Source organism: Arvicanthis niloticus, chromosome 16, assembly GCF_011762505.2.
Source record: "Arvicanthis niloticus isolate mArvNil1 chromosome 16, mArvNil1.pat.X, whole genome shotgun sequence".
In the NCBI taxonomy this organism is placed as follows: Eukaryota; Metazoa; Chordata; class Mammalia; order Rodentia; family Muridae; genus Arvicanthis; species Arvicanthis niloticus.
The window spans coordinates 24924861-24995298 of NC_047673.1; the positions used below are offsets into that span (position 1 = coordinate 24924861).

Genomic DNA, 70438 nt, shown 5'->3' on the forward strand with positions numbered 1-70438 from the left:
TCAAGACAGGGTTTCTCTGTGTAGTCCTTGCCATCCTGGAACTCACTCTGTATAACCAGGCGGACTTGGTACTTAGAGATTCGCTTGCCTCCTTTGGAGTTCTGGAATTAAAGGTGTATGCCACCAGCACCAGGCAAAACATTTTAAATTTACATAAGTTTGATATTAAGTCAGCCCTGGTTGTGCAGAGTTACAATCCCAGCTACTGTGGAGATTGAGGCAGGAGGATTCCAAGTTCAAGACCTGTATGGGCTACAGAAATAATTCAAGACTAGACCCCATCTCCAAAAAAAAAAAAAAAAAAAAAAAAGCCTATAATCACCCTTGGGAGTTAGAAGGAGAGGAAGTCAGAAGATAATTTGTAGGAGTTGGTTTTCTTTTTCTAGCATCTGGGGCTCAGGAATTATGCTCAGGTTGTGGAGAGGTGACAGCAGTCCCCTCTATCCACTCAGCCATCTCACCAGCCCCAATTTTACGTTTTTGAATAATTTAAGATGCAATTCATGCCAAGCAGTGGTGGCACACACCCTTAATCCCAGCACTTGGGAGGCAGAGGCAGGCGGATTTCTAAGTTCGAGGCCAGCCTGGTCTACAGAGTGAGTTCCAGGACAGCCAGGGCTACACAGAGAAACCCTGTCTCAAAAAAACAAAACAAAACAAACAAAAAAAGATGCAATTCAGTGGTAGAGTACTTGCTCAGAGTGTACTAAGGCCTAGGTTCAATCCATAGTACTGAAAAAAAAAAACCTTAAAAAATGTTGAACATAGTAATTCATGATTATAATTCCAGCTTTTACAAGACTAAGACAGGAAGATTGCCATAGGTTCAAAGCCACCTGGGATACGAAGTCTGGTTCAAAGCTGCCTGAGTTAGTAAGTCTATCAAAAATACATGCGCCAGACTTAGTAGCACATAACTTTAATCCCAGCGCTGGGAAGGCAGAAACAGACTGATCTCTGTGGATTTGAGACCAGCCTGGACCACATACTGAATTCCCAGGCTGCCATATAGAGAGTCCTTGTCTCAGAACAAAGAAAAACCCACAAAAATTCAGTCAACAAGTTGAAAGGGGAAAAAGTTAATGGCAAGGAGTGTGTACATTCCACTCTGATGATGACCATGCAAAATCTTCAAATACAAGGAACTCTATGTGAGTAAGGATGGGTTGAAGGGAGCTAGAAGGGAGAACCAGTTGAAGGTTCATTTAAGATGCAGGGAAACCCACAAACCTCCCACTCTGAAAGTCTGCTCCAACTGACCCTCGGGAAAGAGCTCAGATTTCTTGCCTGGAAAAGGAGAAACAGAGCTCTCTCGGCTGAAGACCAGGGTGGATGAGATGGCCCAGCCTTTACAGCTTAGCCAGTAAAGACTTGCTTGCTGCCAAGCCTGACGACCTGAGTTTGACCCCCAGACCGCAAGGAGGAAGGAGAAACCAACTCCCAAATGCATTCTACTCCCACACCCCCACACATGGGTGTGCATGCGCACACTGAAAATAAAAGTAAATCAAGAACTGAAGGCTACAAGTGCAGTTAAAAGCTTAATGAGTATGGCTGGTTTTGCTGCCTCATAGTTTCGAGTACTTCCCCTTTACAGTTCTTCCCACAATGATAAGCAACAATCCTGTACTAACTTCAACTCTGTCCTACTCATGCCTAGGTAGAACTCTGTTTACTTACCACTGTGTTTTCAAGGCATCAAAGAATCTCCACTGCCGTCCCTCCCACCTACCCATCCACCCCCTTCAAAACAGGGTTTCTCTGTATAGCCTTGGCTGTATCAGAACTCAGGCCAGGCTGGCCTCAATCTTAGAGATCCGCCTGCCTCTGCCTCCCAAGTGCTGGGTTAAAGGTGTACACCACACCTGACTGAATCACTTGTTCTAAATGAGTAGATGATGGTATTTGTTGAGTGGATGTATATTATGTAGGTACATCATTCCCAGGAGGACAAAGAAAACGAGTGGGAGAGAGCAAGAACTCAAACCTGAAGGCTCAGTCTTTTTTTAGAACCAACATTAATGCCACTCATGAGAACCAAGCCTGATGATACCTGTTACCACTGTTGACTTGAAGGTGGATTTGGGGGAGGGGGCATACACATTCAAACCTCACAATATAGTCATAAAAAAGGCAGCCCACTTTTATTCATATTCAATTATCTGTTCTTGGAGATGATGAAACTATGCAGTTCAAGATGACTTTGAACTTGTGATTGCAGGTGTGTGCTACCATGTCTGTCTGTGGCCTCCATTTTAACATTGGGGATATTACATTTAATTACACTTAGTAGTCGTCACCACAGTCTATAAGAGAAATTTGATAGTTTTTTGTTATTGTTGTTTTGTTTGTTTGTTTGTTTTGGTTTTTTTGGTTTTTTGGAGACAGGGTTTCTCTGTATAGCCCTGGCTGTCCTGGAACTCACTCTGTAGACCAGGCTGGACTTGAACTCAGAAATCCGCCTGCCTCTGCCTCCCAAGTGCTGGGATTAAAGGCATGTGCCACCACTGTCTGGCTGTTTATTTGTTTTAATTCTTAGAACTTATAGTACTTTAAAAGGGCTTGGAAGGATGGCTGTGTTTAAGAGCACTGGCTGCTCCTCCAGAGGATGCTGGTTCAATTCCCAGCAACTATGACAGTTCACAATCTCTAGCTCCCAGGGGAGTTAGTCCCAGGGGATCTGGTGCCCTCTTCTAACCTCTTTCCTACCTCCAAAGGCACTATACACATGTGGTACACAGACATTCATACAGGAAAATCCCCAAATACATAGAAAACAAAGGTTAAAGAAAAACTTTAAAAAGCTTCATGGCCATTTTTTCCTTCAAAATTGTATTCTTCTTTGTCTACTATTTTATATGTTTTTAGTAATCTACATTCAGTCATTGTGATGGATTGAGGGGGTTCATGTCTCTTCAAAACTCCTCTGCAGAAACCTAATCCAATAAGACAGTCCTTTGAGGTAGGCTTTTAGCCATAGTTAAGCTAAGAGTACTATGGCATAAAAAGGGATTAGCACTGTTACAAGAGAGGAGCACCTCTGTTAGTCAGAGTGCCCTAGAGGAGGAGCAGAACTGATAAAGGGAGTGGATATTACTAAGGGAATTTAATTCCATTTACACAGCACGGGCTTCGAAGACCAACAATGGCAGGTAGACACACTCACCAGCCACAAGCAAAGGCACACAGGCAAGCAGCAATGCTCTTCCCCCAGAAGCCTGCAAATCTGAACCCCACCAGAAGGTGTTACCCACTCAGAGGGAGAGTCTTTGTGCAGGTAATCCTTCCTGGAAACAACCTTATAGATCCATCTCTTCATTGTTACCAAATCCAGTCAAGTTGACAACCAAGATTAACTATAACCCTAGTCCCCACCCCCATAGTCTCTTCTCTTCAACTTCACCATGTGAGAATGAATCAAAATAGCATCATAAGTGTCTTTATTATATTTCCCTGTGTGTGTGTGTGTGTGTGTGTGTGAGAGAGAGAGAGGGGGGGGGAGAGAAGCTCACGAATGCTAAGAGCTATCTTATTCACCACTGAGCTATCTCTCCCACACTTTCTTTTTTTTTTTTTTTTTTTTTTTTTTTTTTTGAGACAGGGTTTCTCTGTGTAGCCCTGGCTATCCTGGAACTTACTCTGTAGATCAGGCTGGCCTCGAACTCAGAAATCCGCCTGCCTCTGCCTCCCAAGTGCTGGGATTAAAGGCGTGTACCACTGCTGCCTGGCTTCCCTGACCCTTTTTAAAATTTAAAGAGAATTTCACTGAGTTGTGTGTGAAGTGCAGAAAGCTCTGATTGAACAAAGGTCTGAGTGAATGCATGCTGTTGACATGTCACAGCCAGGTCAAGTACCCTGGGGCCTCAGGCCCATGGGAAATGGCAAAATTGTTGGGGCTCAGAGGGAAATAACAAAGCCTTCCTTTCATGTCCATGCATGAATGCTGGCAGTGTGTGCAGAAAATGTCCACCATATATGGACATTCTTCACCCATATATGCATGGCCTGTGTTCTCCCCTATAAAGAATTAGCTTTGGCCTGTCTCCTTGGACCAACTGATTACCCCTAGACCCTGCCTCCTTGTTTACATTTATATAATAATGTGGCTCCTTGTTCAGCTGTATGCAAGAATCCTGCCTCTCTGTTCAGCTCGGTATAATAAACACACTGTACTTTCAGGGTGCTAAGGCCCCCATGAAGGGAGGACCTCAGCCAAGCCTCAGGAATTCGAGGACACCCAATAACTCACAAGACACCGAATTTGATGCAATCAGCAAGAGGTGTATTTTGATCAGCATGCTGAGGTCAAGACCCATGACCCACACAGGGGCAGTGGGGTCTGATCCTGGGGCTTTGGAGACAGAGAAAATTTAAAGGCAAAAACCACAACCCAGGTGGGGAACCACAACCCAGAGGGAGTGAAGGAGGGCTATTAGAGAGTACCTGTGGAAAGTCCCAGCCCATTATTCAGTTTGTGACAGGGTCCAAGGAACAGTCATGGGGAGCATTTTGTATAGGCTATTTTCAAGAGCCTATTCGTAATCAACCATCTATCTTGTGGTCAGCCAAGTTCCTGAAACACAGAGCTCACAACCAAGCTGACCTGCACTCTTGGTTCTGCTCAGCCTGCTAGGAGTTTCTGAAAAATTTTAACCCTTTCATTTGTTTCTCCATCAGAGAGAATAGTCCCAGCTTTTCTGTGTGAGTGTGTTTATCTTTTCTTCATTCCCTCGCCTCCCCAGTCAGGTCCATCCCTGGAAGCATGCTGGACACAACAAACTTGCTTAGGCCTGCCTTGAACCTGTTCTGTACCCCAGTCATGTCTTAACTTTATTTTAAATCACAGGCATGTGTTTGTATATGTGTGTCTGCATATCGAGGTGTGCATGTAAGTGTGGGTACTCCAGGAGGTTAGAGGTATCAGATCTCCAGGAGCTAGAATTACAGGCAGGTGTGAGCTACCTGATGTGCCTGCTGGGAATTGAAGTCCATCCTTATAACCACCAAGTCATCTTCCAGCCTTCTGTGGTTTCTTGAGAGAGGGTCTCACTATGTAGCTCTAGCTGATCTGGAACTTATGACCTCAAACTTAAGGAGATCTGCCTGCCTTTGCTTCCCAAGTGCTGGGATTAAAGATATGGGGCATTACACCTAAATTTTTATTTCTCTATTAAATTTCATTTTTATGTATATGGGTGTTTTGCCTGCCAAACATGTCTGAGTGCCACTTCTGTACCGAGTGCTTGTGGAAGACAGAAAAGGATGTGGGATCCCCTAAAACATGAGTTATAGACAGCTATACCCCTCCATGTGTGTGCTGAAAACTCAACTCAGGTCCTCTGGAAGAGCAGTCAATGTTAACCACTGAGAAGCTCTCCAGCATCTAACCAGCATTTTTTTTTTTTATGAGAAAACAAAATTCATAGCTTTGTTCAATGTTTCTATTCAAATCTTAAATAATAAGAATAGCCACACGGGCCAGGCAGTGGTGGTGCATACCTTTAATCCCCGCACTTGGAAGGCAGAGGCAGGCAGATTTCTGAGTTCGAGGCCAGCCTGGTCTACAGAGTGAGTTCCAGAACAGCCAGGGCTACACAGAGAAACCCTGTCTCGAAAAAAAATAATAGCCACATGGTAAGAGAAATCAAACTTCACAAGTTGTTCTCTAATCACACATATACTTGCACATGTGTGTACATTCGAGTATGCATGCATGCGTATACACACACACACACATGGACACACGAACACATGGACACACACACACACTCACATTCACACTAGATAGATGTAATGTTAAAGTTTTTTTAAAAATCTCTAAATGACAGATAATGGAATTAACAGATGCAACTTTAGATATGTCAACAAGGGAAAACAGTTAAGTCAATCAGAACAAAGTGTCTACGAAAGTACGATAGGGAGACATGAAGCGTTGTATGCTAGTTTAAAAATCTGTGAAAAGGCCAGCGTTCGGTAGTGCACACCTCTAATCCCAGTGGATTAAAGGCAGGTCGCACAGCCCATATGCCAAGATCCAGGTTAACCAGAAGTACACAGTGAGATCCTGTCTTAAAAATTCCTTTTAAGGAAAAAAAAAAAAAGGCTAAAGAGATGTCCCCTAGTAAAGAGCACTGGCTGCTGCTTTTTCCAGAGGACTTGGGTTTAATTTCCAGCACCTACATGGCAGCTCCCAACCATCTATAACTCTTGTTCCAGGAGATCTGATAGCCTCTTCTAATCTCCATGGTTATCAGGCACATACGTGATGCACAGACATACTTACAGGCAAAGCAACCGTACAAACAAAATTTAAAACAAACCCCCAAAATGGTTATATTAGAGTGCTGGGATCACTTTCTTCCTTTTTAAAAATGTGTTTGGGAGGTGTATATGTATGTATGTATGTATGTGTATGTGTGTGTGTGTGTGTGTGTACACTGCTCACAGAGACAAGAGAGGGCTTCAGATCCCCTGGAGCTAGAGTAGGTTCTGGGAACCAGGCTTGCAAAAGCAGCCAATGTTATTAACTTCTAATCCGACTCTCCAGCCTCTTCCTTTTGTGGAGACAGAGTCTCATTATGTGGACTAGGCTACCCTCAAACTCACAGAGATCCTCCTGCTTCTGTCCCGTGAGGCCATTACTCTATTTTTGAGCTAAGTTTTTTTTTTTTTTTTTTTTTTTTTTTTTTTTTTTTTTTTTTTTTTTTAAGATGCTCTGTTTTTCTTTTTTTAAGATTTATTTATTATGTGTACAATGTTCTGCCTGCATGCCAGAAGAGGGCACCATTACAGATGGTTGTGAGCTACCATGTGGTTGCTGGGAATTGAACTTAGGACCTCTGGAAGAACAGTTGGTGTTGTTAACCACTGAGCCATCTCTTCAGCCCCTAGAGGGATGTTCTAATTCCATCATCCTTTGGATAAAAAGCCTTCCATTCCATTCCATCATCCTTTGAAACAGGGTCTGGATATGGAGCGCCAGACTTGAGATCTTTCCACCTCTGCCTCCAAAGAGCTGGTATTACAAGAGTTTGCCACTGTGCCGGCCACTTTATTCTTCTTTTCTCTCTTAATTTATTTTGGAAACCAGGTCTGGTCTTAAACTCACTTTATAGCCGAGGATGATCTTGAACTTGGAATCCTCCTATCTCTAGCACATGTCCACTTTCTTTTATCTTAAATGTTGTAATGGACTAAAAAAAAAAAAAAAAAAAAAAAAAAAAAGGCAAAGGAGATGGCTTACTTAGTAAAGCATCTGCTACCCAAGCATGGCGACCTGAGTTCAGCTCCCCAGCGTCTGTCTTAATGCCTTGGAGCAGCTGTGGGATCTCGGTGCTGGGGACTGAGGGAGATGGACAGAGTCCTGGCAGCCATTGTTCAGCCAGACCAGCCAAGTCGATGAGATCCAGGTTCTGAGACAGAGCCTGTCTGGAAAATTAAGGTTGCAAGTGATTAAAGAAGAGACCTGACACCCAGACCTGACATGCATGCACGGAGCCACCCACACATACATGTGTGCACATTCTCATTACACGCACCTTAAAAAAAAAGCAAATGGTTGCAAAAATAATACCACATATTTAGATTCAGAATAGAGATGGCAGTCATTTCTGAAACTTCCACCTGTCCCTTTCAAAATGCATTGCATCAGAACTGGAGAAATGGTTGAGGGGTTAAGAACGCTAGTTGTGTTTTTTCAGGACCCGGGTTCAATTCCTATCATCCACATAGCAGCTGTCTGTAATTTCAATTCCAGGGGGTAAGGCTTCTGAGGGTACTGCATGCATGTGGTATATATAGACATGTATGCAGGCAAAACACCCAATCACATTAAAGGAAAATAAATACAAAATGCATTGAATTAGACATCAAACAGATGAAGGGAGTTAAGTACAGCGGTAATTTCCTCTGGATTCATCTTCTAGGGTCTAAGTCCCCTCTCTCTCTTCCTTCATCTATCTATCTATCTATCTATCTATCTACCTATCTATCTATCTACCTACCTACCTACCTACCTATCCATCTTCCATCCAGGGTCTCTCTATTATGTAGTTCTGCCTGTCCTGGACAGACCAGGCTAACTTGAGACTCACGGAGATCTGTTTGCCTCTTCCCCTCCACTCCCCACCCCCAAGAGCAGGAATTGAGGGCACGAGCCCCCACAGCCAATTGTAAATCAGTTTCTCAACAAAGCGGCCTCACAAAAGGCCTTCGGCCTTCAAGTGTTTCTTATAGTGCCGTGTGCTTTATGCTAACTTTGCGTTTAAGTTTTAGTTGTTCTGTAGCCTCTTCAGTTTTTATCCTGAGCCTTAATATTGGATGCCGAAATCCTGTAATAAGTACATGTAACACTGGTCTGCCAGACAACCGGAACCACAGAGGTTGTGAGACTGACTGACACACGAGTTGGGAGCTGGGACTCCAGAGGTTGTGAGACTGACTGACACACGGGAACTGGACCGGAGCTCTTCTCCTTCGGAAGGGCAGCCAGGGCTCTTAATTGCTGAGCCACCTCTCCAGCCCCTGATTTTTTTTTTTTTTTTTTTTAAAGCAGGATGGTTGTGTAAGGGAAATCGAATACTCGTTATTGCCTCAAAACGTGACGTTTCTCATTACTTAGCAGTATGTCATCTTTAGGATGAGGTGGTACCAGCAGAAAAGTTGCTTTTTCCTTTTTGCGATCAAGAAGGAATTTGTGTGCGTGCGTGCGTGCGCGTGTGTGTGTGTGTGTGTGTGTGTGCATTCTTTAATTTTCCGTTTGTGTTTATATGTATCTTTACTTAACTCTACCTGTGTACCTTTATCCCCATCAAACTTTAACCCGGTGATCTTAACAATCATTGATGGTTCCTAACAAAGTCGCTTTCACTGTGACCTTGCAGATGTTTCCAAGTTGTTATTCTGTCTACATTTTATTACGGGGTACTTTACCAGAAGGAAAATTTTTCCTTCTTCCCCGATGATCTCGATGATCTATCTTCCTTCTATCTCCAGCTCCCAAGTCATATTCATATTACTTTTTAGGCAGAAAACAAAACAAAAACAAAAAAAGCCTTTATAAACTGTATAGCATTCTAATTCGGGGACACTCCAGTTGGAGTGTGGGGGCTAGTGACCCTGTGCTCAATTCTTTGGCATGGGGCTCCCTCCCAGCCTTGTGCTTGTGTGATCTATACAGGTTCTCAAAGACCCTGGCCTGGGATCTTGGCCAGTTTAGTTGGCAGGTCCATCCCAGTCTGTTCCACAGCTCGGCGAGGCAAGGCCTTTGTCCTTAAGCTTCATCTACGGATCACAAAAGTCATTTCGGCCGTTCAGTTTATTATTCCAGCCGTTTCTTTGCGAGTGCAATTGCCCTGGAAGAGGAAAGTGGGTTAAGGCCTGCAGGGATCGGAGAGGCTGGAGGCCGGGAAACAAAACGTGCCAGTTCTCGGTCTCGGTCCACGCGCTGCGGGGCGGATGCCGGTGGGAGGCGGGGACAGGGGCCCTCGGGCGCCGCCCGCCGCGGGTGCTTAGTCACGCCGACGCTGCACCCGGCTCCCCCGCACGCACTTCCGCGCATGGCGCTGCTGCCCCGGGCGCTGGGCGTGGGCGCGGCCTCGAGCCTGCGGCGGGCAGCGCGTGCGCTCACCTGCGCCATGGCGAGTCCCGGCGAGCCGCAGCCCCCGGCCACCGCCGCCGCTTCCTACGACTACCTGGTGATCGGCGGCGGCTCGGGCGGGCTGGCCAGCGCGCGGCGGGCGGCGGAGCTCGGTGCCAAGGCCGCGGTGGTGGAGAGTCACAAGCTGGGTGGCACTTGCGTGAGTACCGGGGCCCTCCGGCCGCGCTGGCTGCGCGCTTTCTCCCGGCCTCTGCACGCGGCGCCCGGGGTGCTTCCCCACTCCCAGGCCCGGGTCCCAGGAGATGGAGGGAAAGTGGGTGACGCGACCGAGCCACCCACTCAGCACAGGTGCAATGCTAAAGCCAAAAAAAACTTGAGCCAAGTTTAGCTGCCCAGCGTGCAACTCCATGCGGGGGAGTAGCGCAACCGGCGCTGGAGCTGGGGAAACATGAAACTGCCCCTGGGAAACTGCTAGTGATGTGGGCGAGGGGGAGTAGTGGAGGGTTCTGGCATGGAGGAGACAGAGAGACAGAGTGTGTGTGTGTGTGTGTGTGTGTGTGTGTGTGTGTGTGTGTGTGTGTGTCGGGTCTGATCTTTTATTTCAAGGGCAAAGTGATAGGTAACAGCGGTTCTCAACTTTGGCTGCGCCATGGAACCCCCTGGAGAGTTGAAGTTCTGCTGTTCCCACGCACAACGGTACCTGGAGGTGGGGCGCTGGGAGTTAGCAAGCTCAGAAATACGCAGTTGATTCCAACTGCAGCCAAAGTTGAGAACCACAAGCTACCTCCAAAGAGAAACCTTCAGGGATTTCTCAGAGCTTTATGATACCGTTTGTTGTGGATTGTTGGGACCAGGTTTTCAAATTACACAGAAAGAAAAAGAGAAGGGTGGTAAATCGTACAATTGAAAGACTTAGTACTTTTAAGACTGTCTCATACCCACAGTAGTGTGGCCTTTTCCCATCACAAGATCTAGGCAGAGTTCTTGTTGGTGATTGAAAATGCTGAACCTCAAAATTCACCTGGGACTGGGGATAGGTTCTCTCAGTGCCTTTGAAGGCGTTTAAATTATGCTAAATTGGGAACTCCTTAGGGGCATGGGCGGGTTCCTATGTTTGTGTAATGCTTGATACCTTAACATACCTTGCTTAACAGCTATTGGTGAAATGAATGAAGCTAGAGACAGCTGTGAGCATGCTCAAGCCATGGTTGAAAATGAGCGGTGTGTATGTGTGAAGAGAAAGGAAAAGGTATTGTTAATGATTGGCTTGCACTTTGACACTAGTCTAGAAAGACTAGAAATCTCTGCAGAAGGCAGAGGGAACATTTGTCAGTTCTCAGCTCTGCACTTCTAGGCTTCAGTTTTCCTCCCTCCCTGTGTCACATCACCACAGATTTGTGACACCAACTGTCATTGTTGGTTTTCTGCTGGCATTAATCAAGAAGGGGCTAGCCGGGGTTTGATAATCTGAGTTGGAGGACAGCCAGGGATACACAGAGAAATCCTGTCGGGGGGGGGGGGGGGGGGGGAGGGTAGTTAAAAAAAAAAGGTGAAGACAAACTTATTCAAGAGCAAGCTAAGGACAGCACAGAGTGCCATTATTGTCTACCAGTGGTCCACCTGGCTGCGCTCTGCGCGTGCCCAGTTCTGCAACAGCAACCATTTCCCTCCAAGCATCAAGCATCGGTGTCTTTGAGATGGCCTTTGCTGTCTTACTGGCATAACTTTGGGGACCTCCTCAAAGTAGCTTTGGGCTTTGAATAACAAGGGTAGGGGGCTGCAGCCAGTATGAGGGGAAATGTAACCCAAAGGTAGAAGCGGGGTTAGATTTGCCCAAGAATTGTAGTATCGTGGTCTGTCCGGAGTTGGAATAGTGAACTTACTATAGGAAGTAATTTCCAAGCATGTGCAGGGGAACCCGAGGCTTTCTGAAGCTGATCCTTTGTTCGTGTTTTGGGTTCTTGGGTGAATCTGACAGAAGGAAGTGGGTATATAGAAATATGTTTCTACAGAGGCTTTCAAGGAACTTGCAATACAATGGGGAGACCAAATACAGTCAGTCAGCCAGAAAGTGGGGTTGGCCTGTCCGTCTGTCTTTTTGTTTTGTTTTTAAAGTGTTTATTTGTATGAGTGCTTGCATGAATGTTTGTACTGCATGCATGCCTGATGCCTGAAGAGGGCGTCATGGGATCCCCTAAAGCTGGAGTTACAGACACTTGTTAGCTGCCATGTGGGTGCCGGGAATCTAGCCCAGGTCCCCCGGGAATAGTGGCCGGTGCTCTAACCACCGGGCCGTCTCTGCAGCTCAGGACTGTCTTCATCCTTGCAGGTAATGACTGGCTGCCCAAAGTAAAGTAGTTCAGATTAGTGTTGATTCTCACTTCCCTTACTGAGGGCTGATGGCTTAGTTCAAGGCCAGCCTGAGTTATAATATGAGCTGCGTCCCTATACATAAAAGAACTCCTCAGTGTTATTTCTACGTGGTAGGATTGTATTTGGTTTTTATTCAGTTGTTTACTGAGTATTATTGGAAATCTGTGTATCAAGTGCTTTTTATAAAGATTTGTTTTGGAGCCTGGAGAGATGGCACTTGGCTGCTCTTGCAGGTGACTGGGGTTCAGTTCCCAGCAACCACATGGTGGCTCATGACTGTCTTTAATTCCAATTCCAAGGGATCCAATAGCTTCTTTTAACCTCCTCGGGCACTGGACACACTCACGGTTCACATGTATACTTGCAGGCAAAACACAAACAGTACACACACACGTATAAATCTTTTTAAATTTTTTGTGAGTTTTTGTTGTTGTTGTTGTTGTTTTTGTTTTTTTGTGTTTTTTTGAGACAGGGTTTCTCTGTGTAGTTCTGGCTGTCCTGGAACTCACTCTGTAGACCAGGCTGGCCTCCAACTCAGAAATCTGCCTGCCTCTGCCTCCCAAGTGCTGGGATGAAAGGTGTGCGCCACCGCTGCCCGGCTTGCTTACCATTTTTAAAAATTAAAAAAAGCTTGTGTAAGCCTGTGTCTCACATGTTTCAAGTTGATCTTGAACTCTGTGTAGCTGGGAATAACCTTGAACCATTTTCTCTTTTGTTTTATTTTGATACAGGGTCTTTCTTACTTTGGTCCAGGCTGGCTTCAAATTTGCCATCCTCCTGCTGTAGCCTCTCCAGTGCTGGAATAACTCATTTTCCTCCATTCAGTGTCAACTTTTTTTTTTTTTTTTTTTTAAATAGAGTCTGTTTCTTTAAGATCGCAGTGCTGAGAAAGGTGGTAAAAAGCCAGGTAGGAGATGAACTTGCCCTGCGCTGGACCAAGAACTGTAGCATCAGGAACTGCTGCTAAACTGACTGAGCCGCAGAGAAAGGCATTCGCAGACCCAGTGGCGTGAGTCCATTCAAGTTCCTCCCGAACATTCTGAACCAGGCAAAAAACAAACAACAACAACAACAAAACCCACCCGAAGTTGGTAGAGTATTGTATTAGATAAAAAAATAGCTGTGGAAGGGGTCAGAATAAGCTGTCTCTTTTCCCCTCGAATTAAAGATAACCCCTTATTGCCCAGGGCAATACAGTTATTCCTGAGGGCAGAAGAAACACATTGGATATGATCTTTGAATTAAGTTCAGAGACACTCAAAAGTACAAACGAGTGTGAAACTCCTCCAAAGGCTGAATCTGAACCTCTGGGAGCTTTAATTCTCCCTCCACACAGACCTTGGAGGAGATTTGGGGGGGGGGAAGTTTCCTGACTTCTTCTCCCTTGCCCTGTAGGATCCCCAGTACTTCCTGAGTGTACTGGTTCTGGGATTAGGAGGAGTTAGTTCCTGTGGCATTCCATACATCCTGCCAGGAAGCCTCGTGTGTGGTAAGGGTTGACCAAGTGACTGGCAAAGCTTTCTTGATTTCTAATTTACTGTGAACTGGGCTGTACATTGCTGCTGGAGAAACACACAGGGCAGGCCTGGGGAAGGCGTATCTGGTGAGCAAGCAGTGACTTAGCAACGTGCAAATCCTACCGAGCCTGTTGTCGACACCGGGTACTTAAATTTCCCAATGTAGCTTTCTAAACAGTTCACTTCCTCTAGTTCCCATGGGTTCCCCTTAGAAAAACAGAACATTGGCCCTCATTTGCTTCGTGAATGTACGACTTTATAAAATGAGACCAGCCTGTTCTCTTAAGTGTTCACTAAATAAGTGGTTGTAAAGAGAGAGGCTTGTTGGAGTTGCTCATAAATATTATTTGACTTTGGCCTTTTGGTTTGTTGGTTGGCTTTTTTTTTTTTTTTTTTTTAAACAGTGGACCTACTATATTTTTATTTTTAAAAAGAATATTATTAGCTGGGTAATGGTGGTGCATACCTTTAATCTCAGCACTCGGGAGGCAGAGGCAGGAGGATCACTGTGAGTTGAAGGCCATCCTGGTCTACAGAGCTAGTTCTGGGACAGCCAGGGCTACACAGAGAAACCCCATCTTGAAAAATGAAAACATAATGATAATGCTTTTGAAGGTCAAACAAGCAAGAAATAATTGTTCAGAAATAAAGCGGCAGCTTCCTGGAGCTGGGAGGGGGCTCGAAAATGAGTTACATTTTAAATGTTTGTATCATTTTTAAATGTATGTGTGAATGAGTGCAGGTGACTACAGGGATCACAGGTATCAGGTATCCCAGGAACCAGTTACTGGTGGTCATGAGCCATCTCTTCAGCATATTTTTACATTAATTTTTTTCTTTTCTTTTTGAGACAGAATCACAGGTAGCCCAGGCTGGCCTCAAACTCACTATGTAGTTGATGCTCTTCCTGCCTCCACCTCCCTCCCATTTGCTAGTGTTACAGGTGGGCCGGGTACCAAAGTGTCTGGTGGGTTCAAGGCCTGGGCTGTCAGACCTAACAATGTACACGCCAGCGAGAAAAGGGAGAAAGGACTGAGCATGGCCGGATGTACAGCGCTTCTTAGTGTTGGTGTCTCTCTCCAGATTTGATGGTTGTTGGCTGTACTTTATTCTTTCCAAGTCAATGAGGCGTCTGATGTCATACTGAGAGGGGTGGGGCTTCATTTCCCAAACTAGCAACTCTATCTGGAAGTCTCTTCTCTGTAGTACAGGACAGCGGCTATTTCAAGATGGTGGTTCTCCTTAATGTCTCTCCATGTGCTAACGAGTACACAGGGACATTGCAATGCAGAGTCTCTGGCCCAAGAAGGTTGCAGATGGAGTCAGTGTGCCCATCTAGGCTCGTGGTCTGTGGTGTGGGTCCCTTAGATAAGCTTAGAGCTTGGGAGACTCCACAAGGTCTGGGATTAGATCTATATAGGGCGTTTCCTTCCACAGCAACTGGAACAACAGGATGCTTAGTGGGTCCTGGAAATGAATGGGTAGGTCTAAGGGTTTGCTTGTTTGTTTAACATAGAAACTTGAAAGTAATCTAGGTAGACACTGGCGTTAGTGTACATCTGATTTAACAGAAACATATTCCAGACTTTTCCTGTAAGATTTAAGATCTCATGTAGCTCAGGCTGGCCTGGAAATCCTGTTCCTCCTGCCTATGTTTCACAGATACTGGAGTTACAGCACTCTGCCCACACACTTCTTTTAAACTACCTAAAATAGGATCCAAGTTGCTTCAGACTCACTCCATGCGCAGCCATAATGAGTGCCAGTGCTTTCTAGTGCTTAAGTCAATTTCAGGGATTACTAGGGAGCCAGAAGCGGAGGAGGACTGGAGATTGTTTCTTTATCATCCTGAAATCATCTCCACCCTTCCAGGTGAGCTCCCTTGAGAGTGTGATCTAGATGGAATCATTAGTGACTCACACTGCAAACCGCAGAGAGGGAGGTGTGACTTGAAGGCACTGAGATCCACTTTGCCCTCCCAGTGAACCCATGAAAGCAGGTCTGGGGTGAAACACCCCACCAAGGCGCTGGGCTTGGTCTTCCCCTTCCCAGAGGATGTTAGCTCTTTCCCCTGCTCTTGGCATCTGAAAAGCCTCAGTCACCCTCCTTCCTTAGGAGTGGCTCATTCTCCTGTCCTGTGACTGTGAAGTACCCGAGTTGAGGAGCAGACAGAGCCTCAGCTTGGTCAGATGGAGGAGGCTCATGGTAGACAGCTGGAGGAGGCTCGTGGTAGACAGCCGTACATAGCTCCAACTCTTCCTACTGAGTTGGCCCTGAAGACTGTGCCCAAAGTGCCATGTAAGATTCTGGGTCTTACTGGGCTTGAATTCTGCACACTTCTCTCATCTCCATGGGTTCCTGCTTTATGTATGTATGTATGTATGTATGTATTTATTTATTTATTTTTCAAGACAGAGTTTCTCTGTAGCCCTGGCTGTCCTGGAACTCACTGTGTAGACCAGTCTGGCCTTGACCTCAGATTCCCCTGCCTCTGTCTCCCAAGTGTTGGGGGTTAAAGGCATGTACCACACTGCCCATCTGGAATCATTTTAAAATATAATCTCATTTTTCAAATCCAAGTCCAGTCAGCAAGAGGAGGGTGTGGGGATGGGAGAGAACAGTGTCGGGGGTGGAACAGGGATGAATGAAAGGAAAGCATGATGACACATGTGTGTGTGTGGGGGGGATTCCACACTGAGCTCCATGTGTTTACATGCCAAATTAAAAAAGAAAAAGTGTGAGATCAAAACTAGACAGTAGTGACCCATCTCTTTCTAGAGGGAAATAAGCAAACAAAACCCTGGTAACTTGAGAGTATATGGAAGTTTCATTCATTCCTTTACTCTCTGGGTACAGGATACTAGTGAGTGGTACGATTATAATGAAACTTCACTAGGTAAACTGTAGCAGGTAGAATCTGGAAGATGAGAGGAACAGGAAATTACTTTCCAAAAAGACAGCCTCTTTCGAACACTGGAGAGGATAACAAGACCTGGGCAGGCTTTGAGTCCAGCATGTCACAGCAAAGGCCTTAACCAGACAGGTGTGGTCCAGGCTCCACACACAAAGATGTGTAGAAAGAGTCCTAAGAACTAGCCCAGTATTCTTGTGATGTGTGGGAAACCAAATAGATGCATTATGGTTGTGACCAGCAGAGCTGTAAGCCCCAAAGCCCTGATACACCCATGAACACACACACACACCCACACACACACACACACACCCTGGCTTGGACAGATAGTGTTAGTAGTTCTTGTGGGGGTGACCGAGGACCAGACTTCAGGTACCCAGGTTTTAAGCTGGGTAACCTGTGCAGAGACAAGAAGGTCACTGGGTCATGTTAATTTCTAACCTAAGAAAATGTGAACCTTGTAATCAGTGAGAAAACTGCCTCCTAGGAATGGAGAACACCAGACACCTTCTTCGGGTCTCTGTGTACACATCATAGGTACACGTGCACTCAACCGCATGCAGACAAACACGAAAGCAAATAAACCAGCCACATTGAATACAACAACTGTATTCTAATAGGGCACGGTGGTATCCACCTATAATTTTGTCATTTGGAAAGCTGAGGCAGGAGGATAGGCAGTTCAGAGCCAGTATAGGATACACTTAGTTCTGCCTCACACAATAGCAAAATAGGAAACTAAATAAAATACTCACACGAGAGAAAAATGAGCCATTCTAGAAAGCACAAAGAGTGAAATAAGGCCACTTTCTCCGTTTCCAGAAAATGGCATTGCGTGCGTGGAGTCCGTGCACAGACATGGGGCTACTGAGGCACGGGATGTGTTTTGCGGAATGTGGGGCTCCAGCCTCACCTGGAAATGGCCTAGGGGACCACCATTGCATGCTTAGTTCAATGTTGAACAGACTCCTCAGTGGGGTGGATGAGTGCCTGTGTGCACACATCCTGTCATCTCACATGGGGCTGCGGGGTAGCTGTTGTTACATAGCTTTCTGTTTGTCTCACAGGGTTACTTATTACCCAGTATCCCCATCATCCACTGCTCTGCTCTCTGCAGAGGCAGTACACCTGTGGTCAACGAGGAGGGAATTGTGAAAGACCAGTTCACATAACTTTTATCACAATGTTAGCATTTTATTGTCCTATTTTATTATCAGTTATTGCTGTCGATGCCTGATTCTTTTTTTATGAACTGAACTCTTATCACAGGTGAGAATATACAGGGAAAAGCATTGTAGAGGGTGTGCCCTGTCCGAAGTTTGAGTATTCTGGGTGACTTAGAACATATCCTCCCTCAGAAAGGATGAGGTACCAGATGTTAGAATTCACTCCGTAGCCGGGCGGTGGTGGTGGTGCACGCCTTTAATCCCAGCACTTGGGAGGCAGAGGCAGCCGGATTTCTGAGTTTGAGGCCAGCCTGGTCTACAGAGTGAGTTCCAAGACAGCCAGGACTACACAGAGAAACCCTGTCTCGAAAAACCAAAAAAAAAAAAAAAAAAAAAAAAAAAAAAAAGAATTCACTCCGTATCAGCACGTAGGAATTTGCTTTGTTGTAGCCCTAATTCCTGTTGCTTTTTGAGACAAGGTCTCATGTATTGCCCAGGCTATCTTTGAACTCTGTATGTAACCCTGCAGTCCTTGAACTCGCAATCCTCCTGCCTTAGCTCCCCAAAGCTGAGATTACAACCTTGTAGCACTGCGCTCAACCCTCCGATTCAGCTGGGCAGTGGTGGCACATACCTTTAATCCCAGCACTTGGGAGGCAGAGGCAGGCAGATTTCTGAGTTTCGAGGCCACCACTCTCCGATTCAGTGTTTGGGATCGTTCAGGTTTCCTCCCGTTTCCTTAGCAACGGAAACGTTGCTCAACATCCCAGCTTTCATACCATATACCTTGTAATTTTGTGCTTTTTGGTGACTGTTCACCAGTTTATAAATGTGTGGCACCAGAAGTTCACAGTTGGTATTGTGAACACACTGATTTTAAAAAAAAAATTACTGCATTTGTTTATTTCTGTGTGTGCATGGATGCAGGTGCCGTGGTACGTGTGTGAAGGTTGGAGGACAACTCGTGCTGGTTGGTTCTATCATGTCGGTAGCTCCTGAGTATCGAACTCCAAACTCTAGTAGTCAGACTTGGCTGCAAGTGTCTTTACCCATTAAGCCATCTCACTGGTCCTACCGTGATTGGTTTTAGGGATGCACTGTTGATATCTTCTTTTAAGTCTTAGATCTTCTTACAGCAACCAAGATAACATCACTGCTTCCTCCTCGGTAGTTAAGACAGCTAAAGAGTGTCTGGAATGTGTGTCAGGTTCAAGTCTAGACAGACAGGGCATCTATAATTTGCCCTTAAAAGTGGAGCTCAGTTTGGTTTTCCCTCTGCAAGCAGCCTGCTCTCCTGCTGGTACACACAGAACAGTTACTCACTCAATGAGGGTCAGACTTTGTTTTATTTTCATTTTTTTGAATGGAAGTCTCATGTAGCCCAGGCTAGACACAAACTTCTTTGTGTCTAAGGATCCTTGAATTCCAGGTTCTCTTGCTTGCACCTCACAAGAGCTGGGGTTCCAGGGTTGTGCTGCCAAGCCTGGTGAGGGTCAGACACTTATTCTCAAGGCTTTACACACATATTCTTTCTTTCTATTTTTTTTTTATGCAGTCTTAAAACTGTGTTTTCATTTGTGCTAGGAAATGACCAAGCTGTGTTCTGCGTCTGTAAATAAGGTGGTTCTCACTGCTTTGGTCTGGGTGACAGAGCTAGGGTCCCACTAGCACTTTCGTCAAGGGGCTGTCATGTACTTGTGTACTTAGTGAGTTCACAGAGATTCCCTAAGCCAGCTGCTTAAATGGCCCCATAGCCCTCTCTCGTCTCACTGCTTGCCCCCTCTTTTAAGAAAAAAATGTATAAAAACGTTCTCTGTGTCACACGAGGAACAGCGTGATTTTCTAACTGTGGTAGGAAAAGGAGGTAGCTGTGATCCAGCTCACTGTGACTGTCACTAGTGGCTGGTCTCAGGCATGCCTGGTAACTGGCGCTCCTTCATGCAGGTGTCTGGATGACTTGCATGGATTATTCTTAACCTTTGTCTTTTTAATTTTTTTTCCCTAGGTGAATGTTGGCTGTGTACCTAAAAAGGTAATCTTTAATTTCTCCTTCCCTCTGTACTCTGTGTTTGTAGTTACTAAATCATGATCAGAGTAACACACCAGTTCCAAGTTGTCCCTGCCTGCTTTCTGTGGCTGAGACTTGAAGGGGAAACAGTTTATTTTAGATGACAGCTCACAGTTCCTGGAACTGAGTGAAAATGGACAAAAACCTACAAAAATACAAAATTTAAAAAAACAGAAACATAAGCAATAGTAAACAAAAAGTATAAGCAATAATAAAAAAAAACTTTAAAGGGACCACTATGAGGCTGGTTAATATTCCACTTTTTATCATATTTATAGGCTGGGTAATATAATGATGGGTGTCCATTTCCCTGATATTTCAGAATCCACTATAAATTCCATCTAGTCAGATCCTGAATCTTCTCTCTTAATGTATTTAGGGGTTTTTTTTTTTGTTTTGTTTTGTTTTTTTTTAAAACTCTGTTATATTTCACTTGGGATTTCTGTCTTTCTTTGGCACTCAAACATGATTACTTTTGATTCTCTTTTTGTAGGTGATGTGGAACACAGCTGTGCACTCGGAATTCATGCACGATCACGTGGACTACGGCTTTCAGAGCTGTGAGGGTAAATTCAATTGGCAGTAAGTATCAGAGCTTTGAGGAGGGTCCATTTGCAGTGTGGGTAATTTTGACACCTCGCTGTGCTTTGAGAGGTGTGTGTGTGTGTCAGGGGGTTACTTTGTCTGAATGCACACAGGGCTAAGGCTGTAGCTTGGTCTTAAGAGTTCTTTCGTAGATTGTGTAAGGCCTGGGTTCAGTCCTTACTACTACCATATGTGTGGTTTTATAATTGTGTCTGTATTAATGCACAATGTAAAATTGACCATTTTAAGCCTTGCAAATACAGAGTTTGGCTTTAAGCACATACACATCGTTGTGCAGACAGCACCACTTTTCCGTTTCTAGAACTTTCCCACAATCCCGAACAGTATTAAACAATAACTCTTCATTCTCTAATTCTCTGCCAGCCTACGAAACATGTTCTGCTGTCTGTGAAGCTGACCTGACCTGTGCTACATCCTTAGTAGAATCATATAATCTTTTATGCCTGATTTATATTGATTACTGTCACCTTTTGGTTTGGTTGCTTTGGTGAGACCGGGTCTATCTGTGTAGTCCTGGCTGTCCTAGAACTCACTCCATAGACCAGGCTGGCCTTGGACTCAGAGATCCACCTGCCTCTGCCTCCCAAGTGCTGGGATCAAAGGTGTGGGCCACCATCGCCCGGCAAGTGTCACGTTTTAAAGGTTTGGCTGGCTGTAACTGGCATCCATAGCTCACACTCTTCACTCCTGAACAGTAATCCTTTGTACAATGTACCAGTCACCTGTGCAGTCACCTCGGGTTGTTTCTACTTTGTGGCCATCATGAATCATGTCGCCATGAATACCGGTGTGCAGGTCATGAGTTGGAGACCATGTTCTCAGTTCTTCCAGGTCTGTTCTGGGTAACATGACAGTCCTGTGTGTAATTCTCTAAGTGGCACTAACTAATGGAGCTGTCAATTTCCCAGAGAGTTTGAACAGATCTGTTCATTTAAAGTTCATCATGTCCTGTGATATAACGACTCTCCTGTTTTGTTTTGTCATGTTTACATTTATTTATTTGACACATGCATGCACACCGAAGCACATATATGGAAGTCAGAGAACAACTTGTGGGATTGGTTCTGTCCTTCCATCTTGTGGGTCCTGGGCTGTGAACTGAGGTTGTCAGGGTGCCAGTGTGGACTTTTTGTTTTTGTTTTTTTTCCAGCCAGAGTTTCTCTGTGTAGCCCTGGCTATCCTGGAACTATCTCTGTAGACCAGGATGGCCTTGAACTACCTGCCTCTGCCTCTTGAGTGCTGGGGTTAAAGGCATGCACCACCACACCCAGTGGCAGCATGTATCTTTTTTTACTGAGCCATCTCCCTGGTCCATCTCCTCATTTTCTGCACAGAAAGAGGCATAGGTATTATAGATGCCATCTGAGCATGCTCCAGAATGGAATAGGACCTCAACACCTGGGAAGCAGGTGACATGGGACAGTGGCAGACACTGTCTTCAGACAGTTGCAAACTTTATTCTTAGTTGACAGTCTTGCTGAAGCCACATGCCCTGGCTACTGGGTGAAGAAAGAAAATACTGTTTGTGAGAACTGATTTGGTGTCTTTACAGTGTCATCAAGGAGAAGCGGGACGCTTATGTGAGCCGCCTGAATACCATCTATCAAAACAATTTAACCAAGGTGTGTGCTGGCCTCTGAACCTGGTGAGAGAGTCATTTGACATGGGAGGAACAGCCAGAGCTGACCAGACTAAAGTGTAGCCTTGGATATGTCTTACTATTTCTATAAATAATTTGGACGCTGATCTTACTGATCTAGTAGGCCTTTGACCCAGTAGGCCAGTCTCTTTCCTACAAATAGAGAGTGTATGCCAGCTCCACAGATCAGGTCTCAAATCACATGTACATCTTGGATAGGTCTGTCCCTCCAGTTAAATCAGAAACCAAAATCAGGAGAGACAGACTGACAGAGCATTGTGCTGGCAAAGCCAGGAGCACAAGCTGAAAAATCCAGTGTTGGTCAGAACAGCTTCTTAGAGTTCACATAATGACTCAGAAATTTAATTTTGTAAGTAAATCTTATCAAGAAAATTAGGGGCTGGAGAGATGGCTCAGAGGTTAAGAGCACTGGCTGTTCTTCCAGAGGTCCTGAGTTCAATTCCCAGCAACCACATGGTGGCTCACAACCATCTGTAATGGGATCTGATGCCCTCTTCTGGTGTGTCTGAAGACAGCTACAGTGTAATCATATACATAAAATAAATAATTCTTTAAAAAAAATAAAATTAGATAAAGGTATATTTGCCAACAGCAAATATTTGTTCTCCCTCCTTCTCCTGAAACCTTTTGTAAAATTAAAGATTTACTCTTATATTCTTATGTACATGTGTGTGCGTGCACACATGAGTGTGTGTATCGTGTGTGTATTGTGTGTGTGTGTGTGTGTGTGTGTGTGTGTGTGTGTTTGTGTTTTTTGCGCGCGCCCGTGCACGCAGATGCCCATAAAGGTCAAGAAGATGTCAGATTTACATCTGGAGCTGCAGTTACAGGCAATTGTGAGCTATCTGATGTAAGTGCTAAAGGGCAAATTTTCGTCCTCTGGAATATCAGTAAGCTCTCTTAACCACTAAGCCATCTCTCCTGCACTCTTCCCTTTTATATAGTCTTAGAATAAAACCTTGGCTGGCCTTGAACTCAGAACAGTCTGCCTACTTCTGATTCTTGAGTGCTGAGATTAAAGGCATGTGCCACCATGTCCAGCTCCTATTGGGATTTTTTTTTTTTAGTGGGGCTAACTAAATTTTAAGAAAAAGATGGACATTAAGAGATGGCTCACAGTTAAGAGGACACAGGTTCAATGTGCGTGAACCTGCACAGTGACTGACAGTGGAAGTTCTTATCTTGGGAGCCTCTGCTCTCTTCTGACCTCTGCAGGCACTGTGCATGTGTGATACACATGTGTGCATGCACGCAGTAACACACTCATGCACATAAAAGGAAAATAAGTAATTCTCAAAAAAGAAAACAACAACAACAAAAAAAGACAGGAAAGTTGTTGGAGGTTAGGAGGTTGTCAAGAAATCAGCATTTTACAAAACTCAGTCTTGGTGTGTGTGGAGGTTGCCCTGACCTTGTGGTGATAGTGTTATGGCTGTAGGGCTCCATAGCAAAAGAAACTGCTGTGTCCCAGGCGGTGCAGACCTATGCTCTGGGCACTCGGCCCTTTTTCTCCCAGGGCGAACTCACTGTCCCCTAAGAAAGGTTGTTAGAACAGGGTGCGTGTGGGAGAACAGGGTGCGTGTGGGTTTGGCATTAACTAAAATTCAGTTCATTCAGCCGGGTGCCTGCAGGAACAGGCCCAGAGGTGGGATTGGGAAGGAGGAGAGAATTCAGCCCCAGGCATGCTGCAAAATGTTGACTCATTCCTTTGTATGAGTATACTTAGGTGGCTCCTTTAACTTTTAATAATCTACCTTTGTGTGCCAGGACATAGGTCACAGCTGGCTGAAGCGTGCTGGCTGCCCTCCGATTGACCCCTGGTACAGGGCTCCCCGAGAGCAGAGCAGCTCAAGAAACACTGTTCATTTCCACAGTAGAGCATGGCTGTGGAGTTTTTTGTTTGGCTTTTTTGTTTTGTTTTGTCACTTTCTTCCCACAAAAGAATTACTTATTTTTATGTGTATGAATACATTCACATTGTCTTCAGACACACCAGAAGAAGGTGTCCTTATCCCCATTACAAATGGTTGTGAGCCACCACGTGGTTGCTGGGAATTGAACTCAGGACCTCTGGGAGAGCAGTCAGTGCTCTTAACCACTGAGCCATCTCTCCAGCCTCTTCCCACAAAAGAAACAAAAGGTTGCATCTCCTCTCTTGGCCAGAGTATTTCTCTGGTGTCTCTTCCTTTCACCTTCCTTTCTCCCATGTCCTCCTCGTTCATCTCCCTCTCTGGCATATCACTTCAGTCTTCTCACTGTGAGTAAGGCTTTCATCTTCAACCCTGGGAGTCAAAAGTACTGTCTTTTTCCTTGGACTGACTAGCATGGTTTTTGTTTACTTGCTTTTAACCCAGGATAGCACCGTTTACTTCTTGTCATTCACTTCCGACTAACCAGCAGTGAGTTCTCCTGAGTATCCATTACCAGTCACGAGGTCCAAGAATGGACAGTGGGATCCATCTTATTATTTACAGACACAGAGTCAAAATCTTCAGTGGAGCACTGTGCAGGGGTACTCACCTATATTCCCAGCTGTGAAAGACTGAGGCAGGAGGATTGCCTCTTTAAGTAAAGCTTGGCCTGCATAAGCCAGGGGTAGTGCTGAATTTCGTAATCCTAACACTTAGAGAGTAGAGCCAGAAGGATCAGGATTTTGAGGAGGGTTGGAGGGTAGCCTTGGCTATTTTTTGGTGAAGAGATTAGGAGTTGTTATATTGAGCAGAATAGATACCTTTTGTTTGTTTGTTTGTTTGTTTGTTTTTTGTTTTGTTTTCTTTTTTCGAGACAGGGTTTCTCTGTGTAGCCCTGGCTGTCCTGGAACTCACTCTGTAGACAAGGCTGGCCTCAAACTCAGAAATCCGCCTGCCTCTGCCTCCCAAGTGCTGGGATTAAAGGCGTGCGCCACTACCGCCTGGCGAATAGATACCTTTTGAAACAGGGTTTCCTCTAGCTCAAACTGCCAGTGAACTTGCTGTATAGCCAAGGGTAACCCTAAGTACCTGATCCTGCTGCCTCTGCTAGAGGCACTGTCTCCCAAGTGCTAGATTTTAGGAAGGTACCACTATTCCCAACTTGGTGTTTTTCATTTGTTGGCTGTCTAAGTCTTATAAAATGGCTGACGTCAGTGTTCCTTCCGAAGTCCCACATAGATATCATCCACGGCTATGCAACATTTGCAGATGGTCCTCAGCCCACGGTGGAAGTCAACGGGAGAAAGTTTACTGCTCCGCACATCCTGATCGCCACAGGCGGTGTGCCCACGGTTCCTCATGAGAGCGAGATCCCAGGTGAGTCTTCCAAAAGCCAGTGCAGTCATGGAGTTTACAAGCCACGTCCTGGGATCTGCCTACGCTGGTTCTGTCTTGAGAAAGGTCAGAAGAAAAAAACGATCCCTGGAGACTACATTTAGCTAAGTGGTAATTAACAGGGAGCCAGGACTCTGAAGAGAAGTCATGGAGAACCTTCACCTTTCATTCCTGGTGTGGCACAGAGTGCTGCCAACCTGGGGTTGTCAGGCAAGTTATTAGTTCTAAGACTCGATAGACAGTAACTATTCAAGAGAGAGAAATCCCGTAAAGGAATCCATCTCCCCTGATCCATGGTTTTGTTTCTTACATAGCAAGATGTGAAAGATGAAACCATCCAGGAATCTCAGAGGTGGTCCTGTGGGCCACGTGTCTATATGTTGGACTAAGAGTCAGTGGTGACTCATGAACAGACTGCTGTATTCACTCTCAAGAGGCATTAGTCATTCTTTCTCCCACATACTAGTACACGTCTTGGATAGTGAGTTTCTTAATTTTTTTATTGCTGTGCTAAAATACTGTTGACAAAAGCAACTTAAGCAAGAAAGGGTTTATTCGTCGCCATGGTTGAGGTTGCAGTCCACCAAGAAGGAAATTCACAGCGGTAGGAACTTGAGGGGACTGGGCACAGTACAGCACAGTAATGAAACAGAGTAGTGAGCCATTCATCCCTGGCTAGGGAATGGCACTACCCACAGTGGGTGGATGTTCCCAGTCAGCTAATTCCTCATAGACATGCCCAGAGACCCCCATCTCCCAGATTATTCTACATTCTTTCATATTGACAACTAACAAAAGTGATCACAGTGGGCATGCTTTATACATTTTTCAATGCTCATGGACCGGCTTCAAAGCTTGTGACAATTTTGCTTATGGAGCACTTTGGGTGTGTGCATTTATGCCTTTAGACAGATCTTTTCCTGTTTGTTTTGGTTTTGAGATAGTCTCATGTAACTCAGGCTGGCTTTGAACTTAATATGTAATCAGCAATGACCTTAAATCCTGATTCTTCTGATAGGGCACGTGCCACCATGCCAGCTTATAGTTTTTCTTTTGTTTATTGTTGTCTTCCCTTTTTTTTCTCTCTCTCTCTCTGGAATTTTTTTTTTTTTGGGGGGGGGGGGTTTCGAGACAGGGTTTCTCTGTGTAGCCCTGGATGTCCTGGAACTCACTCTGTAGACCAGGCTAGCCTCGAACTCAGAAATCTGCCGGCCTCTGCTTCCCAAGTGCTGGGATTAAAGGTGTGCGCCACCACTGCCCGGCTCTCTCTGGAATTTTAAGCAGGGTTTATAACCCCCAAAGCTAGAAAACAAAATACAAGGATACCATTTTCAAATTGTAATATTTACTTAGGAATACTGGGTGGGCACAGCCCTGTGAAACCAGACTCCAGTATTTTTTGTTCAGTGGGTAAAAAAGAAAAGGTTAAGTCTGAAGAGATAGCTCAGTGGTTAAGAACACTTGCCGCTCTTGCAAAGGACCCAAGTTCAGTTTCCGCTGCCACCAAGGTGGTTCAGAACCATCTGCAATTTCAGTGCCTGTGAGTCCAACACCTTCTGGCTTTACAGGCACCAGGCACTCACAAGGTTGTCTGTATGCCGGAGAGGCTGTGCCAGAGAGATGCTCAGTAGATGCTCAGTCCACAAGGCTGGATGTCTCAGCAGTTCCATTCTGACACTGCAGGCCCCCCGGGGTTCCTAGAGAGCCTCTGGCTTCTGGCTCTGCTGGAGGACTGAAGCCACTGTGTTCCCATGTCAGTGAAGGGTAGCAGCAGCAGCAACAGCGGCATCGAAACAACAGAGTAGATGCACTCATCAGCAAGGAGAGGAGGGAAGGGCAAAAGCTGCGCCTCCACCACTAGAAGGTGCTATTATTCTCTCCCCTCCATCCCGGTAGATGTAGCTTCGGTTTCCAGACAGTGAATCTGTAAGTATGAAGCAAGCAAAAGCAGAATAGCAAATAGCAACGGAGCAGATGAATAGAGGCAGCAGAGAGCAAACCATGATCAGGTCAGAAGCCTGTAACACCAAGCAAAAACCTTTAATAGTGTAACTGGGTGTGCAAGCAAAAGCAACAATGTTGCATCAGGCACTTACAACAGCTTGCTGAAATGGCTGTCCTGGAGCTCCCAGTTGGGAGATTCCAGGCCGAGCTTTTGGCTTCTCCCTGCTGCAGGGCTTTGTACTCTGTGGGGTAGACTGTAAGCAGTAGCCTCTTGGCTTGTCAGCTAGCCTTTTTTTGGTGCACAGAGTTAAATACCCTTAGCTGTTCTTTCTTGTCAGAGAAGCAGTGACTCAGCCTCACCCAGGATGGGGAGTCTTGGGGGACCCTTTACATAAGCACTTGAGTCTGGGACAAGGGAGGCCTTCTCACTCCCAGAGTCTGTTTCTCTACAGCACAAACATCAAATGACAGTTTACCAATGTAACATATACCACACTCCCCGTTACTCCTGGAAAGTACCTGCCCAGAGGTACTTCTCTTGGTTGACCTAGATTCAGCAAGCTGATGGTCAAGATTAACCATTACAGAAGACCAAGGCAGGAGCATTGCCTTAAGCTTGAGGCCTGCCTGGACCACAGAGTATGATCCTGTCTCAAAACTGTACCCTGAAGAATACAGGCAAGGAGCCGACAGTTCTGGTGTTACGCTGTGCTCTCTGCCCTCTGAGGCACTCTAAATAAGCATGCTTTCCTGTTTTTTGTTTTTGTTTTGTTTTTTTTTGGGTTTTTTATTTGTTTGTTTGTTTGTTTTTGAGACAGGGTTTCTCTGTGTAGCCCTGGCTGTCCTGGAACTCACTCTGTATGTAGACCAGGCTGGCTTCAAACTCAGAAATCTGCCTGCCTCTGCCTCCCAAGTGCTGGGATCAAAGGCGTGTGCCACCACTACCCAGCATGCTTTCCTTTCTGAAAAGTAAAGTAATTAAACTAAAATATGTGGTAGGATATTCCTGCAGTGGTCTGGGTTATCGCTCTGTGCCAGAGTGTATGCTTAGCAGGTGTAAGGCCTAGGTTCAGTTTCCAGCAGTGCAAAAAATAAAACATTAAGCACCTAATGGGGCTGGGGGCCTGGTGAGATGGCCCAGCTGTTAAAGAGCGCTTGGTGCTCTCCCTGAGGAACTGAGTTCAGTTTCTAGCACCCACATAGTAGCTTACAACCGTCTATAACTTCAGTTCCAGGGACTCCAGTGCCCCCTTCTGGCCTCTGCCGGCACTGCATGCACATGGTATACATATATGCAGGCAAAACACCCATCTATAAATATATATAATAGTATATATATAAAATAAGTATATATGTGATCTTTTAAAAAAATACAATGGTAGGGCTAAAGAGATGGCTCAGTGGTTAAGAGCACTGGTTGCTCTTGCAGAGGACTGGGTTCAGTTCCCAGCACCCACATGGAGGCTCACAACCAACTTTAACTTCAGTTCTAGGGATCCAACACCCCTTCTAGCCTCTGCAGGCACTGCATACACAGTGTGCACAGACATGCATGCAGGTAAAACACTTCTACCCATAAAATAAAATATTTTTAATAAAAAGCAATACAATAACAGTAGAAACCTAACGATCGGTTCTGTCTGTAGAGAGCGGAGTAGAGGCATGGGATGGGGAAGAGTCCTGATCTCACTCTCCCCTCGAGGATACTGTCCCCTGATGCATGTGTCCATCTGTCCATCTCTGTCTCTGTCTATATTGAGGATTGAGCTCAGAATCTCACACACGCCAGCCACATACACATTACCTCCTGAGACACAGCCTCGCTTTTTAAATGATTTAAAATATTCCCTCATTAATCAAGATAATAAAAACAAATGCAGCCTCTAAAGTAAGCCTTCTAAGGCACCAGATGGTGAAGGCATAGTGTCTTGAGGCAGGTGTTTAACGCTTTAATTGGTGGCTTGAGCGTGGGCTAGCAGGGCCCAACAGGCAGACTAAAGCCTCATGCGACAGCCAGCCTTATTCAGAGCATCAGACAATTCTCGCTGAGGGTTAAGAAGAGTGACACCGTGCATGGACTGTGTTCTGACAATGGGGAGGATCCGTAGAGACAGGCGTGAACCAGAGAGACTCCTAAGAGAGGGACTCTCAGAATTCTGTGCTGCGAGAGAGAACAGCCAGAAGAATCTGTAATAAAGACATCTTTGAGGGATTTTCAGTCAGTTCACTCAGTTTGACAAGCCCTGAACGTCTTGAAGCAAGCGTTTTGAGCTGCACCTAGAATTAAGTTACAGTGAGATTACGGAGACCCATCAAGCCAGAGAGAGGGGACTTCCGTAAGGCGGCAAGTTCGTTACTGGTTTATAATCAGTGACAGGATCTGTGTGATGTTCAGAAACCAAGCTGACAGTGACTGCCCAGAAACAATTTCGAGGCTGGAGACTGTTGGGAGGTTGTCGTCTGCAGGAGCTCTCAGCCCCGAACGGAAGGTGATTGCTGAGCCTTCTACTTGGATTAGAGGGGATGGGCTGAAGACAGCTCACAAAACGTCAGGTGCTGTGTGTTACTGATTTAAAGACAGGTTTCAAAGCATACTCTTCACTGAGACCAGCCAGGGTTTGCTCATGGCACTTAGATTTGGTAAGTGCAGTGTATCCGTTAGTCGATGAGCTGCGGAGGCGGGTGATAGAGAAAGTGTCACACATCAACAGCTCGAGGCCACGTCTGGATTACTAGGGGAAGGCACTCAGTTCCTTTCACTACAGTGGTGAGAGGCTTGAGTTTTGATTCTAAATGAGGTTACATCCGGATTCTGAAAGGTGAAATGTAAAGTGCTCCAAAGTCTAACAGGTCTTTTGTTGTTGTTGTTGTTGTTATTTTCTTTCTTTCTTTTTTCTTTCCTTCTTTATTTTTTTAAATCTTTTTTAATTTTTTTTTTTTTTATTTTTGAGTGTTGATATACCACAGTCAGAAAATTCTGCCCAGGAAACTTTTATTTCCTGTATAAAATTCATTTAAGATGTTGTATAAGTACTTTTGTGTTGCTTCCCCCACCCCACACACATAGGTCTTGAAGCCCAGACTTGAAGCCTCTAGTCCACTCTCTACTTTGAATTCCTCATCCTCCTGCCTCTGTGTCCCCAGTGCTGGATTACAGGTCTGTGCCATCATGCCCAGTTTATTATGTACAGTTCAGTCTTGGGCTGCGTTCCTAAGACACCTGTCTTGGTGTTTCTAGTGCTTCGATAAAACACCATGACCAAAAGCAACTTGGGGAGGAAAAGGAAAGGTTTATTTCACCTCACAGACTAATTCATCATGAAGGGAAGTCAGGGAAGGAACTCAAAATGGGAACCTGGAGGCAGGAGCTGAAGCAGAGACTGACTGGCTTGCTTCCTCATGGCTTGCTCAGCCTGCTTTCTTACACAACCCAGGACCACCTATTCACATTAATTAAAAACAAAATGCCCCCATAGACATATTCCCAATTCTGAAACAATTCTGAAATTTGAAATTCTGGTTTCCAGTGTTGCAGAAAAGGGACAAATACGAAAAGAAGAATTTTGAGGCAGGACAGGTGTGAATATGGAACTAGAATATTTGAGGAGGAAACCACCGCAACTCTGTGTGTAGTCTTGAAGAAAAATGGTAGAAGCCAGGGGTGTTGGTGCACGCCTTTAAACCCAGCACTTGGGAGGGAGAGGCAAGCAGTTCTGTTGTGAGTTTGAGGTCAGTCTGGTTTACAAAGTGAGTTTCAGAATGGCCAGGGCTGTGTAGAGAGGTCACATCTCGAAAAGAAAGAAGATGAAGGGGGTGAAGGGAGCCGAGACCCAGCTGCTGGCTTCCTGCCTTTGCTTGGGGTTGGAGGCAGGGCAGAGCTGGCAGTCTGTTCATGATGCTGACGGGATCATGGTTCTTCGTGGAAATCTAAATTTACTTATCCATCACTGTTCCTATTTCTTGAAATAAATGTAAAATGTAGACTTCGGAAAGACATGTCCTCAGTAGGGGTCTAGCAAAACTGTCAAAACAGTACGTTTTCTGAGAGTTGCTTGGTTCTTGAATAAATTGTGTTCAGGCCAGGCATGGCAACTCATACCCCAAATCTCCAGTGCTCAGAAGGCTAACAGGATTGTCATGAGTTTGAGGCTAGCCTGGGCTACATAGTAAGTCCCAGGTCAATCTAGATTACAATGCTACACCCTTATCTCATCCCCAGAACATAAGGTTAAGTGGTATGTTTATCACTCTCTGGTATTTCTCTACATAGGTGCCAACCTTGGGATAACAAGTGACGGCTTCTTTCAGCTGGAAGACTTGCCCAGGTGAGCAGACTGGACTTCAGGGATGCTGTTCTCTCTCTCTCTCCTGGTAACCCAGCTCATGCTTTTCCACCCCGCCTCCCTTTCTGAGTTGCCCGTGCTGTCTTGAACTCAAAACCTCAGCTTACTCACCTGTCTCAGCATGATCTCCTCTAAGTGTTTGGGTTTCACAGAGGTGATGCAGGTGAGCACCCATCCAAGATAGTCACGACTCAGCTGTGTCTGGATGACATATATGTCTCTTCAGACCCACCCCCGAGAAAGCTTGATTACAGATACTTATCCATTACATATTTTAGAACTACTTAATACACTAATACACTTTTATTGATATGAATACAAGCTTAATGAATGAATCCATTCAGGCCGTTAAAAAGGAAGGCTCTGGGAACAGAAGGAAATTAACAGCTGAGGTGGGCATCGTGCCTTTGCCTGTGCCCCCAATTCTCTAGGAGGCCAAAGTGGAGAATGGCTGGAACCTAGACATTCCTGGCTAGACTGGATAACCTGCAGCAACCCTTGTCTCAAAAAAAAAAAAAAAAAATCCAGTTGTGGCATTGTGCTCCTGGTTTACTTGGAAGACTGAGGCAGGAGGATAGCTTTGCTATATGGTGAATTCAAGGCCAACCTGGGCTACCTAGAAAGATCTTGCCTCCCTCTAAAGCTATTTCTTAGGGATTGTTTTTTTTTTTTTATTCTTTTTTTTTCTCTTGTAAAATTTTTAAAATCATAAACTATAGCCCTGAATAAATCCTATATGTGAGGTACCAAAGCTGTGCCCTGCCTAATTCCATATTTGATCTGAGGGCTTTTGGCCGGATGGGGTGGGCAGCTCGAAACCTCTGGAAGGCTGCATGTGGTAGTGGGTATCGAGGCATTATGAGGTAAAAAGGGGTTGTTGCTTTGAGATGTGGAACTGTGAAGAATCATTTCCAGTGTACACTGTAGTGACAGGAGGGTGAGGTGAAGGTGGCGGTGGAAGCCAAGGGGAAGCCTTGGGCAGCTCTCAAGAGAAAGCCGTGTGATCTGTCCCTTGCACCTGACCCCCAATCTCTGCAAAAATACTGTTCTTTCATGCATCCACAGTCATTTCTACTCGCTCTACTTTCAAGTATTCTTCTTTGACAAACATCATCAGGGTGCGTTTCTTTCTTTAGAAATGGGCTGGGCCTTGTGGTGTGTGAGTTTATAAGCCCAGCTACTCTGGAGGCTGAAGCTATGGGATTGCACATTCAAGCTCCCCTGTTGAGCAGACTAAAGCCAACCGTGGCCATTTGGCAAAGCCAATCTTTAAACTTACTTTCTTTTAAAGGCTGGAGATAACAGCTCAGTGGCCGAGGTGTATCTAGTTTGGAAAGGGCTCTAGGTCATTTACCCTGTTACCATCAAAGAAGGGATCTTTGAGAGCACAAACCACTACCCATCCTGTCTAGTGTACTACCTAGTACAGTGCAGGACTTCAGTGTCCCAAAAGAAAGAGGAAGTGGAGAGAGGGAGTGAGAAAAGCAAAAGCGGGGAAGACACGGAAAGGAAGAGACATGGGAGTGATGGACGGGGCTGTTCATAGGTCTTAGGATGGAAGCTTTGGGTTGTGCTTGGATTTTAGGATGAGAGGGTCCTCGCTGATCATTTGCGGCCATTTGGGTTCTTTAAGCTTCAGCCAGGCCAGGAAGCCTCTGTAGGCTAGAACTTCTATGGAAAGTACTGGACGATGATGGCTCATTTGTTCTTCCTCTAAATGCTTTCCCGTGTGTTGCAACAGTGAGCAGACATGTTGGGAGCCTTGGAAAACCTGTAGCTTGAAAATCTTCCTGCCCCAGCCTGGAAGTAAGCCTCCAGAAGTAAGCCTCCAGCAACAGCCTTTCTCCAGCACATCGATCCAGACATTCATTCAAGCATTTAGCGAGGCTTAAGCTCTTTTGTTAAATCAAAATGGATTCAGGATGTTGAGTCTGGGCCACCCAAATGCCAGGATTACCGGCAGGAGCCGCCATGCCTGATTTAAGGCTTTCTTAAGTTGGCCTTTGATCATGCTACAAGGATTAATAGAACTGAATAATGACCAGGGAGAAGTCCCAGCCCTGAAAATAATGGCTCTGTTGGATTTATGGATGGAAATTGGGAGGAGTTCAGGACCAGTCTCAGCTAGCCATTAGCCCACTGGGATACAGAGACTGTCTCTTAAAAAATTAACAAATGGAAACAGGACAGGAGGAACTTAAATGTCAAATAAAAACATCTTTCTTCTATGAGGGAGAATTCTGTTTTGTTCTGCTTGTGAATAGGGTCTTGCCGTGTAGCTCTGCATGGCTGCCTCTGCTTCCAAATGCCGGAATCGCAGGTGCCATGTTGCTCGCAAAATGTTAACTGTTAAAGAGACTGAGCAGAGAGCCTGAGGGAGGCTTGTGAGTCTGTACATCTAAAGCCATTCCGAATCAGTCTAAGAAACGAACAGTCGCCCTTTGCTTTCCATTCAGCCGCAGCGTCATCGTGGGTGCCGGTTACATTGCCGTGGAGATTGCGGGCATCCTCTCGGCCCTGGGCTCTAGGACGTCTCTTATGATCCGGCATGATAAGGTAAGTCCTGTCTCCTTCTGTCCCCTTTCTTTGATTTTTTTTTTTTTTTTCTAATTAGAGGAGAATTTTTCTTCTTTTTAAAAATCTAGAGATCACCTAATTTTAATATTTTAATTTAATTTTATTATTATGTATGTATGATAACGCATATGTGAGTATAGATGGTTGTATACTGCGCTGCCTGGGCGGAGGTCAGAGGACAACTTATGGGGGTTGTTCCTCTTTCCACTGTGGGGTCTGGGCAAACTTAACACCAATGATTTTACCAGTAAATTTCACATTTATATATATCTTCCACAGTGTGCAAAGTCAGTCCCAGCACATACCCCTTAAACAGCCTCCCTTTATTATCCGGCTGGTGTTGGATACCCAGTATCTCTTTCTTTATAAGCAGAATCAGGCTCACTTTGATATTTGACTCTTCAATGGGAACAGACGGTGTGTTATCCACCAGTTTCTGTGATCCACCAGCAGGACCAAAAGCACTGTGTAGAAGGAATGATTCCAGAGGGGAAAGAATCCATTGTAGCAGGAAATTATGGCCACAGTGGCAGCATGATGACCAAAGCTGAGAGTTCAGCCACAAACAGGAAGCAGAAGGAGCCAGCTGGAAGTGTCCTGAGGCCTTCCGTCCTCAAAGCTGGTCCTCCAGCAAGGCTGCACCGCTTAACCCCCTTCCCCCCCAAACATGAGCGCTAACAGGAGACCAAGCACTCAAATATCTGAGCCTGTGTGGGATGTATTCGAACCACTACAGGCTTCTGTAGTCCAGCTCTCTAAAACGAGACGTTCTAATACGGTGCAATCCAGAGATACACTGATTTGACCCTTACATGCTAAGAAGTGGTGGTAGCACTGTGTAATGAAGCCATATGTTTCTGTAAGAGCCATAAGCTTTGTAAGTGCAGTAAAAACACTGCAGGTCCTAACAGAGAGTGGTCTTAAATCTGACCTGAATGAAGCCTTCGGTGGTCATTGGCACTGAGTGGCACGTACAATACAGAGCGTACGTGTAACGTGTTCAGATCCATGGAATGATGAAGTCTCTATCCATTTGGTTCTTGATTAAGTTTGGGTCATACTATGTTTTACTATGTTTAGAAAAACATTTTTTTCTGTCGCCTGATTTTTGTGGCCCCCACCCCACCCCACCCCTTCATTTGCTTCTACCAGTTTAAAATGCTGGATCTATCGACTGTTTCTCACAGGATAACTGAGAGAGCTTTTTCTAGAGGGGAGAAAGAAGAACGGAAAGAGAGGAACGTGAAGCTAGTTGAGGTTTGACGTTTGACTGTTCATGTTCCAGAACTCTGAAATAAGTGTTGATGAAACCAGATATAGCACAGACTCTGGTGACACGGGTTAGTGGAGGTCTGCTGAGCTGTATCAGTGTTAGCATGTGTGAAGGAGGCGGTAGGAGAAAGGGTAACAGTTCACTGGAGCCGCTAGCCCAAGCCCGTGCTACTCAGCTCTAATCAGGTTTTCTTTCTTTCCCTCCGTCCATCCCTGTACTGCCCATGGTGACTGCAGGTTCTTAGAAGCTTTGATTCTCTCATCAGTTCCAACTGCACCGAGGAGCTGGAGAACGCTGGTGTGGAGGTGTTGAAGTTCTCACAGGTACGTGCGGCCGTCAGTCATGTTCAAGACTAAGGGTAGAGCAGGAGAGCCTGTGGGTTGGCTCGACCACTGAGCTGCCCCTCCGGCGGCCTCGTTAGCTCTGCCATCCTGTGCTACTCTCCTGCAGCTTAGCCTGCTTCTGATCCCAGTGCTGGTGACTTCCTTCCTCTCTCTCTTTTTTAATGTGTGTGGATGTTTTGCCTTTGTGGATGTCTGTGCGACAGCTGCGTGTTTGCCTGGTGACTTGGAAAACCAGAAGAGTGTGTCGGATCGGATCCCGTGGTACTGGAGTTACAGGTGGTTGTGAGCGGCCATGTGGGTGCTGAGAATTGACTTTGGGTCCTCTGTGAGCAGCTTTTAACAAACTCTTAGCCATCTCTAGCAATGAGCCCTGTACCCCACACCCACACCTACACCCCACACCCATACCTACACACCACACCTACACCCCACACCTACACCCACACCCCACACCTACACACCACAGCCACACCTACATCCCACACCCACACCTATACCCCACACTCACACCTACACCTCACACCCACACCTATACCCACCTACAACTACACCTACATCCCACACCTATACCCCCACACCCACACCTACACGCCACACCTACATCCCACACCTACACCTCACACCCACACCTATACCCCAATCCACACTCCACACCTACACCCATCCCACACCCCCCCACACCCCACACTCCCTTGTTTGTATATGTTTGTGTTTTGTGGTGAGTGGTTGGTTTTTTGTTGTTGTTTTTTTAAATGGTTACTCGATAGGATCTTGCTTTGCAGTCCAGGCTAGACTTGAACTCACGACCCTACTGCTTCAGCCTCCTAAGTGCTGGTGTTACAGACATGCACCGCCACACCCAGCTTCTGCCAAATGTCTTCTGTCTTAAAAAGCTTTATTTCATATCCAGGAAGTCAGGGTATAAAAGACAAGGAAGCTGGCAGTTGAGTCTCAAACTAAAACTTTTTAATGTTTGCTTGTTCTCGTGTACCTTTCTGCACATCTTTATTTTTCAGATTTTTCAAGACGGCAAGAAATCAAATTTCCAAGTGTGTGGCCTCTAAAAATTATTTTATCTATTTTACTCAGTTTAACCAAATCGTTACAAAGTATTTTCTTCCTCAGGAAGTTACTTAATTTAGAGAATTAGCCTGGTAAGTGTGACTGTCCCCCTTTTCAGGTCTGCACTACTCTTTCAGCATAGCCTGTATTGAGTAGAGTCATAAATGACAGTGTGCTTTGAGGTGCAGAAATGAAGGGGTTTCCGTCAGTATCACTTTGGAGACCTTCGTTAAGTGATGACCCGGGTACCTGTAGGGATGGTCCCTGCAACTGCCTATCCATCCACAACCGGGTTGTAAATATATGAAATAAAAGGGTGTTTCTACTGACATGTACAGGGCTTTTTTTGTTTGTTTGTTTGTTTGTTTGTTTGTTTTTCGAGACAGGGTTTCTCTGTGTAGCCCTGGCTGTCCTGGAACTCACTCTGTAGACCAGGCTGGCCTCGAACTCAGAAATCCACCTGCCTCTGCCTCCCAAGTGCTGGGATTAAAGGCGTGCGCCACCACTGCCCGGCTTTCATTCTTTTCTAAATAATACAGACTAACAAACAACTATAACGTGACATTTACATGTGCTTGGCATGATAAGCAGCCTGAAGTTGATTTGAAGAATTCAGGATGCACTGTTTTACATGGGGATGGCAGCTCACAGCTGTCTGTAATTTCACTTCCAAGGGATAGGATGCCCTCTTCTGGCCACTGTGGGCATGGCACACAGGTGGTGCACAAGATATATATGAAATCAAAACAGACACACACACACACACACACACACACACACACGAGTACAGGTATCTTTGGAGTACAGGTATTCAGAGGTGTTGGATTTCCCTAGAGGTGAACTAACAGGCAGTTATAAGCTTTCCAATATGCTTGGAGCCAAACTCGGGTCACCTCTCTGGCCCCAGAAATAAGCAAATTGTGTGTGTGTGTGTGTGTGTGTGTATACACAGAGGGTATCAGTCAGTCCCAAGGCCTCCAGGTGCTCTGTCTGTGACCTCGTTTCCTTGTGTGATGGATTTCAGCTGATATTGCCCCATGTTCCCCCTGCAAGTAGAATATGTAATGTTACAGTTCCTAATAAGCTATAATGGGCTATTAGCTCGTGCAGACTTCCTTATCCAAGTGTTCTGTTATTTTTCATCCCATCCTCTGCCTCCACATCTTGCCATTCGGTACACTTACTCCTGTGGGTTCAGGTCAGGACCAAGGTGAGGACCAAGGTCAGGCCCCTGTGGGGACCAGTCTCATTTTAACCATCCCATACAACAATATAAGCCAGTGTTTCTGGCCATTAGAAGAATCACACAATCAAGGAAACAGGCCTGGCTCTGAGGAGTTTAGCATCTGTGGCCCTTGGCTATAATTAAATACCCCGTTTCAGCTATAAGTAAATGTTAAAAATTCTAACTGGGGGTCTGGAGATTGCTCTTCCAGAGGTCCTGAGCTCAATTTCCAGCAACCATATGATGGCTCACAGCCATCTGTAATGGGATCCGATGCACTCTTCTGGTGTGTCTGAAGAGAGTAATGGTGAATACATAAAATAAATAAACAAATCTTAAAAAAAAAAAAAAAGAAAGAAAGAAAGAAAGAAAGACCGAAAAAAAAGAAGAAAAAAACCCAACCAAACCAAAAAAAAAAAAAGTGTTTTTTTGTTTGTTTGTTTTTTGTTTTTTTAAATTCTAACTAGGTATAATGGACCAAACTTGTAATTCCAGCACTTAGGAGTCTGGAGCAGAAATTTTGATAGAGATTTGAGGTCAGTCTGGGATATAGATTGAGAGTCTATCTCAAAACAGAAAACACAAACATCTGGTTTTACTATGTGCCTGGTGGCTTAGGTCTAAACTCCCAGCTACTCTGTAAGCTGAGACAGGAGGATCATGAGTTCAAGACCTGTCTGAACTACGGAGTAAGTTTAAGGCCAGCCTATGCTGTTGGTGAGATCCCACCCCTTCGCTTTGATACTACTTTCTCCCCTCTCCTCCCACACATACTTAACACTTTTTTTAAAAAAATAGGTTAAGGAAGTAAAAAAGACACCGTCAGGCTTGGAACTCGAAGTAGTTACTGCTGTTCCTGGTAGGAAACCCACCACGACCATGATTCCAGATGTTGACTGCCTGCTCTGGGCCATCGGACGGGACCCAAACTCTAAGGGCCTGAATCTAGATAAACTGGTAAGCTTGTTGATTAGTAATTAATGAGACTTGGTCCACCCTGGGTGGTCTTCGGTCTCTTGATAGCGCTGTGACCTTTTGGCTACCCTTCCATGTATGTGCTTTGTCATGAAGTGCTTGCTTTGGGTACTTCTCCTTTCTGGTATTCTCTGATCCAGATCGTGCAGCCATTTCCTGACTGGCTTCCTTCTAGAAGACTTTTAAATGTTGGGGTTAGTGGATAGGCACTACCACAACTTCCCGCCCACCTCCCCTTCCTCTTCTCTCTCTCCCTTCTTTGTGGCAGTGATAAGAATTGAGTTTGGAGCATCCCATATGATAACCAGGTCTTCTGCCACTGAGTGTGGTCTTAGCCCTCCTTTTCTTCTCTTTTTTTAGACATGGTCTCACTAAGTGACTTAGGATAGCCGTGAACTCAGTCTGTAGCCCAGGCTAGCCTTACAATTTTCCTGATTCACTCCCTAGTGGCCAGAGTTACAGATTTGCACCAGCAGTCCTGGCCTGAATTGTTTTTGTCTTTTGAGACAGGATCTTTCATAGTCCAGGCTAGCCTCATTTTCGATAAAGAACTGAGGATGACCTTGAACTTGTGCACCTTCCACTTCCACTTCTCAAGTACTGGGATTCTAGTCATGAGCCGCAGGGCCTGGAGCCTTCAACAGTTTAGTGAATAAAAATATCTAGGAAGGGGCTTGGCTTGTTTTCAGGCTATAATGAAATGTAATTAAAACTTGGATGTGCAATAGGATGTTTGTAAGTATCCAGTGTGCAAGTATATTTGCTGGAATTTTTTTTATTGTGTTTATTTATTAGTGAGAGTGTGTATATGTCTGTGCTGTGTGCAGGCCAGATAACAACTTGCAGAATTCTGTTTTTGTTTTTTGGATTTTCGAGACAGGGTTTCTCTGTGTAGTCCTGGCTGTCCTGGAACTCACTCTGTAGACCAGGCTGGCCTCGAACTCAGAAATTCGCCTGCCTCTACCTCCCAAGTGCTGGGATTAAAGGCGTGTGCCACCACTGCCCGGCTTACAACTTGCAGAATTCTGGTCTTTCCTTCTGCCATGTGGGTCCTGGGCTTTGAACTCAGGTCATCGGGCTTGTCAGCGAGCGTCTTCACCACTGAGCCACCCTGTTGGCCCCATGTGAAGAGTGTCTCTCCCTCCCTCCTGCTCTTCTATTTGTTGAATTTGAAGAATAATAGTTGGCAAACTTAGTAATGGTTTCCTTTTTTTTGTTGTTGGTTTTTTTTTTTGGTTTTTTTGAGACAGGGTTTCTCTGTGTAGCCCTGGCTGTCCTGGAACTAACTCTGTAGACCAGGCTGGCCTCGAACTCAGAAATCCGCCTGCCTCTGCCTCCCAAGTGCTGGGATTAAAGGCGTGCGCCACCACCGCCCGGCAGTAATGGTTTCCTTATAGCATCTTATGTGTATGTGTGATTTACTGTGTTCTAATTTATGAGACCCACCTCAGCCTTCTCCCTTCCAGTTTTTATCTTTATGTGTTGAGTCTGTATGTATGTGTTCTTGTACATATGTATGCATATGTACGTTGCATGTAGTGGTGACATTGGTGACTTCCTCAATTGCTCTCTACCTCACTGTTTGAGGGAGTCTGTCTCTTTCTGAATGTATAGCTTCCCCGTGGTCAGCAGGCCACTCGTCCCTGCCTCCTCAGCTCTGTGATTGCTGCTACTCCTGGCTTCTCCATTCTCGATGGGGATTGAACTCAGATCTTCTTGCTTGCCCAGTGAACTCTTTATCTACAGAGCCATCTTCTAATTTCACCTTTGAATTTCTTATCCTCCCGCCTCTACTTCCCAAGTTCTGGGGTTGCAGACATGCCCTGATGCTGCAGATGCAACCCAAGGCTTCGGCATGCTGGACAAGCGTCCTGCCAGCCTCCCTGCTTCCCCAGCCCATAGGAAGGTTCATTGTAATCTTATTAAGAATTTAGCTAGGCCAGGCGGTGGTGGCACATGCCTTTAATCCCAGCACTTGGGAGGCAGAGGCAGCCGGATTTCTGAGTTCAAGGCCAGCCTGGTCTACAAAGTGAGTTCCAGGACAGCCAGGACTACACAGAGAAACCCTGTCTCGAAAAATCAAAGGAAAAAAAAAAAAAAGAGTTTAGCTAGGTCTGCCAGTGCAGGTTGAATGACTCCTGTGGGTGGGGTCGTGACATTGCATCACTCATCTAGTAAACCTTGTCGGTAACAGGGGTGAGGAAACCAGGAGACAGGGTCAGTAGGTAACTGGCCAGGCTGGCATAGGAGTCTGTCCAACCACTACTGTGTCTTAGTGGCCACGTGGACCTCATTTGCAATAGAAGCTCAAATATATGTTGTGAAATGGTTACATATGTAACATCTCATAACTAGTGAGTGAGAAGCTAGGGGTTCAGCTCAATCTGTCTGGAGCCAAAGGATGTGTCTGTCTGTCTCTTTCAGTGGCGCTGGGAGTCAGAGCCACCATCTGGTACAGGCTAAGCATGTGCTGTACCATGGAGCCATATCCCACCTACAAAGATTGTATTAATCTATATATCTACATGGATATAGATACATATGAATATATTATACATGTAATATAGGTCATATAATTCATATATAAAAATATGTATGTATATTTATATAGATACTCATTTTTGATTGAGGCTGGGTCTCACCATGTAGCCATGGCTGGCCTTGGAATTGGCTAAGTAGACCAGGTTGGCCTCCAGCTCAATACTGTTCTTAGCCAGGCTGCTCTCCTTTCCTTCTCGCGCTGGAACATTATGTCTCTCAGATCTGCAAAGCCACAGAGTAAACCTGACACTTTAGAGGAGAGAAGACCCACCAGGAAAGGAAGTCTGTTCGGTTGTACAAAACATCGTGGTTTGGAATAGAATACAGACTTTGCTAAGACAGTTAAAAAAATAAGATGGTAACTTCCAAAGGAAAGCCTTCGGCGACTGTTTCAGGTTGTGACCCTCTAGATAACCGAGATAGCTTTCTTTGGCTGTGCTAAAACACCATGACCAAAAGCAACCCAGAGAGTGATGGGTTTTTATTTCAGCTTACATAGAACATCATCTAGAGAACTCAAGGCAGGAACTCAGGGCGGGAACCTGGTGGCAGGAGCGGATGCAGAAGCCTTGGGGAAGTGCTGTGCACTGGCTTGCTCCTCATCGCTTGCTCTGCCCCCTTTCTTACTGGATGCAGCATCACCTGCCTGGGATGGCCCCGCCCACCAGCCAGTCTGGCGGGAACATTTTCTTAGTTGAAGTTCTGTCTTCCTGAAGGCCCCTAGCATGTACAAAGTTGAAGAAAACATTATCAAGTACTAGCAAGCACTTAGTGTATCAGCACTGTTTCAGAGGATCGCCAGAGTGTCAAATGTGATAGTATCTTTCTTTTCTTCTCCTCCTTCTCTTCTTCTCTTCCTCCTCCTTTTTGTTTTTGTTTGTTTGTTTTTCAAGACAGGCTTTCTCTGTGTCCTGGCTGTCCTGAACTCACTGTGTAGACCAGGCTGGTCTCAAACTCAGATCTGCCTGCCTCTGTTTACCAAGTACTGGGATTAAATGGGTGAGCCACTACCTCCCTGCTCTTTTTCTTTTCTCTGTTATTTGTCACTCCTTTTCATGCTTGCTGGATCAGTCTCATCCCATTAAAGCACCTTGGTAGTCAACAAGACTGTTCATCTTTTATATTAAGGAAGCGGTGGGCCTTGTCAGCTCGTAGTGATCTACATGTCGCCGTGAAGTCCTGTGAGTTTCTGGAGGTGCAGAGATGTGCTATCAGCCCGTCTCAGATGTCTGATGCACGGTTACAGACGGCCCCAGTATTTACCAGGTGTCCCTTTGTGGTTTTAGGGCATTCAGACTGATGAAAAAGGCCATATCCTAGTCGACGAATTCCAGAATACCAATGTCAAAGGCGTCTACGCCGTGGGAGACGTCTGTGGGAAAGCACTCCTCACCCCAGGTAACTGCGTCCTTTCTCGGGAGGAGAGGCCTGTGTGTTATCTAACCCTGCACAGCTTTTCAGACACATTCATGATGGTAGTGTTAAAAGCGGTCATTTCTTTGTCATCAAAACAGATACTGCACATTTGCCGAATAGAATTTATGACTCCTTAGAAAGCTGAATTTGTTGATTTTTCTTATTGCTGTCACAAAATACTGGAAAAAAGGCAACTTAAGGACGGAAGGGTTTGTCGTGGCTCTAGGGTGTCGGATCATCACAGCGGGCAGGGCAAGGCGGCGGGAGGATGAGGCTGCCGGTCACATGGTGTCCACGCTCGTGAAGCAGAGAGAGACAAATGTTAGTGTTCAGCTTGCTTCCTCCTTTCTCCCTCTGTCTAGTCCAGGATGCCAGCCCAAGGGATGCTGCTGCCCCTATTCATGGTAGGTCCACTCTCCTCAGTTAAATCTCTCTGGAAAAGTCCTCATAGATACATCAAGGGCTCTGTCTCCCGGTTGATTCTAAATGCAGTCAGATGGATAAGGATTATAACCACCACAAACAGTTATATGATTAGCAAGTTCTGAGATCTTCATAAAGAATTTGGAGTCCAGAAGTCATCTCAGAAAGCACACAAACACTGGTCTCAGTCAGACAGGGATAGTTTATTGAACAGTCACCCCAGGACTGATGAATCAGGGTCACAGAGGAGTCTTAAGAGCTAGCTGTGACCACGAGTCAGGATCCTACAGATCTTTAAAGCCTTGAAATCCACAAACATCTGTGCCAAGTTAATTCACCAATCAGGATTTAGGGAGAGGGGATTCCCTTAGGAACATGTCTTTGTGGTATGTTATCCTGTCCTCATTGGTTGGGGTATTCAATTGTGGTGAGGGACTTGTGTCTAATGTTCATGTCTTAACTTGCCAACCAGGATGGGTCTTGTCATGTCCAACATTCCTGTCTTAATTTGCCAACCAGGATGTCAGTTACCCCTGTACATGTCTCTTTCTGCCAAGTAGGGTGTTAGTTCCCAGGGAGGTCTTGGGAACTTAAATTTTAATTAACCCCTATTCAAAATGGAAGTCGGATTCCAAATGGTTTCTTGTATTGGTGCAGGTGTTTTTCTTATGTTGGGTTCATCCTAGGGCCAGCTTATAAAAGCAAAAAGCATAAAAATTTATACATAGGTACAGGATGCCTGGTGGTTGGTTTGGGTCCAAGCTTACTGTGGCTAACTGTACAAAACCATTCTAACTGACTTCTGTTGTGATCGGTTTCCAGAGACACCAAAGCACAGAACATAACAGAATTGGCGATTAACTAAAGCGTGGGAAAGTTTCCTTATTAGTCACAGCACAAAATGGCAGGGAGTCAGGTACCAGTTACCCAGGCCTTAACATTCTACCTAAGCCCTAACAAAGAAGGCCTTTCATCTTTCATATAGGTCACCTTCTGAAGACTCATGTCTCGGACAGTTGGTATGCTTGTGTGAGTGGTGTTGGTGCCACCAGCCCTGGTGTCCTTGTCCTCCTCATCCCTGTACCTAACCTACTTCAGGATCATATCCAAGACATTTGCCGTTGGGTGGTGGTGGCACACACCTTTAATCCCAGCACTTGGGAGTCAGAGCCAGGCGGATTTCTGAGTTTGAGGCCAGCCTGGTCTACAGAGTGAATTCCAGGACAGCCAGGGCTATACAGAGAAACCCTGTCTCAAAAAACCAAAAAAAAAAAAAAAAAAAAAAAAAAAAAAAGACGACATTTGCCACACCTGGCTATGTCATTTTCTGCTCTTGGTCTATCCTTCTGTGAGACCTCACCAGACTTCTCAAATGTCCTCAGGTCTTAACTCAATGTGAAAGCCTGCTCTCTCCATTGTTTTAAATAAAAGCGATAGATTTCGGCGCACAATACGATATTTTAAAATATTTCCATTTTGTGGAGGGCTTAGTCAACCTAGCTAACATTTATTACCTCACAGGCTTTTTTTTATTGCAAAAAATAATTAAAATCTACTCTCGGTGGTTTTTCATTTGGGTTGTTTTTTGTTTGTTTGGTTTTTATGGTCTTTTAAGACAAGGTTTATCTATGTAGCTCTGGCTGTCCTGGAATTCACTCCCTAGATTAGGCTAGCCTGGAACTCAGAGATCTACCTGCTTCTGTGTCCCAAGTGTTGGGATTAAAGGCTCGCATAACTATGCTCAACAATCGTTAACTATACAATAGATGGCATACTTAATTATGCATTTGTATTATTACCAGTAGTTACCACGCTGTGCAGTACATCTCTTGAAATAGTTATCCTAACCAAAATTTTATGTCCTTTGACAAGACTTTAAAAAAACATCCTCGCATCGTCTAAAAATGTCTACTCCTAGCTTGTCTTAGGAGGAAAAACTGCTAATTTTATATCAGTAAATTAATAACTGATAGTCTTTTTGGATTCTGGCCTTTTGAGGGGAAGACACAGGAATAAAAACAGGCCAAACATAAGCAAGCTTTTTAGTTACCAAAAAAAGAAAAAAGAAAAAAAAAAAGCTTTACCAAAGTAGAAATATTAATGGGCCAAATTGGTTTGTTCTATCAATAACCTGCCAAGAAGCCAGTGGCGTCACTAAGCAGATTATCCCCTAGGTGATTAGGAATTGAAGGATCTGTCCCTTTTCTTCATGATAGAATGCACAGTTTGTTAAGCCAGTCGTTTTGAATTGCTCATGATGGTAACGCTAGGTTTCCATTATGTTAAAGTAGACATGACAGTGACATTGATGTCGAGTTTGGTCAGAGGCACACCAGACCAGTCGATGGCTGTTGGAACAGCGCTGCTATGTTTAAATAAACAGTAAAACACACACTGGCTTTTATGTCATTGCAGTTGCAATCGCTGCTGGCCGGAAACTTGCCCATAGACTTTTTGAATGCAAACAAGATTCCAAGTTAGACTACGACAACATCCCTACCGTGGTCTTCAGCCACCCCCCTATTGGGACCGTGGGGCTCACTGAAGGTAGGTATTTGAAAATGAAGGTAATTTGTGGTTTCTTCTCTGAACTGTGTTGGCCCAAATAACTGTCTCTCAAGTCACATGGATCCTTTTGTTTAGTCTGCAGTCATAGTTCTCAGGCCAGGAGAACTTGGAGAGGGTGATTCCTAAGGCATCTCTGTTTCTGGTCCCTCTTCCCCCTGCCCCTCCCTCTTCATACTTAAATAACTTAAAAGTCGCCAAGAGAAAACAAAAGACTTCTGTGTCCTTATTATTTTTTCCTTATAATTTTTGCAGCCTATATATACAGTGTACATCTTTTTTTAAAAAAATTTATATTTTTTTAAAGATTTATTTATTTTACGTATATGATTACACTGCTGCTGTCTTCAGACACACCAGAAGAGGGCATCAGATCCCATTACAGATGGTTGTGAGCCACCATGTGGTTGCTGGGAATTGAACTCAGGACCTCTGGGAGAGCAGTCAGTGATCTTAACCACTGAGCCCGCCCTCTGTCTCCACATCTTATTTTTTTAAGAACACAGGTCTCTACTTATGTATAGTTTCAAGATGAGAAAACGTTGATTAATAAAGTATTATTTACACTTTAGACTTTGGGCAGTTTTTGCCAGCCATCTCAAATATCATTTGGAACACAGCCCCCCACTCACAGTCCAGAATTCAGTCTAGCATAATTTACTGCAGGCAGCTTGGTCTCACTTAACCAGAGACACAATTCCTCTGTGTCTGATATGACATGGAAGTTTATTCTGTAGAATTCCCTTCACTTTGGTGTGGTTGGATACTTCCCGTTTGATTCTGGCCATCACCCTCTGGTAGCTCTCTGAGATAGTTCTTGATGGAATATTTTCCTTTACGCACATTGTAGATGAAGCCGTTCATAAGTACGGGAAAGACAATGTGAAAATCTACTCTACTGCCTTTACCCCGATGTATCATGCGGTGACCACGAGGAAGACGAGATGCGTCATGAAGATGGTTTGTGCCAACAAAGAGGAAAAGGTACTGGGCAAATGGGGTTTCTTGTAGGTGACCTGGGCTCCTCCTATTTGAGAAGAGATTCTGTTCCTTTTTAAAAGTGAGGTCTCAGTCTCAGCATTGCAAAGCATACTGACTATTATAAAGATAAAGATGATTGACCACTGGTCCAAAAGAGACAGGATGCTCAGAAATACTGGGAAAGGCAGCCTGGAAAGATGACCCTGTGGCGAGCACCCACGTCAGTCAGGTGGTTCTCAGCCACCTGTAACTGTAGCCCTAAGGGGATCTGGAACCTTCTGGCCTATTGAGGGCACCCTCACACGTGTGTACAGAATTACAGAGACGCAGACATACACTTAAATAAATGTGAAATAAACCCTTTTAAAATGTAGTGGTAAATGTATTTCAAATATAAGACAAAACTTCAAGTAATAAAACAGTAAGTGGAAATTTAGTCAATCATTGAAAGTTGCTGTCTCTTGGTTTACCTTTCTGAGGGCCTGCCACATGGGTTTTGGCGTTTCGAAGGATTTTCTCTCTCCCCAGCAAATTCCTCATTTCCCTACATCTTCACCAGTGTTTTTTTTCGATGCAGCCCCTTCAGTGGGTGTCATGTGATCACTCAGTGGTTTTGAGCAGCATTTGAATGGATTTTCTTGTATAATTTAAAAAACAGGTTTAGTTTGGATTCTGAAGCTTATAAAGCTGTTTCTTGTAGTTGAATTCAATCTTGAAGAGTGTGGCCGAGTATAAAGGCTTTGGGAAGTATTTCTTTTTGCTTGAACTTTTGAAGCCGGCTCTTACCATATCACCTGGGCAATATATCCTGATCTTTGTGCCTCAGCCTCCCCACCTGTAAGATCATACCACATGCTGCCAGTACCTAGCTATGACATTATGAGCTTGCTCGAAGGCCTGATGACCTAATACTGATCCCTGTTGAGAACCGTTCTAGCCCATGTTTGGGGGCCAAAATGTCGGGGACCACTCTATCAGTGTTGGAACCCGCACTCCCAAAAGCCTTGGGGGCTAAGTTGTTAGAGCCCACACTGTCCCGGACTGCTCTGGTCCGAGGGTCAGAGTTCAGCAAGAGAGAGAGTGTGAGGATGGACTGGAGGAATGGAGACCAGACAGAGTGTGATTCAATCCCATTTATTCTTCAGTCTCTCTTCCTAGTCCAAGTCCCAAGTCTTGAGTTCCTAGTCCCTAGTGCCTCCAAGTTCCAAGTTCTAGTGCCTAATGTCTAAATCCAAGTTCTTCCTCCAAGTGCCAAGTGCCTAATAATAGTTGCCTAATGTCTAATAATTTGTAGCTTTCTTCTGTCTGCCTCTTGTCTTTTATATGTCTCACTTCTAAGCCACGCCTTTAAGTCACACCTTTAAGTCACACCTTTAAGTCATGCCCTTAGGTTTTATCTCTAAATCTAATCTCTAAGTCACGTCCTTAAGTCACACACCTTTAAGTCTCACACACCCAAGGGAAGATCCTGGGTATCTAAAACAAGATGTTATCAGAGTGTGCTCAGCTGTTGTAGGCTATTGTAAACAAGTCTCTTGTCAGGGTATATGGCTCAAGATGGCTGCAAGGATGATAGCCGCCTTCTGTCAGCTCCCCACAGATGCCCTGATTCTATAGGATGGAAGAGAGAATGACTCCCAGGAATTTTTCCCCGACCTCTACTGATATAGAAAATAGCCCATACACCTGATCACTCCCTCCTGTACCTGCTCAGTGCTCTCTGCTCTACACCCTCCCCCAGCACACAGTGAAATAAACATGAATACAAATGCATTTTAAGGGACTAGAGAGATGGCTCAGTGGTTAAGAGCACTAATTGCTCTTCCAGAGGTCCTGAGTTCAAATCCCAGCAACCACATGGTGTCTCACAAGCATCTGCAGTCAGATCTGATGCCCTCTTCTGGTATGTCTGAAGACAGCTACAGTGTACTCACATACATGAAATAAATGAATCTTTTTTAAAAAACAAATGTATTTTTAAAAATATAGCTATAGTAATAGTTTTCAACTTCAGTTCTTAATAATTAAAGTTTCATATCTGATTTGATGGGCTTCAAGCCCCAAGACATAGTTTGTGTTTTTTAGTTCAGCAGTAGAACACAGCCTGCTGCCTGGATCTATCCTCGATGCCTATGGTTGGCACATCAGTGTCAGCAGGACCCTGCCTTTCTCTTCCCATTCTACCAGGGTCTCCCTCTGGCATGTAGGCTCCCAGGTTCTTTTGTAGCTAAAATTCAGGAGTTCTTGCTCTTGCAACAGAAACAGGGGTTGAATTATAATTGTATTGTCCCTAAAATACATAACATTGTGACTTTACAGAACACCTGGTGTCCAGCGAGCAGGGGACAGAATTAGCCGAGCCAGGAAGTCACAAGTCTGTAGCTGTCTGGTTAATGAACACACTTAGCTCTTAGGAGAGAAGAAAGCCAGGCATGGTGGTGTAGGTGTAGCTCATGATCTCAGCACTGAGGAAGCTGAGGCAGGAGGATCAGGAGTTTTGAGGCCAGCCAAGCTTATACAGCACAACCCAGAGACATTGTGTTCAAAGAGAACATGGGACAGGAAGAAAGCAAGAGTAAGAAATGCCTGGTGTGCATTGGGAAGAGCCACTGAAGCAGGGCTGCAGAGGCCTGCCTCCTAGGCTTGCTTACACTGACTCTGACTATAAAGACTTGACGTCCATAATTTCTGTTTCCTTGAAGGTGGTTGGCATCCACATGCAGGGGATTGGGTGTGACGAGATGCTGCAGGGCTTTGCTGTCGCAGTGAAAATGGGGGCCACCAAGGCCGACTTCGACAACACCGTTGCCATTCATCCTACCTCTTCAGAAGAGCTGGTCACCCTGCGCTGAGAGCCCGGGGCTCGTGTGGCTAGCCGTCCGACCAGCAGGCTTCTGGGAGGAACCAATCAAGTTTACTTCCTGTGCCAGCTTTATAGATTCTGTATTTTAATCAGGAACTTCTAATGTTGTACATTTCCAGTTAAACAAACAAACAAAACAAAACAAAACAAACAAAAAAAAGAACTTATGTATCTAATCATAAGGTTGTTTTATTAATCCAGGGTTGGTTTTCATTTGATAATATTTACAATAATTAATATTTTGATTTTTTTCTTTTTAATTAACAGCCTTGTGTTTGTTGTGTTTTTCTTGCTTTGGCCCCATTCTAAGTTTAAATGTATATGAAGTACACTGAAGTTAGTGCACCTGACGGATGGATATAGTGGGCTAATTTTTTTTTTTTTTTTTTTTTTTTTTTTGAGATAGTGTCTCTATGCAGCCCAGGGTGGCCTCAGACAACTCAAAATTTTCCAGCCATAGCCTCATGAGTGCTGGAATTCTAGGCATGCATGGCTTTTCCTGGCCTAGCTTGTTTGTTTTGTATGATGGTAAGTCTCCATCTATAAATATGCAAGTGTACAGAATATATGTGTGGTATTTTTCTGTATTGGAAAGCTGCCCCGAGGATGCTACCTCTCTATTCTTGTTTTATTCTTTGCTCTGTTTTAAATGATTTTAAATGGTTCGTGTCATTTTCATGAAACGAAGTGTATTGAAGTTAGACTTGAGGCTGGCTAGGTAAAGGAGAGCCACCCTGGCGATGACTGTGTCAGGAGAGGAGGCTGGGGCACCCGGGAGCCTTTTCCTCTGAGTATTCCTGGTTCAGCCGGTCATTTCAGTATCTCTGTGTTTTTGTTACTTTTTTTTTTTTTTAATGAAAACTATTCCAAAAATTTGAAATTCACTGCGTTGTCTTATAAAATTTATTATGAAATGTACTGCTATCAGTTTTATTTTCTAAGACTTCACACTGGGAGAACAGATACCAACATGTGTTGGCGAAGAAACCTCTTTAAACAAGTGCTAGAGGGGCTGGACGGATGGGACTGTTCCATGCTCCTTGCTCTTGTAGAGGATTCAGTTCGGTTCCCAGCTCCTACATGCTAGCTCACAGCCATGTGTGACTTCAGTTCCAGGGGATCTGACTCCCTCTTCTGGCCTTTGCAGGCACTACACACATGGTGTATATACACACACACAGAGGCAAAACACTTCTAACACATAAGTACTAGGGATATGAAAGGCACTCTCTGGATAGATGGGTGTGGAAGAGCAGCCTGAGAAAATAACTTAGGTGTCTTAGGGTTTGTATTCCTGCACAGAATATCATGCATGACTAAGAAGCAAGTTGGGGAGGAAAGGGTTTATTCACCTTACACTTCCACATTGTTCTTCATCAGGAAAGGAAGTCAGGACTGGAACTCACACAGGGCAGAAACTTGGAGGCAGGAGTGGATGCAGAACACTGCTTCCTGGCTTGCTTTCCCTAGCTTGCTCAGCTTGCTGTCTTATAGAACCCAAGACTACCAGCCCAGGGATGGCACCACCCACAATGGACCTGCCCCCCTTAAGCACTAATTGAGAAAATTTCTTACAGCTGGTTCGCATGGAGGCATTTCCTCAAGGGAGGCTCCTTTCTCTGTGATAACTCCAGCTTGTGTCAAGTTGACACACAAAACCAGCCATTACACTAGCACTGGAGAGGTAGCGGCTAGGAGTGAAGGACAGCCTGGGCTACATGAGACCCTGTCTTCGAAAGGGGGGGGGGGGCGCAGTGTGCATGTTATAACCCTATTTCTGTTGTCTATCAGCTAGGTAAACAAATTCCTCATTGTCTGAGAGTTTCATGAGCAATACAGTGCTACTGAGGTTTTTCATTAAGCTTTTCCTGGGTGACTTTCTGAGCCAGTTTGAGCACTGACTTCTGGGTAGCCCCAATGCCGATGAAGTAAAACAAGTGAGTGAGTAACTATATTGTGTATTTGTGTCAGGAATAAAATAGCCCCAAACGTGGATTCTTTTTTTACTGATTCAGGTGCTCCCCACTCTCAGTAGCCAGAAAAATAGTGTGCCAAGCTTCTGGGCTCCACTGGGCTTCCAGTCTATTCTGCACATGCAGGGAGGGGAGGCTCCCAGAGCCAGTGCTATTCTAACACGATATGTGCTATGTTTGCCTTGTTCTTGGTGCAGGGGATGGAGCCCAGAGCCTAGGGTACACAGAATACAGGCTCCACTACTGAGCCGTACCCTGAGCCCTGTCACTTAGTCCCATTGGTGTCCTTGTGGTCCACAGTAAACAGGCTCTGTTCTTATCCATCCTCAGACTAGCCTAGTCCTTGAGGTGCCATGGCTGGTCAGCCCTTCATAACCCCACATACAAATATGAACAAGTAACCACATTGTGTAAAGTACACAGCACAGTGTAGGTGCTCACTAGACTTTGCTAATATCCACTGAAGACTGGGTATTCACTTCTGAACAACCTCTAGTCTAGAAAAAATTATTTTTTATTTTTGCAAGATAGTCATGCCATGTAACCCACGATAGCCTACACTTATGATCCTCCTGCCTCAGCCTACCAAATGTGACTATAAGCATACATTATCATACCCTGCATGAAAGAAAATATTTCTAATGATAAGGGGAAATTTCCTTAAAATTCAAAGTTAAGGCAGCTAGCTTTCTTTCTTTCTTTCTTTCTTTCTTTCTTTCTTTCTTTCTTTCTTTCTTTCTTTCTTTTTAAAGTGAGCACACTGTCACTGTTTTCAGACACACCAGAAGACCTTGGATCCCATTACAGATGGTTATGAGCTATATGTGGTTACTGGGAATTGAACTCAGGACCTCTGGAAGAGCAATCCTATAGAATCAGGGGATCTGTGGGGAGCTGACAGAAGGCGGCTATCATCCTTGCAGCCATCTTGAGCCATCTACCCTGACAAGAGACTTGTTTACAATAGCCTACAACAGCTGAGCACATTCTGATAACATCTTGGTTTAGACACCCAGGACTTTCCTTGGGTGTGTGAGATTAAAGGTGTGTGACTTAAAGGTGTGACTTAGAGATGAGATTTAGAGACCAGACCTAAGGGCATGACTTAAAGGCGTGACCAAAAGGCATGGCTTAGAAGTGAGACATATAAAAGGCGAGAGGCAGACAGGAGAGTTCAGAACAATTTGGAGTAACAGAGATTCAGACACTAGGAGTAGGAATAGACATTAGACACTCGGGAGAGAACAACAGGAGTACAACTAGGAACTAGAATGAGTACAACTAGGGACTAGGAACTCAAGACTTAGGACTTGGACTAGGAAGAGAGACTGAAGAATAAATGGGATTGAATCACACTCTGTCTGGTCTCCATTCTTCGAGTTCGTCCTCTCTCTCTTGCAGACCAGAGCGGCAGCTTGGGCCGGGAAACAGTGGCCGCCAAGCGTGGAGTGGAGAGGGCCTCAACATTTTTGGCCGCCCAAAGTGGGGCAGCTCGGGCCCTCAACATTTTTTTGCGCCTGATCGTGGGCTAGTGTGATTCTCAACAGTCCGTCTGTTATTCAAGGGTTTCTGAGTTTGTAAACTAGGAACCTGAGAACTGACAGAGGCTCTGCATCCCTGTGATTTTTTTGTTTTTTTGTTTTTTTGTTTTTTTCGAGACAGGGTTTCTCTGCATAGCACTGGCTGTCCTGGAACTCACTCTGTAGACCAGGCTGGCCTCAAACTCAGAAATCTGCCTGCCTCTGCCTCCCAAGTGCTGGGATTAAAGGCATGCGCCACCACTGCCCGGCTTTGTGATTTAATCTAGTCTTCCACTTAAACACAGAATGTGAGATTTATAGGCTGAATGTCTAGTCCACTCATAGGAATGACTTGGCCTGCCAGCCAGCACCACAGGATTGGCTACCCTGATTAACTATTCTCCATTACATTTGCCACTTGGCCTGTCATCCTGAGACCCTGAGTGTTTTATGAGATTTGTGTGTACAGTGGGAAAACCAGAGGATTTATGTATATCAGGTCATTTTCAGATTTCAAGGGTCTTTTTTTTTCCTTCTTGGTTTATTGGTGACTTGTGATGCCAGTTTTAGATTGGTAGGGATCAAAAGAAAGAGAAGAGTGATTGGGAAGACATTCTATGATATGCAAGAAGTGACAGCAACTTAAAACCATTCATTCATTCATTCATTCATTCAGAAGTGTGTGTATTAGTGGAGTGGGGTGGACAGCTGGCTAAGAGGTTAAAAGCACTGGCTACTCTTCCAGAGGCCCTGGGTTCAATTCCCCAGCACCCATATGGCAGCTCACAACCTTCTACAACATGAGTACCAAGGGACTTAGTGCCTCATCTGGCCTCCAAAAGCACTGGGCACACATATGTGCAGGTAAAACACTCACATACACAAAAAAATAAATCTTTTTTTTAAATTAAGTATATATTGGGCTGATGAGGTGGCTAGGTAGATCAAGCACTTGCCATGAAAGATGAGGACCAGAGTTCAGATCCCCACAACCCACGGAGAAGTGGAGCTGGGGGTGGGGATGTCATAGTCAACAGTGCCTGGCACACACGAGGCTGTGGTTTGGAGTCACAGCAACATAAAAATAAACAGAGGCAGACACGATGGATGGTTGTGATTTTGGAAGCAGAGACAGAATCTCTGGGGCAAAGCCGTCTAGCTAGATTAGTGAGAATTAGCAAGCTCCAGGTTCAGCGAGAGACCCTGCCTCAATAAATATAAGGTGGAAAGGATTAAGGAGACCCTGATGTCAACTTCCCGTCCCTGCACATGTGCGCCATGATTTATTTGTGGTCTCCCTATGGACATATGTAAGCATGATACAACACTGCAAATCCTTAGCAACAAAACATCGAATGCGTACGATATCTTAGCTCTGGATAACAATGGAACTTCTAGGAAGTGTGTAAGGAAGTATTGGAGATGAAAAGGAAAAAAAATTGCATGTTTTTACCGAGGGGATAGAGCCAGTAGCAAAGGAATCAGGTAGGAATAAGATGTCAACTGAAGGAATTGTTTTATTATTTACATATTTAAGTGCTAGAGATGAGAAAAAAAAGAGATATAAGTGTGTCACACACTACCCGTGAGCTACGCTCTCAGCCCTAATACTGAATGAATATTTTTAAGTCTTTGTTTTTCATTTGGATGGGAGAAATAAAAAGACCTGTTTACTTCAAAATTAAAGATGAGGCACCAGGCGGTGGTGGCACACAGCACTTGGGAGGCAGAGGCAGAGGCAGGAGGATTTCTGAGTTCGAGGCCAGCCTGATCTACAGAGTAAGTTCCAGGACAGCCAGGGCTACACAGAGAAACCTTGTCTCGAAAAAAAGATGAGGCTATGTTTAACCCCACCTTGAGGCAGATGTTCGTCCCTAGACTTGAGGCCTGGCTACACCTTCCCTCCAGCCTCATTTCTTTTCCCACGCCACTCTCCAATCAGACTGAATGAAATATGCATATGTATATGATGTATATGTATATGATGTATATGTATATGTATATATATATATACATATATATATATGGGTGTATGTATATATGTATACATATATTTGGACAGACAGACAGACAGAGACAGAAAGGATTTTTTAGAATGACTAACAGGCTGTGGTCCGGCCAATCTAACAGTGGCTGGCTATGAAGGGAAAGTCCAGAAGTTCAGTCGTTGCTCAACCGATGAGGCTGGATGTCTCAGCTGGTCTTCAGTCCATGTTGGACTCCTGAAGAAGTAGGTTCTAAAGACAGTGAATGGACTTGCTAGTGAGGGGAGAGCAAACAGACAGGCAAGAGCACAAGCTTCCTTCTAACATGTCCTTATATGGGCTTCCTGCAGCAGGCGTGGCCCAGATTAGGGGGGCTTTTTCCAGCTCCAAATATCTAGATTAAAGGTGTATCTTCCTACTTCAAAGATGCAGATTAGAAGTAGATTTTAATAATTAGAATTAAGCAAAAGTCTCTCACAGGTGTGCCCTCCATTTTTGGGTTTTAGTTAATCCAGATACAGGCAAGGTTAACAACTAAGAACAGCCATCACAACACTACTGTTTATCAAAAGTTCTCCTCAGCATGCTAGAGGAATTATCTTTAAAATTTTTATTATACATACTTGTGTGTGTGTGTGTGTGTGTGTGTGTGTGTGTGTGTGTGTTTCCCTGGCCTGGAATTTGCTGGGTAGACCAGGTTGGTCTTGAACTCACAGAGACATGTCTCTGCCTCCTGAAGAGTGGGTGCCACAATACCCAGCTGATATGATTCCTTAACAAAAGTAAACATAGATGGTTGGAGGTGTGGTTCTGTGGTTAAGTACTTACCTAGAATGTTTGAGTCCTTAGTACACGCATACACACACACACACACAGACACACACACAGACACACACAGACACACACAGACGTAAAGAGATGGGGTAGAAAGGAAGGGAAAGATGAAGAGAAAGAGGTAGACGAGAGAGAGAGAGGAGAGAGAGAGAGGTCTATGTGACCCAGCAATCTCTTTTTTTTTTACATATATCCAAAAGAATAGAAGGAGTAGCAAACATATTGCACCATTTTGCCATCATCAAAAAAACAAAAACAAAAAAACAAAAACCAACCAACCAAACAAACAAACAGAAACAGCCGGGTGGTGACTCAAGCCTTTGGGTTGGCAGCTTGAATTAGGTCATGATAGAAGTATTGACAGCCCAGCTTTTAGCAAGGCCATAAATTAGCGATTGCTACCTTTACCAGCAGGGCATTGGGAGTACCCAGTCACTGATTCGGGCAACTAACTAGATACTGTCACTTAAGTAACCAAGGGGACATCAAGGACCAAGATTGAGGACGAACAAAGTATTAAGGTTTTGTTTTGTTTGGTGTGTGTGTGTCTGTGTGTATGTGAATGTATGTATGTATGTATGTGTGTGTATTTATGTGTGTATGCCTGTGTATGTGTGTGTATCTCTGTTGTATGTATGTATATGTCTATGTGTGTATCCATGTGTATGTATGTCTATGTGTATTGTGTGTATGTCTGTATGTGTGTTTGTGGGTGTATGTGTCTATATGTTGTGTGTGTATATATGTGTATGTATGTGTGTGTATGCCTGTGTGTGTATGTGCATGTATGTGTTTATGTGTGTGTATGTATATATGTATGTGTGTGCATGCCTGTGTGTAGGTGTGTGCATGTGTGTAGGTGTGTGCATGTCTGTGTGTACGTGCTGTCTTGTGTATGTCAAGGAGGATGTTCAGTTCTTTGACATTCCCCACCTTTTTGGGGGGAGGGGCAGGGTCTCTTGCTGAACTTGCAGCTCACTGTTTTGGATAGGTTGACTGACCAGTGAGGTCTAGGGCCCTGCCTATCTCTGGCTCCCAACAATATGGTTATAGACATTACCACTATGCCCAGCTTTCAAGTGGGTGCTGTGAACAAGAACTCAGGTCCTCGTGTTTACATAGCTAACACTTTAATTGCAAAAATCCCCCATCCCTCTGCCCCTCCCCCCAGCCCCATCATAATATCAAGTTTTGGATACATCAGAGTTGAGAGGCCTGTGGAATGACCAAGTGAGCATAAGAGGGACTAAAATTTAGGAAGTATTTTTAACCAGTGAAAGAGGTTAGAAGGATCACACGGATGTTGGGAAAGGCAAGTTAGCGACCGAGGGTGGATTGCTTCAGGTTTTTATCAGACTCTTTTTTATCTCCCCTAAAGCAAATTGTTGCCACGCTCATACCCAATTCAATCAAAATTTATTTACATTTTGTATTTTTGTAGGGATCAAACTCAGAGCCTCACACACGGTAAACAGTGCTCTACCACTCAACTACCTACGCCCCTGGCCTTCAACGGTCATTTTTTAAAAAGATATTTATCCTTATGATGTCTATCTAAAGCATTCAGCATCACGCTATGACGCTGCATTAGGTTATGCAATGCCAAACTAAATTACATAGCTATCATGGCACCCACAACTCCCATAAACCTGTCGGGGTACAATTAAATTACATAGCTACCGTGGCACCCACAACTCCCATAAACCTGTCAGGGCTCATAGCTGAGGCTCGAAAAGTATGTAATGGGACCATCGGGAGCAAAGTTTCAGGAGTTTTCTGTAAATAGCTCACAGTTTGGCGAGCGAGCAGCGAGCACCAGTGTGTGATCGGCAGGGTGTGATTTGAGAGCCCCTATGGTGGCAGCAGCGCGGGTGGAGCATGTGCCCAGCTGTTCTCAGACACTGGGCTTCTGCCAACTGAGTCTCAGTGCTTTTATCTGTATGTGTTTTATATGTTTGTGGGTGCGTCAGAGCCACAGTGCTCCTGTGGAGTCAGAACAACTTGTCCGTTCTCTCCTCCCCGTCCCCTGCACCCCAAAACCCGGGTCCCAGTGATGGAGCACAGGGTACAGATTTGACAACAGACTCCTTTGCCTGCTGAGCCACTATCCTGGCCCAGGACTCTTAATTTTTCAAACTATAAAAAGTGTCAAAGCATAGAAAGGGACATGAGGCTTGAAAATCTTTCGAGTAATGCTACTAGCTTATTTATTTATTTATTTATTATTTATTTATTTATTTATTTATTTATTTAAACAGGGTCTCACATACCCCAGGCTGACTTCAAACTGATGATTTCCTGCCCCTGCCTACCAAGTTCTGACACCACAGGCATGTGCCCCCCACACCTACCCCCACCAAATATTTTAAAACACAAGCATCACATCTGGGTTTTACAATTGATTTCCCTGATTTCTTGGAGCGTTACTCTAGAAACTTTCTAATGGCTCATTATATTAATATAAATAGATCATAGTAGGACTTGCTTGCTTAGGTGTGGTGGGTCTATTGTATAGTAAATTAGCTTATGAGTATCTAAGTATATAATCTCAGTTTACTTTGAATTACTGCTGTATCTGAAACTTCTAAGCAGTGTAATTGATGAGGAGATTGCTTAGCAATGGGTAGGTTCCACTGTGCCAAAAATAATTCATTCTGCCGGGCAGTGGTGGCACACGCCTTTAATCCCAGCACTTGGGAGGTAGAGGCAGGTGGATTTCTGAGTTCGAGGCCAGCCTGCTCTACAGAGTGAGTTCCAGGACAGCCAGGGCTACACAGAGAAACCTTGTCTCAAAAAACAAAAACAAACAAACAAACAAACAAAAATACCAAAAAAAAAAAAATCATTCCCAGCATTCCTTTCTCCCCAGAAACATAGTTCCAGAGGCTGGACTACAGCTAGGCAGTGGTAGAGCACTTGCTTAGTGTGGCTAATACCCTAGAATCAGTCACTAGCACCAGGAAAAGATAATGATGTTTCTTTGTTCTTACAAAGGCTTCTGGGGTTTTCTTGCTTTGTGTTTTTTAATATTTAGATGATGAAAATATCTCCATAGCACTGATGACAATGGCACTGGTGAATGCTCATGGTTACATTCTCACTGTTTTGGTAGATTTTTATTACATTTATTTGTGTATTTAATTGGGTACATAAGTCTGTTTGGTTTTGGACTCCAGGACAACAGACTGAGATGTGTATTTTACATACCACAAAGCAGACCTGGCCTCCAGGTTTTCCCAGCATCCCTCAGTCCTTATCTGGAATACCCAACCCCAACCCTGAACTTTCCAGCCCAGGGGCTAGGAGCTTCCCTCAGGGGCTCTTCCCTAGATCATTCAGATATTTTGGTCTCCCCTTCTCTTTTTCTCTTCCTCTTCCTCTTCTTCCTCCTCCTCTTCTTCCTCCTCCTCTTCCTACTCTTTCTCCTCTCTCTCTCTCTCTCTCTCTCTCTCTCTCTCTCTCTCTGTCTCTCAATCTCTTTGCCTCTGTCTCTCTCTCCCCTCTCTGTCTGCAAGCCTTTTCTACCCTGTCCCCCTCCACCCCACTTGGTGACTTTGCTCGCCTCGGTCCTTGGGGCCAGTGAACTCACCTGAGAGCAGCTTCCCAATAAACCTGCCTTTAATATATTCTAATCTGGCTTGGATTAGCTTTGAATTGAAATTGAATTTCACTGGCAGACAAATAACCTGTCAAAGTCAGTAAGACAACTTGAGGGATTTTATTACCTCCTTCTATGTGGGTACTAGGGATTGAATTCAGGCCTTCAGACCACTGAGCCACCCCTCCTCCTCCTCTTCTTCCTCTTCTTCTTCTTCCTCCTCCTCTTCCTCCTCTTCCTTCTTCTTCTTTTCATCCTCCTCCTCTTTCTCCTCCTCTTCCTCCTTCTCTTTTTCCTCCTTCTCTTCTTCCTCTTCCTCCCCTTTCTCCTCCTCCCCCCTCTCTTCCTCCTCTTCCTTCTCCCTCCCTCCTCCTCCTTCTTATTTTTTCAAAGACAGGGATTTTTATATAGCCTTGGCTATTCTGGAATTCCACTCTGTAGACCAGGCTAGCTTGCAACTCAGAGATCTTCCTGCCTCTGCCTCCCGAATGCTGGGATTAAAGTCATACACCATTATGACCTGGCCACCTGATAAATAGATTATAGTCCCTATTTTGGTTGATTTAAAGGGCAGCCACTGTGGCTAGGGGCAGCAAATCATCTGCCACGTTGTCTTTCTCTGAATGAAGTTAATTATCCAATGTCTAAAAGGAGAAATGCCAACCCCATACAGAATAGTATCTCAATATCCTATGTCAGGATGCCAGGGATATCCTGAGATTCTGACCAGAAATTCCTCAATGCATTACACACTGATGAGCAAGGCAATTAATTTTTGTAATCAACTGCCATTTATTAAATGCTTTTAAAAATAGTTGAAGTTCAGAAGAATTGCTTACATAAATTTCACTTGTGAATAATCAGGATGAAATTGTTTGGAGTAAAGATGAGTTTCTCCTCTGTGGTTGCCACTTCTTTCCTCATCGACCACACGGCTGTCTTTGTACCCTGGACACAGATTTTGCTTTAATATACTAGTTATGTTCCATAAAGTTATGGTAAGGGCGACCCTCCTACTCTCGGGGGAAAATCAGATTCAGGTTATTACACATCTCTCATACCATTTTCACCAACTGGTCAGTCATGTTTAGATCCCTTGACACAAAACTTTCTGGTTCTATTTTTTTGTTGCTGTTTTTGTTTGGTTGTTTGTTTTGGGGGGAAGCATAGCCAAAATATAATCATATAATCGTATATATATTGTTTGTTTGTTTTTTGAGACAGGGTTTCTCTGTGTAGTCATGTCTGTCCTGGAACTCACTCTGTAGACCAGGCTGGCCTCGAACTCAGAAATCCGCCTGTCTCTGCCTCCCAAGTGCGGGGATTAAAGGCGTGCGCCACCACTGCCCGGCTGATTTCTATATTTTTAAAGATTCATTTGTATTATTATCAGTTACGTGTATATGTGTATGTGCCTGTAAATGAAAGTGCTCAGAGTTCTTGGACGACCCTGGAGCTGGAATTACAGGCAGGTGTAAACTCAGCCATCTCTCCAGCCCCTGATTACTCTTTTATTTATTTTTATTAATAGTGGTAGAGTACTGTTCAGTTTGTTTGTAATTTCTTGTTTAAAGAGTATCTTGTTAATGGAAATTGCATTCCCATTAAGAACTTCGATTTGCCACAATGTCCAGGAAGAAGCTGGACAAGAGTATGTGGGTAGACTTTAAATGCCAGGAAGTGGAAGACATGTAATGTGTGTGTTCTAGACTATACTGGCTGGTTTTGTGTGTCAACTTGACACAAGCTAGAGTTATCACAGAGAAAGGAGCCTCCCTTGAGGAAATGCCTCCATGAGATCCAGCTGTAAGGCATTTTCTTAATTAGTGATCAAAGGTGGGAGGGCCCATTGTGGGTGGTACCATCCCTGGGCTGGTGGTCCTGGGTTCTATAAGAAAACAAGCTGAGCAATTTAGAGGCAGCAAGCCAGTAAGTAACATCCTCCATGGCCTCTGCATCAGCTCCTGCTTCCTGACATGCTTGAGTTCCAGTCCTGACTTCCTTTGGTGATGAATTGCAACGTGGAAGTGTAAGCTGAATAAACCCTTCCCTCCCCTTCTTGGTCATGATGCTTGTGCAGGAATAGAAATCCTGACTAAGACATAGAAGTAGTGTCCTTCACATAGGTCTCAGAAGTGTCCTAGTTAGGCGTCTCTGGTGGCAAGTCACAGATGCTGAGAGGACTGACTTAGCCAGAGCCAGACTGACTCCATGACAGGCTGCAAACTGGCAGTTTGGGAGACTAGGCCCGAGTTTCTGTTTCCCAGAAACAGAAAATGAGAACCTGGATCCAGGAACCTATGGTTAGCCAACCACAGCCACAGGCAGCCAATTCAAGGACACCTTGCCATCTGGCCTGAAGCAAGAAGAGGTAGCTAGAATGAGTAACCACGCTGGGAAGTCTCCAGAGCCTAACCAATTATAACATCAGTCAGACCTCTAGAGATAGAGCTAACAATCAAGGTAAATGGGCACACATCCCTCCCTGGAAGTCCCCTAACTGACAATAAAAGCTGAACCTTCAAGTCCACTAGGTGTCTCCATTCCCAAATGGGGAGACCCCTGAGTGAAAGAAATTCAGCTGAATAAACACTCTCTGGTTTTGTATATTATTTGAGTGTGGGTTATCATTCTCCTGCTGTGACCCTCAGAAACCCTTACAGTATGAACTCTGGTTAGGACAAGTCATCCAGGGACTTGCCAGAGGGATGCTATTAGGAGCAGCTCTCAGAGAAGAGGATGAGTTCAATTTGAGGAAGGATGGGAACCAAGGATAGTATATGAAGTTTTTGCTACGGAACTCAGAGATGGGCTCTCCAAGATACTCAGTCTTGGGATTCAGTAGCTGCCTAATGTGTCTGAGTGTGTCTGGCTTGACATTCACAGTTACGGGAAGAAAGTGTCTGATTTTGGGGGATAGGTTCGTACTTGTGAAGTGGAATGCTATACAGGATAACCTCCTTAGAAGCACAGGAAGTAGAGAAACAGTTGTTTGATGACGAATGTTACCAGAAGAAAGAGAGGAAAGGTGGCTGGCCTTTGTATGCATAGTAGCATGCAATGTCCCTTAGACAGGTTTTGGGTTTCTGGAAAGTCTCTCCAAGTGGTACAATAGTCTGTTTCCCCTGATCTCTATTTCTGGAGAGATTCCCTGCCCCCTGATCCTCTGATATGGGCCTGTACTGGTGGTTCAAGGAGCATTCAACAGCACAACTGATGCCAGCAAAGATGAATGGTCTCATTTAGGAACAGATTCTTGGCTCCAGAAATCATATCTCAATGCCTTGATACATACAGAGGCATGAGGAACATAAATTGTTGCTGTTGACATTACATGCACATGTGAGGGGAGAGTTGCTAGGTGTTCCTACAGGCAAGCTCTCCCGTTCCAGAGGGCCATTGAGAGCAATAGTTTGCTGGGTATAAAAGTGAATAGGAGCCAGGCATGGTGGTATACACCTGTGGGCGGGGCCGGGGGGTTCTGAAGCAGAACAATATTATTTTCAGGCCAGTCTGGCCAGAGACTCTTAGTTACTGTTCTTTTGCTGTGAAGAGACTCCATGACTTTGGGGCTTCTTATAAAGAACAACATTTAATTCGGGCTGCTTACAGTTTCAGCGGTTCAGTCCATTTTCATTATTGTGGGGTGCATAGTAGCCTGCAGACAGACATGGTGCTAGAGAAGGAACTGAGAGCTCAAAGCCCGCCCCCTAGTAGTGCACTTCCTCCAGCAAAGCCACACCTGCTCCAACTAGGCCCACCTCCTAATAGTACCACTTCTTATGGACCAAGCATTCACACACTTGAGTCTATGGTGGCCATTCCTATCTCAAATCACCACAAATGACCAAGGCAACTTTAAGCATTTAATTGGGGAGCTGGCTTACAGTTTCAGGTTAGTCTGTTTTCATCCCGGCAGGAAGCAGACAGACATTAGCAGAAGCAGTAGCTGATTTACATCCTGATTCATAGGCATCAGACAAAGAGACAGAGAGCCTGGGCCTGGCACGGACTTTGGAAACTTCAAAGCCCATCCCCAGTAAAATATTGTCTCCGTGTAAAGTATTGTAGAACTCTGCCCTCTGGGTATGATGGTGTTGTTGCTGTTTTTGAAATCAGAACAGCTGTGATTAACTCACATTAGACCCTCACAAGACAAGGACCCATTGTAGACCAACTGACTTTAAACTTGCAGGGATCTTCCCGCCTCTGTCTCCCAAGTGCTGGGCTTACAGTGCTGCTATTTAACAAAATTTCAATTATCCGATTTTTACCAATGAAGATTCAGGAGCCAGATGCTGGGGTGAAAGCCTGCTAGCTCAGGGAGGCAGAGAAAGCACCCAGGTGACCTTCCGCCCTCAAAAATCTCCTTCCAACTGAATGTCTAGAGCTGAGTCAGCTCCTGGGACACCTAGAAGGGATAACAAGGCCAGAACTGAGCTGGTTTCTGACATTCTCCAAGGTCTCTCCCATAATAATAGAATTAACATAGTATCCAATCAAAACTGTTCTAATGCCATTGCTTTGCCCCCTACCAACTGTATTAGAGGTTACCTAAACCTTCTGGAAAATTCCCCTAGCCCTGCATAAAAGGGGCCTCTGAGCCCTTCTGGTCATCATCATTTTGATGAATGGTTGACCCCTGCGTGCTGGTGATTTCTGCAGAACAAACCGTCTTTGTCTTTGGATACTATTTGAGTCTGGAGTCTCCCTTCAGCGATCCTTGGACCCTAACACTGAGATTAAAGGCATGGGCCACCACTGCCTCGCTAGTTTCTTCTTTCTTACATCAATGGCAATTGCTTGACATCATGCTTAGTTTAGGTCTTTAACACTTATTAAGCCAATTCTTTTAGTGAGCTAGCGCCATCTAGTGGGGGACCATTGGAAACTCTTCATTCCATCACTAAAGTGGTATCAGTTTCTCAGAATGAAGTTTAATGTGTGTATTATGACGAAGGTGGTCAGCCTGGATTCTCTAGAGTAACAGAACCAAGAGAATGAGCCTATATTCTTTTAAAAAATAATTTTAAAAGGTTTATTTATTTTTATGTGTTGGGTGTTTTACCTGCATGTGTATCTATGTACCACATGCCTGGCCCACGGAGGCCAAAAGATGGTGTCAAATGCCCTGAGACTGGAGTTATACAAGGTTGTAAACAGCCGCATGGATGCTCATGATCTAACCTGTGTCCTCTGGAAGACCAGCCAGTGCTATTAACCACTGAGCCATCTCTCCAACACCCGAGTGAGTATTTATTCTAAAAGGAGATGTATTGAACAGCTCTGTAACAAGCAGAACGGGTGGACTGTGAGGTGCTAGGCCATCAGGGTATCCACACGAGATCTGCCTTTCAATTATGCTCAACTATGCACTCAAACATTCTTTATAGTACCGTGCTATTACAGAAATTACAGTAGTTTCATATAAACTGACGTCTTACTAATTGAGGAACAGACAGGCAGGAAATGCTGCGGGCTTCTGCTGGAGAATCCTCTATAACTTTAATTTTTTAAAAAGCCTACTTTGAATGATGACTTTTTAAATGTTTTAACTTCCCTTTTAGCCCACCACCCACCAGAGGTAGTGGAAAAGAAAGGTTATTATGCTACAAGGAAAGTGGACCTGTTTGGAAATGGTTCTTTGGAGCAAATCTCATCTCTGTTGTCAGGAAATCAGCAGTTTTGTTTATAGGTCAGTAGCAGCAGCTCGAGCTATTCATAAGTATTTTATAGATATATCAGTGGTCTAGTTTAGTAGTGTTGGGATAGCAGGAGTGGTAGGAGAGACCACCTGGCAGAGACAGCCAGGCCTCTGCTGAATCGACAGGAGTCAGCAGGAGGGATTAGGACTACCAGGAACACTAGGAGAAGTTCTTGACTGTACCTCTCTCAATTGAGTAAAGATCAGAGAAGATTTGAGACCAAGAAGCATTATAGAGCTAGCGCTACAAGCAAGCCTAGCCTCTGTCATTGTCTGTTTATATTCTCTCTAAACATCATGTGTCCATGGTGATATGATGAGAGGTGAGACTATATAGGACTGAGTGATATACTAAAATTATTTTTTGGGTTTTTTTTTTTTTTTTTTTTTTTTTTTTTTTTTTTTTTTTTTTTTCGAGACAGGGTTTCTCTGTGTAGTTCTGGCTGTCCTGGAACTCACTCTGTAGACCAGGCTGGCCTCGAACTCAGAAATCCGCCTGGCTCTGCCTCCCAAGTGCTGGGGCTAAAGGTGTGCACCACCACTGCCTGGCTCTAAAATTCTTTAATAAAGGCAGAGGAGTTAGAGGTATAGGATCCCAGTCTTTTTTTTTTTTTTTTTTCTATTGAGAAAGTTCGATTAATGAAAAAGGGACTTGTACCCTGACAAGACCATCCATCCCAACAACCTCCCACAAAGGAAGAACCTAGACTGAGTTAGGCGGGGGGGGGGGGGGGGGGGGGGGGGGGGGGAAGCAGGAAGGAGGAGGTTTAGCTGTAGAGCTAGTTGGAGGGCTAAAAGCTGTAGTTGGAGTGAAAGTAGATGTTAGCGTGGGATGGTTAGGGTTAGAGCTGCCTGTATCTAGCGAGGGAGGGGAGGAGTCTGGAGAAGCTGGGTAAGGAGAAGAAGCTGAAGAGGCTGGTGGAACGGGGAAGCAGAAGAAGCCAGGGGCAGGGAGAGCAGAGGAGGTTGAAGACTCGGGCTGGTCAGGGATGGTGAGGAACATGGCAAGTCATAACTCAGGGTTATTGGTAGAGAAGCAGAGACTAACAGTTTAGAAGGTAGATACATGCCCAGCTCTCTAGTGCTTTAAAGGCCGGTCATAAATACAAAGGTTTGTGTCTTTTATCTAGAAACTGAATGATCAAAGGTGGGGGGTAGGAACCCCTGATTGAAATTAAATTATTACTACAGCCACAGAGAGGTTAACTGATGAAGGAAGGACTTTAGTCTAGGTGTTTTAGTTTGGAGTGTGATGAGAAAGTCTAAGTGGCAAGAGGAGAGATGAGCTGGAAGGCCCCTAAGTTCCTTACTGCTTTTAGGGGATTGGGGTTGCAGGTGTCTCTTAACTGCCTAGATCTGACAAAAGGGGTCATGTCTAAAGGGTTAAAGTGCCTCAGAAGGTGGTCCATCCAAGGGGCCAGGATACAGTCTAACAGACGGCAAGTGTTCAGAACATGTCAGCCATTTGGTGATAACATGTTTGGATGGTGAGGGAAATGATAACTGTACAACTTTGTGGGGAATGTTAAGAGACCACGTTAATGAACAAAAGGTTTTACATCGAGCATAAAGTTTTCTTTGGTAGGGTTAAATGTAATTGCACAACTGGCTGGATCATGGACCAGAGTTTGATAGAAGATGAAGCTAACTGTAATTAGCTTTTACGTCAACTGTAATTAGTTTGTTACGTCAGACTCCTGCATAACGAACAAGACCTGGAATCTTTGTAAAGAAAGCAGGTTAAATTCAGCATCTAATGTACAATCGAAAGGAGAAATAGAATCCTACTGAGTCATTTTTATAAGATTGCCAAATAATTTTCCGAGGCTGAGTCTGGTGACAGAGAATCTGGCGGCCTCCTTATCAGGGATCATGGGTGGTTAGGGTATGGATCCTGGAATTAGAGTTTGCTGAGAGGAAGATTTGAAAGCCAGGATAAAGGGCACTTCCAATTGAACTAGCTTGCAGGTTTCATACCAGTCTGGCTGAAGTACAGGCTCCCCTGTTCACAACATATTCACATGTCAGTTCAGAAGACATGGAAGGCAGAATAATTACTATTTGCCTCTCTGATGTTTAGACATTGAGGATGTAGTTGCAGAGTCTAACATCTTCCACTGGAAAAGAGAATCCATAGCCCTGGTCATATGAGGCAGGAAGAGCAATTCATCTTCCCTATGATGAGGAGGCGATTTTCCTGGTCTGACTTACACACAGCCTGATCTGGTAAGGCTTGAAGAGCTAGAGACAGGAGCAGCAGACTTCTTGCAAGTCTTATTTCTCCAAGCATTCTTTTTTTTTTTTTTCTTTCTTTCTTTTTTCAAGACAGGGTTTCTCTGTGTAGCCCTGGCTGTCCTGGAACTCACTCTGTAGGCCAGGCTGGCCTCGAACTCAGAAATCCACCTTCCTCTGCCTCCCAAGTGCTGGGGCTAAAGGTGTGCACCACCACTGCCTGGCTCTCTAAGCATCGTTAACCTACAATGAGGTGTAACGGCCTGCTCTGTTCCGCAGGTCAGGGTTTAGCAAGAGAGAAAGTGGGGGGAAGAATGGGAAGAGACGCGAAGAATAGAGACAAGCCAGAGGATCTGTAGTCAAGTCTCCTTTACTGTCTCCACCACATACAACACTACACCTACTACTACTACACCACACGCTTACAAGGAAATCCTGGGTATTTATAAGCACAAACAGGAGAATACAGGTGAAAACATTTTACCATGTGCAGCATGCAGCTGAGGTCACTAAACAGCAAAACTAGCTATGTGGGATAAACAATATATTTATCAGAGTGTGCTTCAGCTGTTGTAGGCTATTGAAAAACAAGTCTCTCATCAGGGTATATGGCTCCAGATGGCTGCAAAGTTGATAGCTGCTTTCTAGCCGCTTTTTTCTGCTTAAAGTCGGCTCCCAACAATGAGGCTTGCATGTAATTTCCTTTGATGGGGTCTATGTAGCATCCCATGGAAGGATACTGCTGGAGTCTGGGGATGTCCTGCTGTGCAGATGTGTTATAAATTTAGCACATTTTACACAGACATTCAAGTGTTTATAGCCAGGGTTTTAAGAGACATTCCTGATTTTGAATATTATTTTACATTAAATAAACATTAAGTTTAAACTTGAATTGAGTTATTTATTTCAGGCTTTGGCAGCATACACAAAAGACTATAGGATGGGAGATATAAGATGGTCTCTCCTCAGGCTTGTCTCTGTAAATGAATTTCATTTGTACTTAACATGACTACAAACGCAATTCTGAGATCATGAAAGAATTTGATCATTTATAAGGTAACTGATCATTAACTTTAATATCTTAACTACCCTTAATAGTTTACAATAAATTAGTAACTCTCATAAGATTATGAATTTATTTATTTATGTAGGTTTTCTGAGACAGGATTTCTCTATGTAGCCCTGGCTGTTTTGGAACTAACTCTGTAGACCAGGTTAGCCTCAATCTCTCTCACAGAGACCCACTTACCTCTGCCTCCTAAGTGCTAGGATTAAAGGTGTTCACTACTGCTACCCAGTTTCCATTTTATAATGTTATCCCTATTCAGATTTTCAATTAAATATTGTTAAAAATTACAATTTTGAACTGAACTTTGTTTTAGTATCAAATCAAACTTTATAGATACAGTCCATGGAGAGGATGGGAGCCTCGTCTCCCTAATCCTTTGACTGTGGACTTTTACACAGTCACAGTTTTTTGTATGACTCAGGTTTTCCAATTAGCTAAAGCTTAACAGAGTTAGCAAAGACATAACTGATTAGACATACATCTTTAAATCAGTTATTGTTAGCATGAATAGACCATTATAAACTTGGGAGTTTATAAACCTTAATCATAAAACATGTTACTCTTTTTTTTTTTTTGGGTTTTTTTTGGGTTTTTTTTTCGAGACAGGGTTTCTCTGTGTAGTCCTGGCTGACCTGGAACTCACTCTGTAGACCAGGCTGGCCTCGAACTCAGAAATCCGCCTGCCCCTGCCTCCCAAGTGCTAGGATTAAAGACATGCGCCACCACCACCCGGCCAGTTTTTTTTTTATTTATTTTATGTATATGAGTACACTGTAGTTGTCTTCAGACATACCAGAAGAGGGTGTCAGATCACTTTGCAGATGGTTATGAGCCACCATGTGGTTGCCGGGAATTGAACTCAGGACCTTTGGAAGAACAGTCAGTGCTCTTAACCACTGAGCCATCTCTCCAGCCCGTTGCTAACTTTCCATTTGAGGTTTTTTTTTGTTGTTGTTGTTTTGTTTTGTTTGGAGACACAGGGCTAAACAGAGAAATGTGTCTCAAAAAAAAAATAAACAAAAACAAACAAACAAAAAACCCCAAAAAACCAAAACAAAAAAGCTAAGTCACAGAGAGGCTGAGTAACTTATACAAGGCATATATGGAAAATAGGACTTAAGAGTTGTTGAGGCCCACATTCTGCCTCAACACTTTGCCTCAACACTTTTGGGGCTAAGTGCTCTGGTCAAGAGAGAGTGTGGCTCTTGGGGCAAGAGACTCGAAGAATGGAGACGAGACAGGGTGTGATTCAGTCTCTTCTATTTTCTCAAGTCTCCCTCAAGTCTCTCTTTTATTGAATCTCTCCTTTGAAGGGAATTCTGAGGTATTTATATACACAAGCAGGAGAACACAGGTGAAAACACTTTACCACGTGCACCATACAGCTGAGGTCACTAAACAGCAAAACAAGCTATGTGGGATAAACAATATATTTATCAGAGTGTGCTTCAGCTGTTATAGGCTTTTGAAAACCAAGTCTTTCATCAGGGTATATGGTTCCAGATGGCTGCAAAGTTGATCTAGCCGCTTTCTGCTTAAGTCAGCTCCCAACAAAGAGTAACATGTTTGCTGGGCAGTGGTGGCGCACACCTTTAATCTCAGCACTTGGGAGGCAGAGGCAGGCGGATTTCTGAGTTCGAGGCCAGCCTGGTCTACAGAGTGAGTTCCAGGACGGCCAGGGCTATACAGAGAGACCCTGTCTCAAACAAAACAAAAACCAAAAACAAACAAACAACAAAAAAAAAAAAACAAAAAACCCTGAATTGTGACGTTATATTTAAAAAAAA

At 44.6% G+C, this 70438-nt stretch overlaps 1 protein-coding gene across 2 annotated transcripts; it reads left to right on the top strand.

Moving 5' to 3' along the window:
* The first annotated feature begins 9484 nt into the window (after positions 1-9484).
* Positions 9485-50654, top strand: Gsr (glutathione-disulfide reductase). Of its 2 annotated transcripts, XM_076914016.1 has the most exons (14): positions 9674-9797; positions 12830-12980; positions 19571-19597; positions 20127-20215; positions 21792-21861; positions 25039-25186; positions 31419-31473; positions 33948-34047; positions 35578-35664; positions 38771-38929; positions 42775-42886; positions 45743-45874; positions 46743-46876; positions 49576-50654. In XM_076914016.1, exons 4-14 carry the CDS (start codon positions 20130-20132, stop codon positions 49723-49725), a joined length of 1233 nt encoding a protein of 410 aa, XP_076770131.1. In that variant the 5' UTR covers positions 9674-9797; positions 12830-12980; positions 19571-19597; positions 20127-20129; the 3' UTR covers positions 49726-50654. The 2 variants fall into 2 exon arrangements, with proteins under 2 accessions (XP_034376908.1, XP_076770131.1); XM_034521017.2 differs by lacking the exon at positions 12830-12980 and having other exon boundaries at positions 9485-9797.
* Positions 50655-70438: the final 19784 nt, after the last annotated feature.

Bases quoted from the DNA above. Each gene is read 5' to 3' on its own strand.
- Gsr (XM_034521017.2), top strand. From the start codon at position 9,558: ATGGCGCTGCTGCCCCGGGCGCTGGGCGTGGGCGCGGCCTCGAGCCTG. The intron at 20,216-21,791 runs GTAAGTATCAGA...GTGTCTTTACAG, and splicing joins GAGGGTAAATTCAATTGGCA to TGTCATCAAGGAGAAGCGGG. The intron at 35,665-38,770 runs GTACGTGCGGCC...TTAAAAAAATAG, and splicing joins AGGTGTTGAAGTTCTCACAG to GTTAAGGAAGTAAAAAAGAC.